Source organism: Solanum stenotomum, chromosome 1 (genome assembly GCF_019186545.1).
Source record: "Solanum stenotomum isolate F172 chromosome 1, ASM1918654v1, whole genome shotgun sequence".
In the NCBI taxonomy this organism is placed as follows: Eukaryota; Viridiplantae; Streptophyta; class Magnoliopsida; order Solanales; family Solanaceae; genus Solanum; species Solanum stenotomum.
In genome coordinates, this window is record NC_064282.1 from 50,231,919 (window position 1) to 50,304,007 (window position 72,089).

Below are 72,089 nucleotides of genomic sequence, written 5' to 3' on the forward strand. Positions count from 1 at the left end.
TCCTTACCCGAATTAGATGATAAATGCAACCCTTAGAAATCATCTTTCTAGTCTATAGGAAATATATGAACTGACCCTTAAGAACAAAATTTCCTCATTCCCATGATATGATAGGTTCGTTTTGTACCCCAAATGTTATCAATCGGGTCCTACAATCTATGGAATCATATTATGTATGAAGTCAATTCATCCCAAGAATAACATTAAATCAAACATATCGAACTCTACAAGATCAACATGAGTGACTCTATGAGAAACAGAAACAGCACAATTTCTATAAACTTTTTTAGCCACAATAGAATCACCAACAAGAGTAGAGATATGAAAGGGATTAGAAAGGATTTTAGGACCAACATCAAACCTCATGGCTACATAAGGAGTAAAAAATGATAACATAGCATCCGGATCAAGTAAAACATAAACATCAAGGTGAAAAACTTTCAACATACCGGTCACCACATCCGGAGAACCCTCGTGACCCTATTGAGTCTGAAGATTCAGATCATAAAATTTATTTTTCTTTGGAGCAGCTAAACCAGAACCACTAGGCTGAGCTTTCCTACCATCTCTTCCCTTAGTAGCAAGGAACAGAAAATCTCTCATCTTGTGACCACACTTTCCATAATTAAAGTAACCATTCATATTGGCCAAATAATTTTCATCGTGTTTCTTGCCACACCTTGTACAAGTAGTCATAGACGATCAACCACTATTTCCTCCTCAAGGTTTAGGGTTAGACACCATATCCTTGTTGAACTTAGGAGTCAACAATCTTGTCCACCGGACATAGAATGAGAAAAGTCACAATCACCATTACTTGCCTTCTTGGAATCTATTGCCCTTTTCTTGAGCTTTTCCTCTTCAATTTTTTGGGCATGTATCATAAAATAAGAGATATTTATATCTTTAATCAACATGGTGGTACGACATTCTTTGACAACCAAATCAGAAAATACCTGACACAAACTTACTCATTCTTTTCCTAAAGTCGGCAACCATAGTTAGAGCATACTTAGCCAATTGAGTGAACTTCAAAGCATACTCTTTCACACTTATATTTCATTGACATAGATTAATAAATTCAAGCACCTTTGCTTCTCTCATATCAAGGGGAAAGAAATGATCAATAAATGCTCCTTTTAATTTCTCCTAATCAAGAGGACCCGCATCAACAGTCTCTCACATTTCCATTGTGCAAACAAAACTTAAGCAGCACCCTTGAGCTGATAAGCATCCAATTCCACCTTCTCCACCATATATGATCCCATAACTCCCACTATCTTATACACCTCATCAATTAACTCTTGAGGATCCTTATCCCTTTTCGATCCATGAAACTCCGGAGAATTCATCCTAGTAAAGTCCCTTGTCCTTGTCACCGTCGTACCAACATTTAGGTTCAAGGGAGCAACGACTTGTCTATTAGCTTGGGTCTTCATAGCTTGAACCTACATTTGGAAAATGGCTCAGAATTTGGCATGAATTACTTGCTCGGCCAAAGGGTCAATTAGAACTTGAGGAACCTCGGGCTCCACATTATCACCCACATTTCTTCTTACATAAGCTCTTTAATGGGCCATATCTTCAAAAGCATCGAAAAAGATTTAGAAGAAGGTTCTTAAAAGAGCTAGACTCTATGACACGACTTTATAGTAATAAAAGAAGTGAAGTTTCCTAAACACTTTGTAGCATCATATTCATAAATATAGCACATTTCACACTCATGAACAAGACTCTACTCAATGCAGCTTGTCAAACTGTAGCATCCGACAATTTGAAATAGCTTGGAAGAGGCTTAGAATTGGAAATAGTCATTTTTGGAAAGAATTTAAAAATCTGGAAAATTTGGCTAAGTGTGGAAAAAAATGAATTTTTGGCCAACTTTGAGCAGTCATAACTTCTCTCTCAGGATGATTTAAGAGTAGTTCCAGTTATGGTTGTGAAGCTTGTGGAATGACCTTTCCAACGCCACCGAGTTTGCTCGATTCCGAGTTCGTATGAGCGAGATATGCCTTTTAGAAGTTGGGCAGTTGGCAGGGAAATCTGTCCGGGAAATTAAGGGCATTTTAGTCTTTTCCCTAGCCAAGTCTTTTGGGATTATATTGTTGTATAGGGCTGATATTTGGATCATTTTGTCCCATTTTTAAAAGAGTAAAATCTAGGGCTTGAGAAGAAGAAGAAAAGAAGAAGAGAAGAAGGAGAAGAGAAGGAGAAGAAGAAGAGGAGATCAACAAGTTTCCGTCAAAGATCAACGTGGAAATCGTCGGGGGTGATCCCTATCAAGATATGTGAGTTCTTTGTGTGGGTTGATCCTTTCCCCCACACACCAAGCTCATTTTATGATTTGAGGAAAGATTGGAATTGTTGTTGAAGTTGTTAGTTGTTGTTGATGTTGTTAGTTGTGTTGTTGAAGTTGTTGTTGGTTGTGAGACATGATTGGGTTGTGTTTTGAGTTGTAATCTATGGTATGTTGAGGGATATGATGATCCTTAGTGTTTGGGGTTAGATCCTTTGAAGTAAGGATGGTTTAGAGTTGAAGAAAAAGGGGAGAAAAGTCGAGTTTCTGGGCAAGGGGGTTGGCGCGTCGCGCCTGCCAGCGCGCCCCAAAAGGGGCTCTGAGGTTTTCCCCTTGGGGCGCCGCGCCTCTCAGTACGCCAGCAGGCCTTCTCTGACATTTTGGGTCTGGCGCTCCGCGCCTCTCAGAGCGCCAAGAGCGCCAAGTTTTCCCATTCTTTTCATGTTTTCTCATGCATGTTCCTAGGTGTTATACCTACTTTCCCTAGTTGTTTCCAACATCCCAAAGTGTTTCTAAACATCCCAAACTCACCTAAATACGTGTGATCATACACCTTGAATCCATAATCCAATTCAAGGCGAGTTAGGATCAAAATTAAGGGAAGTTAGAGTCAAGTCAAGCAAAGTCAAGGAGTTAGTTCAAGTAAGTTTTCAAAGTTGTTCGAGAGTCTTTATTGAACGCTTTCACTTCATTCTAAGGCTCAAGTTGCAAGTCAATTAAAGAGTAAAGAGTCAAGAGTTCCAAGTTGAGTCATTTCTCAAAGATTATTAGGGAACTATGTATTCCCAAAGAAGTTTTAAAGAAATGTTTCTACATTTAAACAAGGTTGGAAACTGAGATTTCCAAAGGAGCCTTCAGGCTAGTTTTTGAGTAATTATCTCATATCAGCAGAAAGAAATATGTTTTAAAAACATAAGAGCCAGTACATTTTTGGGAGTAGTATCAAGCACCGAATTGGGGGAGCGTTCAAAGAACCCACAGCCCCCATAGAACCATGTTTGCCACCATGGGTAGAAAAGGATCATACTTTTTAGATGAATCATTTTCCAGATAGACTAGTGGATCCATTAGGCAGTTCAGGTCTTATACCTTTGGCCGGGTATAAGATGCTCTGGCAGCGTGAGGTCGATCGCTGTGTCATCACTATAGCTCTCATGTGATGGTTGTCGGTTAGAGAAACTTCCACAGCAGTTATTGTATTTTCATACACATAAAGTATTGTATTTTATATACATTTCAGGCTTATTGTATCTTTGTATACACACAGAGTTTATAGAAGGTTTTAAACAGTCTTTCTTTATATCGCACTTGTTTTAAATTGTCTTATATTGAAAGAAGTCAGTCAGGTTGAGTTGAGTTGAGCCAGGTAAGTTATTTCAGTTTCCTCCAGATCTCCTTCTAGCCTTTGTTGCTTAGTTTCCAGCTCGCATACTCGTACATTCCATGTACTGATGTCAGTTGGCCTGCATCTTATGACGATGCAGATACAGGTACCCCGGATCAGCATCCTGCACGTCGTTGATCCAACTGAACACTCCAGAGTCAGTGGTGAGCCTTCTTGCTTTCTGGAGGGCTCGGTTATTTTGTGTTCTTAATTTTGTCATAGTAGGATGTTGTGGGGTCTGTCCCAACATCCATCTCAATATTGTAGAGGCTTCATAGACATTCAGTCAGTTAGTTTTGAGTCTCTTATATATGTAAATATTCTATTTTTGAGACCCGAGGTGCCTTGTTGGCCAGATTTGTATCAGTTAAGTTGTCTTATGACTTTGTTTTGCATGAAATTATTCTATTGAGTTAGGTTTCCGCTGAGTTAAGAAAGCCAGGCCAAGGGTTCGCTTGGGGCTAGCAATGGTCTCCGAGTGCCGGTCCCACCCAGGGTGTAGACTCGGGGCGTGACACAAACATCCTAGGACCTTTTCTAAAACGTTGTTCTCTAAATGCCAAGTTTGTCCCCATCCTAAAGTATACCCTAGGCATGACATGGTGTATCAGACCCCGAAAGGTCTTACATAAGCCACTTGACATATATACAATACAATATAAAAGAAAATACGAGAAATTAGGCAATAAGTCTGATATCATAAAAGAGTTTAACATAAAAGTAGAAGTCTAATCACAGTCTTGACATGACAATCTAACACATCAAAAGAGTAGTTGAGAAATAATCCATACACTACATACAACATATGAAAACTTAAGACATCAAAACATAAGAAAAACATAGTAAAAGTGACACAGTCCTCAAAACATGAGGACTCATCCAGTCTTCAATGATGGACCAATCAACTAGCCATGAATAGGAGGAGAAGAAGCGTTGAACCTTACATTATGAGACAATGTAGGCACAGGTATGCATTAGTACATGTAGGGGTCGTTTGGTACAAACTAATATAACACAGGGATTAGTAATGCAGGAATTAATAATGCAGGGATTAGTAATGCAGGGGTTATTTTTATCAAGTGTTTGGTTCATTGCTTCCCACCTAATTTTGGGTTTGGATTAAAACTTTTACAAAAGTTAACTACCAATTATACCCTTGAATTGTTATAGAATTTTCTATTTTATTTAATTGAGCCGAGATAGATAACTATTGGAAAATATTGTTTTTTTCTTATTACTAAATTTTTAGAGCTCAAATTATCAAAATTCAATTGCTTTGAAATTAAATAAGGTTATTACTTTGTTTTTTTCTTTCCATAAATGACGTGTTGCTATAATTACAGTGTCGTTCGAAAAAATTCAAGAATACTGAGGATGTTTTCTGTTTTGGTTTCTTTTATGATACACGTTATAGTGTGTTATAGACAAGCCATTATTTTATTTCTAAGCTTATCCTATTTACAACCCTAGTTATAAAAAAAAATAAAAAGAATAGATGAAATTCCGAATTAATTAGAAATTCCACTTTAACATTTGAGTCCTTTTTAATCTAAATAATTAATTTCTTCATTGGGTCCATAATTTTATTACATACAAAATAATTTCTTTTGCCTTATTATCGTATATTTGAAGTTAAATTTAATTAAGTGATTTATTGATAGAAATATCTAAGTTGAGTGAGTTTATCGACACAAAACAAAGTTCAATGTGACTTTACTTGATAAATTCTCAAAGTTGAGTAATCTTTTGAGCAATAAATAACTCTTTTAAAATAATAAATTTTGTAAGCTAAATTATTTAAATGAATTTACTAATATAAATATAAAATATAAAATCAAGAAAATAAATAAAATGATTAAAAGAATTTGATGGATATTATTGTCTTTACATAGATAATCCCATGGTATTAAAACCTATGTATTACTAATACCATCAAATGGGAGGTATTAGTAATACATCAAATAATACCATGTATGTTGTATAACTAATCCATGGATTAGTTATGCATGGACCAAAATTCCTACCAAACATAGTACTAAATAATACCATGCATAATACATGGACTATTTCTCCTAATACTCCCTACCAAACGACCCCGTAATGTACCATGTATGAGGGATGTGCATTAAAACATGAAACGTGATAATAAGGAGACATAAAGGAAAAAATTATATGCATGATCAAGCTAAAACAAACTCAAATCTTGATAAGCTAGTATCATAAATCATGAACATGGTCAATACATCTTAAAATCATAATGAAAGCTTCATAAAACCTTTGAAAGTATCTTAATTCATTTTGTGGAATATTTATTATTGACCAACATAGACCATGTGAGCTATAACATGGAATCCTACGTCTTGCTCTCACATCGAAAAGAGATGTCTTACTTGCCAAGGTAAGGACTATGAACTTCTAGCTTAGGTGGATCCACTAGCTATGTCTTTCTAAGACAATCCTATGGGGGCACGTAGTTAAGACAAGGAGATTGCTATTAGAGACCCAACCTCTACTAAGGAGAGAGTCTACATCTCAATGTCCTCTAGGTGCTAAGTAAATATCTAAACAAAATAGTCATATTCATTAACGTATTATCATACATGGAAAATACAATTAAGTCACTAATCTAAGCTTAAGTCATCATAAAGTAGCTCCTTAAATCATGATTCATACATGTGTGACAAAACCTTTTACTAATCATGATTTCTTAATATGTGAGACAACCTTTCACCAATCACGATTTCTTAATATGTGAGAAAAATTTTCACAATATTCATTGATGTTTATCTCAAAATCAACCTTAGTTCATAAAACATTATTTTCATAAATCATCATTCATAAGTTCATAGTTTTCTTCATAAAGTCATATCTTCATAAATTCATATTCAGAATCATGAATAATGCATGGGTCCATATGAAGTCAATTGGAAAATATGTAATTGAATCAAATCATTCATAATAAGATTAAGATCAAACAATTGGATCATAACAAATATGACTCGTGCAGAATTGGATGAAATCCTAATCAATTTTGATGAAATTGAATTGGAAATGGAGATCTTTTGGGACCCAATGGATGAATAGAATGCATTGGTAAATTCTCACATACCTTGATGATCAAAGCCCACAAGCAATAGAGAAATATAATACATGAAGCTTGAATCCTAGATTTCTTCCTTGAACTTGAGAGGGAATTGGAGAGGATGAACTTGGATGGGATTTGGAATTTGAGAGACTCAGAGGGTTTGGGTAGATTTAGGAATATAAAGGTAGTTATAGGACTTAGAATTAGGGTCAAAATGACATAGTATAGGTATTAAATTCATAGGAAAAGACTCAAATACCTTTCGAAAATAACTGTTAGACAGACCTACCATTCGGACCTACGGTTCGTAGAAGTTTCTATGACCCGTACTGGTCAACAGTAGAACCAACTTGAGAAATCCAAAATTCATTTAATTCCCACGAAACCATTTTTACAAATCGTCATCAGTCTACGATCCATAGAACCCAAGTTCAAGACTGAATTTTACTAAGTTTGAATCCCTTCTACGATACCCCTTCTACGACCTGTAAAAGCTACTGCGACTCGTTAAATCCTTTCGTAGGTCTGAGGTCTTAAATCCAATCTCTGAATCCTTTTGTGAAAGCCTTCTACGACTCATCCAAGTTCATATGGTTTGTCTTGTCAAATCGTAGGTCAAGCTTTAGAAATTTGAAATTCCAAAAACCCAACTCCAGGTCTATGACTTACTTCCTATGACCTGTAAGACTTCTTACAGCCTATAAATAGGACTCGTAGAACCCTATTCAATGAAATTTTCTACACTCTTTTTTCCAACTTGACTTTTCAATATTCGAGGTGTTACACATTCAAGCCCAGCTTTTCAATATTCGAGGTGTTACACATTCAAGCCCAGCCTGAGATCAACTCAATTTTCAAGTAACCAGGACCATGTAGGGATTCAACATGCAACAATTACTTCATGCAATAATAAATCAGGTTCACTCATGGAACCATAAACACATACTTGGTCCCTCACGGAACCTAAACCGAATTGTTAGTGTTAGCAATATGGTACCTAAGATAACTAACAATCACAAACAATCACATAGCACAATGAACAAGACCACTTGAAAATCACAAGTCACAATAATAAGTTCATTGCATGAGATTACCTACATGATATCATACCATATGTCTCCCTACCATGCATTGCACAAAACATAGTACAAAGCAGTAGGCATGAGTGCATACTTAAGTCGAAAACGTACAAACATCACCTACAAGGAACTCAGAACTAGCGAACCACCCTTATTCATTACCTCATATCCGCCCTAACAACACATAGCAATAATATCTAACCCTCCAAACTCTTTGTCCACAAGCCTATACATGTCATCTCCAACATCTATAAGATGCTATGCAATAAAAGTAGGTCTAACTACTCAATTAAAAGAAGCTTAGCCTACTTCGGCGCCAAGCAACAACTGATTAACCTTGTCCATGAATTTGCTCCCCAGAAGCAACCTTTGGTGAATGAGCATTGGAATTCCATAGACTTTCACCTCCCTTGCATGGTAATTCTCCCTCCTTCATTGCTCCCTTGCCCCGGCTTCCTTTGGAGGGTTTTCGGAAAACCCTTTGTCTATTTACTCCTTCCAAATGTGGAAGGAAAATAAAAGATGGCACAATAGTTAGGTTGATGAAATTCGACGTCCCGCTATAGAGGCGCTTAGACAGCTATAGCGGCCCCACCATAGTGAGAAGGCTTCCCTTATGGCGGGCTGACGTCAGTCCAACCCGAAAAATTAATTTTTAGCCAAAAAATCATCGTTTGCTCAAATTTTAAAATTTTTTGCACTACACTATCAGAATTTTGGGACTGTACGAGGTGTCCTTTAGTAACAACCGATCAGATCGTTACAAAATCGTACACTAACGACTTCTAAAGTGAAATCATTTTAGCAAAAAACATTTAAAATTGAAGGATGAGATATCTAATGAATGGCCTTAGTCCAACACTATGCAATGTGATTCAATTTTCAATTAATATGCATCTTTATGTTCATTTAGTTAAGTGTTATAATGTAATATCATATCTTCAGTATTATAAAATCTAACATGTTTGAATGTAATGAAGCAAAAAATAAAAACAAGATAGTAAGTATTTAATTAAATACACAATTAACCCCTATAATATATGTTTGTTATTTACTAAAAAGGGAACAACACATTTGTAGATGGATACCTAAAGAATAAAACGACAAACAACACATTAATTGTTTTATAAATTAACCCAATAACAAACTAGCAGTATCAACTATTGAGGTCACTTGGCCAACGGGTCCTGATATAGCATGTTTTCAAGCAAATAAAACACCTCTTATCCATGCAAATAGGGACAATAATCATTTCATTCATAATTATATGTTTATCCTACTCTCCTTAAGCATTCTCATATTTAGTGTTTGCAAGTAAGCAAATAAGAGAAGGTGGATTATGTGTCATCTCCTAGGAAAAAAATAATTTATTGAACATTTATTTGAAAAGCTTGCAATCACAGTACATGCAAACATAGTTATTCGACTCAATATCGCGAATAGTAAAAAAACTAATGATGTGAGAGGATGACATTATGATAAACTCTCCACTTTCACATGAATATTTTTTCCTCAAACAGTGACTTAATGAATATTTTTTCCTTTACCTGCATATGCAAATGTCAAAATCTCAAAGACCTCATTATCTCTTTGTAATTTATTATATTAGTGTGAATCTAGGCCCTTATCCAATATTCATCGAACTTCTTTTAAGATGGGGCGATCAATACTCATTTTTATCAGTTTTGCCACAAGGATGCCTCTTCCAACAAAAGTGTTAGTGTGTTGCGACCTACTTTTTTTCAACAACTATGCAAAAATGTAAAGTGTCTAAAAGTATATTAGGAACAAATTTTATATGGAAAACTTCTTGCTCAAAAGAAAGTAAAAAAACACATACAATAAACGATGACAAAAGTTACAAAGATTCATCCCAAAACCTAGTAAGCATCAATACAGAACTACTATAGAAGATCAAGTACATAACTAGACATATACAAATAATCAGGTTGTCTCGAAATATAAAAGACTAGTCAAAATATATAGAAAGAGATGATTGAACTTCGGATTCTAGTGAGCTCACCCTCAGTCTCCGAGAATATTTGCACGACTAGAACTCATCTGCATCAGGAAAAAGAGATGAAGTGCAATATGAGAACCAAAAAAATGAGTACTCAGTAGACATCATAGGCCGACCAAGCTCGAGATTATAAAAGCATAGTAAAATGTGAATTAGTAAAATGGTAAGTAAGTTAGTTATAAGGAATATTAAGCACACCTAATAAATCACCCTTTCTAAACATGTAGAAAATTTCCTAGCAAGCTTAATTCGGTAACTATCTTCTAAACACACCTAACAAATCATCCCATACTTTGATATATATTGGCATTGACAATTTAATTTTTTTAATAAGGTATTTTATATCGAGTTTCCAACAATTTCAGTTTTTTTTCTAAAAAAGCTTATTATGTCTTCAAGAGGAATCAAATCATCATAAAGAATAGACAAAAGGGTCTGGTGAATCCTTATACTTGTATGCGTTTGTATTGTGAATTCTTTTACTTAATTTTTTACCAACTAAACTCCTAAACTCAAAAATTTCATTTTATAAGAGGCACAAGTATTATGTGGCAGATAATACTTGTGTGAGGTCCTCTCATACCTTGCCAAGTGGACTTTAAGTCCCACTTGATAAAAAGACTAAAGACCCTCTATCTTTTTGCTATTCAAAAACCTTTTCTTTTTTATTTCTTAGTTCAGTTAATGCTTTTTAAATTTATACTCCCTTCAGTTTTATTATTTTCATCCATTTTTAATTGTTATAGTTTCTTTTTTTAGAGTTAAACTATAAAAAAATTGACTTTTACGATATATTTTTCATCATATTTTATATACAAAAAATGACAATTTATAGTATTTTTCGTATAGCTTTTTAATATATAAATTTTTTGTTTTATATCGAATTAATGTAATCTAATTTAACTTTGAAATTGGTCAAATTAACTTGCGCAACATGACAAATAAAAGTAGACAGATGGAATATTTACTTGTCAAGTATTTTTATAATTTAATTTTTCTTTTTACTTATCATTTTTGACAAATCAAGGAAGAACAATTTTTTTCTATTATACCCTCAATTTATTATCATTCAGTTCATGTATTTAAAATACATAGTGAGTAAATATGTTTAAGACTCTATTAATTAATAAGTGTAAAATGTCAAACTCATTATACCAATTATTATTTTCTTAATAGGTGTGTCAAGTTAAAATCAGACAAGTAAAAAGGGACAGAGCCACGGAGGGAGTATTTTTTATTTCTCTATTCAGATATGCCTTTTAAATATTTTAGAAAAAAAAATGAAAAATTGGGGATAGGGGAAGGAGAAATGGGGAAGGGATTATATTACAATATGAAAAATCGAATCAAGAGTTCAGGTAATTAATCAATTACGCTAAACTTTATTATTTTCTTACCAAGTATTTTCATTCATCAAAACCTCAAATTTAATATTTTTATAGGTCTGTTTGTGATTTGGTTTGTATCAATTTTTATTAAAATACAAAACGTTAAAAATTAAGTTAAGCAAAAAAATATACTGGAGAATGGTATGAGGAAAAAGAAAAGATTACAAATGAATGACAAAAAAGTGAGGAAATGAAATGGGTAAATTATGGGACCTACCTGTACAAATGTCAATTAAAGAGTCCCTCACACAACTGACACTAGTTGTGCCTCTCAGGGTCGTTTGGTAGAAAGTATTAGGAGAAATAGTCTATATATTATGTATGATATTAATTACTACTATATTTGGTAGAATTTTTGGGCCTAAGTATTACTAATCCATGAATTAGTTATACACCACATAGTATTATATGATGTATTACTAAAACCTTCAATTTGGTGGTATTAGTAATACATTGGATTTAATACCATGAGATTATATATCTAAAGACAAAAATATCCCTAAAATCATTTTATTTATTTTCTTGAGTTTATATTTTATATTTGTACTAGTGAATTTATTTAAATAAATTAGCTTACAACTTTTGTTATTTAGGGAGAGTTTTTTATTGATAAATAAATGCAATGCATATCAATATAATATTTAAAATATGAGTTGTTTACATTTACTTATTGAAAAGGCGAATATATCACCACACGACGTTTGTGATCTTAATTGAATATATTATTTGTTGATTTATATGTGGCTTCTAATTATTTGTTTTTTGAACAATTTATAAATTGCATATATATTAAAACTACAACTTGCAATTTTTATGTATAAATGTAGATGAGTTATTTGATTTTACTATTGTTTATCGTCTTTTCGATTTTAAAGTAGATGATCTATCTATTCTAAATTGAAAATTAACGTGTTTTTTAAGTGATTGATTTATTAAGATGATAATTATTTACCCTCAAATAATTCAAGTGAGAAAATAGCAAACATGACAACAAAATTGTTCTTCTCCCAGCTAGTTAAAAAGCCATATAAAAATAATATTGTCCGGCAATTATCTACCTTGTCCCGATTATATAAAATAGAAAATCTCATAATAATTCAAGGGTATAATTGGAAAGAAGTTTTTTGTAGAGTTCTAATCCAAACACAAGATGAGTTGGGAAGCAATGAACCAAATACTTGATAAAAATATGTTATGCATTACTAATCCCAACACTATTAATCCCTGCATTACTAATCCCTACGTTACTAATCACTGCGTTATTTATTTTTCTACCAAACGACCCTTTACAGAATAATTTTTTTCCTAAACTCAATCAAAAAATAATTTTTAAACCCCTCCTACCATGTGTCTCGCTCACTCTCCCTTGATTAGATGACATGTCAAATACATGTCACATAAATTAATACCACGTCATAATTATCTTTATTAACTATTTTTAAAAATTATTAATTTATTCTTTAATGTAATTTTTGTGTTTCCACTCATCTTCTACCCGATCCCACCGTGAAATGGCCAAAAATTCGCCTGGAGAAAGTTGTCACCACCACCACTCTTCTTGCCGGTGAGACCACAAATACTTTCTCCTTGACACGTCTCCATCTCCATCGATCACCCTCACCATTTTCCTTTCCTTCTTCTCCAACATCCACAAATTCAGAAACCCTAAGCCGCCACACCACAACTCTGGCGGCCAAACCTCTTCGCCTGTCGTGACCATCTCCTCGCCCCTCACCCGTCTCGTTCTCCCTTGTATTGTCATCCTTTCTCTACACCACCAGTCATCCCCTGCAAAACACTAGGGACCGCCTATCCTTGCTGCCTCTGCCAAATCAGCAGGAGACTCTCCGCCACCTCCATCGAACCAGTATGCCAGGAGACTCCTCGGCGCATCCGCGTATCAGACCGTCTAAAGAAAATGAAAGAAAAAGAAGGGTTGAGCAGGGATTGGGATGGCTGAAAAAGTAGGTGGGTGGGGTGAAGAAGAAGGGTTTTTTTAATTATTTTTTTATTCTTTTATAATTTTAAATATGGTGTTCACTTGCCTTAATACGCGTGTATTCACACTCTCTAGCCAACCCGATCATCTTAATGTCACATAAGCATGGTCAATGGTTATAGAGGGACTTAACATATTGCAATTTATTGAGTTTAAGGATCCAGTTGATAAAAAGTTAAGTAGAAAGGTTAATAATACAAATGCGTACAAGTATAGGGGTCCATCAAACCCTTTTGCCTAAAGAATATAGCAAAAAACTTAAGCAAGTTCTATTTCTGGACTAAGAAATTACTACCTCCGTCCACTTTTAAATGTCATAGTTTTCATTTTAGAGTCAACCTATTAAAAATTTGACTAACATTTTATGATATATTTTTTCATCATATTGATATGCAAAATATTATAATTTATAATACTTTTCATATAGTTTTTGAATATATTAAGTTTTTGTTTAAAAAATCGAATTAATATAATATAATTTAACTTTGAAAATTAGTCAAATTGACTTTCGAAAAGCACAACATGACAAATAAAAATGGATGGAGGGAGTACTTAGTTAATGCATTCCAGACAAATACTCCCTCCGTCCAACAATACTTGTCAAATTTAGAAAATCAAGAGATAATTTACCTTTTGTATCTATTTTACTCTTGCTATTAAATATTACTAGTATATGTGCCCGCGCGTTGCGCAGATGATTTAAAATGTAATAATTTTATAATTAAAAATAATTAATAAAATATATAATGCACTTAATAATATATTTAATTTATTATAATAATTATATAATAAAAGAAATCATTAACCTGTGTATTTGAGCAATATTAAATTAGTATTATTAGTACACAATTTAATTTATTGTATTAAAATAATGTGTATATATATATATTCTTTTTATGTCGTTTGAATAAAAAAAAAATATTAATAATTTATCAATTCTAAGTTTCTAACCTTCCATATGAAATATTTGATATCATAAAAGACTAAATAACATGTTGAAATATTTTATATATGTTTTATTCAAAATTAAAAGATTCAAAATATTATTTATTGTATTAACTTGTGTAAAATATAATAGAAAATTGATAAAAATGTAATAATAATCTTAATTAGTACAACACTATATTAGATTTAATCAATGTATGTAGAGGATATATTAAATTTTAATTTGAATTATATCAGAAAACATATGGCTATGAAGGAGAGACTGTTTATTTGAAATTTATCCAATAAAGCATATTATGTATAAGTATAGTTATCTTTGAATTAGATTTTAAAAAGGTAAAAATTGAAAATTAAAAACTTATCGTATATTTTAAAATCACAATTTCAACTTAATTTAATGTTGTTATATAATATTGTGAATAGTCTTAAATTTGCTAAATGACTTATAATAGTGATATTGTTCAAGATAGAATTTAACGCTAGCTAGATATAGATAAATATTATTTATCTTAAATTCAAAAGTTTAAATTTTATTTCTCATAAAATTATTTTCCAATTTTGAAATTTGATTGTCCTTTAAAAGTAATATTATGAAAAATGCCTTCTATGTCATAGACAGTGATAGAGATTATCATTATATAATTTTTGCTATGACAATTCCTCAATTATTTTGTGCTAAGGTTGAAAATTCATAAAAATAAATAAATAAATATATAATAATAAAATAATAATAATAATTGGATTATTATTATTATTATTATTATATTATTATTATTATTTCTATTTTTTAGATTATAGGTTATATCTTATTAAAAAAATATTTATTTTAAAATGCAAACAAAAAAATCTGAAATAAAACTTAAAATATTAAATAATATTTAAATGATAAATTTTAAAATAAACTTCCATGCGTGGGGTTTTTTAAATAAATAATTTAAATTTAAAAGTTATTCAATTTGTTTAGAAGTAGGAGTGTAATGGGAAGTTTTAAAACTCCCTATTTAATTGGGTAATTATTATTATTTTCAAAATAAAGATTAAAACACCATTTTTTTCTATACGTGATTTTTTTTAAAATAAATATTTTTAATTTAAAAGTTTTTCAAATTTGTTTAGAAGTGGGAGTGTAATGGGAAGTTTTAAAACTTCCTATTTAATTGGATAATTATTACTATTTTTTCAAAATAAAGATTAAAACGACATATTTAGTTGGCTGTTTTTTTAAAAAAAATTAATACATTATTATTATTATTATTATTAGTTTAAGTTAAAAATAAAGTTATTGTTATTGTTATTGTTATTGTTATTGTTATTGTTATTGTTATTGTTATTGTTATTGTTGTTGTTGTTGTTGTTATTATTATTATTATTATTATTATTATTATTATTATTATTATTATTATTATTATTATTATCATCATTATTATTAGTTCAATTTTTTTATATATAAGAAAGATAGAACATATAGATTATATGTTATATTATTAGTTCAATATATATATATATAAAAGTAAAGATAGAACATAATAGATTATAGTTTATAATTTATAAGAAAAAAATGGATATAAAACTTTAAATATTAATAATATTTAAATGATAAATTTTAAAAGAAACTTCCATACCTAGGTTTTTTAAATAAATAATTTAAATATTTTTAATTTAAAAGTTTTTCAATTTGCTTAGAAGTAGGAGTGTAATGGGAAGTGTTAAAACTCCCATTTAGTTGGAAATTACTTTTCTTTTCAAAATAAAGATTAAAATGTCATATTTAGTTGGATGTTTTTTTTTAAAATTTAATATATTATTATTAGTATTATTGTTATTATTATAGATTATTATTAATTATTAGTTCAATTATTTTAATCAATAAAGATAGAACATATATATTATAAGTTGTATTTTCCTTAGAAATATTTATTTTAATTACAAATAACAAAAAAGAAATTGATATAAAACTTCAAATTATTAAATATTATTTAAATGATGAATTTTAAAAGAAACTTATATACGTGGGTTTATAATATGAGGATATCTAATTAGATGTCATTTAGAAATGATAAAATAAAAGTAATATTTAAACGTAATTAGTTTCAATAATTTAAATTAAGATATTTCAAAGGATAATACTTGATAGTTCTTCCATAAAATTAGGCTCAAAAACTAAATTTTAGATGTTGAACTTCCGTGTGATTTTTTATTTTTATTTTTTATATTTTCAAAGTTAAATTTTTTTATTTTAAACTTGAAAACCACAAAAATTAGCATTTCTATTTTACAATTTAATTTAAATATTTCTGTTTTTTTTAATCTATGTTGGATATTTCTTAAAATATAATACATTATTATTATTATTAGTTCGATTTTTTTTATCAGTAAAGATAGAACAGATTATAGGCTATATTTTATTTAAAAGTTTTTATTTTAAAATTCAAATTAGAAAAAAAATCTGATGTAAACTTAATATATTAAATAATATTTAAATGTTAAATTTTAAAAGAAACATTCATACGTGGGTTTTTTAAATAGATAGTTTTAATTTAAAAGTTTTTCAATTTGCTTAGAAGTAGGATTGTTATGAGAAGTTTTAAAACTCCCTATTTAGTAGGATAATTACTTCTTTTTTTCAAAATAAAGATTAAAACACCATATTTAGTTGGATGTTTTTTTTAAAATTTAATATATTATTATTATTATTTATTATTATTATAATATTAATATTATTAGTTTGATCTTTTTATCAGTAAAGATAGAACAAATAGATTATAACTTGTATTTTCTAAAAAAATAATTATTTTTAAATGCAAATAAGAAAAAAAATTGAGAAAAAACTTCAAAATATTAAATATTATTTAAAATGATGAATTTTAAAAGAAGCTTTCATTGGTGGGTTTATATATTGAGGATATGGAATTAGATGTTAATTTTAAATAATAAAATTGAATTAATTTTTAAATGTAAAAATAACTGCCATTTCAAATCCAAATTTGAAAAATCTGGAAACTGTATAACCGTTGTTATGTGAAATTTTTTAATAATCTTATCCTTTTTTATTATATCAGTTTTTTCTCTTTCAAATAAAAATAGACTCGAATATTTTTTAACTGATTCGCTTAAATTTTTCTAAACATTTTTACCCTTTAACTTTAATACCATTTAATTAAAAAATGGAAAAAAGATCAGTTTATTTAAAAATGATATTAAGACTTTTTAAATTTCTGCCCAAATTTTCTGACCATTTAGCATTACTGTTTTAGGAATTCATTACTGCCATTGATAAGAAAAAACTAAACTAAAAACAACTACATCAGTTTAAAGTAATAATAATAAAAAAAATCTAACCTCCAAATGTACATAAGCAAATTTTAAAAAGTTAACGAAAAAAACAAAACAAAGAAAGTACATCTCCTTTAAACTAATAAAACTCTTTAAATATAATTAGAGTTACTTCAATAACTCAATATTTGCATATAGCCATGTATTCTTCTCGCAACCAACATCCTCACTCGTAAAACTTATAAATTACTACTTACAATGTGGATATTATTTCAATTTAGAATCCAAAACTGTGTCATCTAAAGAGTCCAAATAAAACTAAAAGTGTTATGCAATTTTATTCACAATTAAAGTTAGTAGAATTAGAAATCTTAAATAAGAAAAATATGAATCTATCACTGAAATTTATGTGAGAATTTATCACTAAAATCAAATAAATATAAATAAACAAATAAACAATTAAACTTACATGGCTAGTGTTTCTAATGATAGCCTATTGTCGCGGGCTCGCGGCATAACGATTACAGAAGAACTCACAATTTCCAAAATTTTATGTCATGGAAACTGATTTTGATTTCAAGAAACAAAAGGAGTACAGAAGGCTATTACTTATACTTAAAGAGATAAAACCGCTTCAAGTGTGCTTATGTATATTTTTTATTTTTTATTTTAGAAAAACTTGGGAAGTTACATTTTTAAAAAAATAAAAAACCGTCTTTACAGTTTTTTTTCCTTTTTATGTTTGTAATTTTTATTTTTAATTTTGGATTTTTTAATTCTAGATAAACGTGGGACGTTATACATTTTATAAAAAAATTGAACTCATAACCTTTTTTTCAGTTTTTTTCCTTTTATGTTTGTAATTTTTTTTTGGATTTTAAATAATTTAATAATAAATTATTATTATTATTATTATTATTATTATTATTATTATATGCATTTATTTTGCTATAAATAAGGAGGTTGTGGAAAGATAGTTAAAAATATTTTTCCACAAAAAAAGGAACCATAAACGTTTGAAATTAAAAGTTAATTTAAAAATCATTTAAAAATAAAATAGTAATTTATCATTATGTAATTAATAATAATTTTTAATTAATATAAAAGTCTGTTTTTTTGTGGTGCTGACACGTAGGCGTTATCACCTCTCCTATTATATATATATATAGATTTATCATCTAACACATTTTTCAAAATATTAAATTTAATAAAGTCAAAGGATAATAAAGTAATATTACCCTATTATTTATTATTTCTTAAGGGGTGTATCAAATCAATAATTGATAACTATTATTGGACAGATGAAGTAATAACAACAGTTAAATAGTATAATTTCACAATGTGGAATCTCAAAAAGGGTAAAAGGTATGTAGACATTATCCTACCCAAAAATAAAGAGGGTAGAATGCTTAAATGCATTACTTATGCATATTTTGCAATAGCAAATAATAATCAATTAGTATTAAATAAAGTTAGTATGGTCAATTATTTTCCATTTGAACATGGTCGCAATTCACCGGCATTTACCGGTCAACCTCGAACTCGTAGGTGGAAAAACTAAAATCCCAATTCCACCCCCATATATGGGACCAAAACCTTTCCTCCCAAAATAAATAAAGAAACAAAAAAGGTGTCTGTCTTCACACTTGAAACCCAAAGCACAAAAGCCTATACAAAAAAGTCTTAAACTTTCTCTCACTACTTTTGTTCTACAGTAACAACACAAGTAGCTCCAGTTTTGAGCAAAAAAAAGAGAGAAAAATGAAGAAGAATCTATTCTTTTGATCGAGTCCTTTAGTCCGTCGCCTATGGATGAGAACGAAAAGAAGAAGCTAAAACCAACAGAAACGATGAGTGCTTTGTTTCCCGATGAGAGTAGTAGTTTTTTCTTTGATATGCCTTTATGTGAAACCGAAAAAGGCTCTTCTTCTCCAATGAGCTTAATTGAATCCATGTTTGCTTCTCATGATGATCCAATTACTGATTCTTCTTCTCTATTCGATTTGCTTCAACCTCCACCTTCTCCTCCACCACCACCACCCGATGTAGCTTTGTTGATTCCCTCTCCGATTGCTAATACTTCTGCTAATTCCTCCGAAATCTCTTCATCGTCAACTGAAGTTGCAGCGAATAATGAGCATCAACAGATGATTGAAACAGTAGAGCAACAACTTGAAAATGATGAGGACAAGATCGATAACCTACAGTGAGCCTTTAAATTAATTTTGCACCATTTTTATGGATAAAGACAGTTTCTCTTTTTATATATTTTAAATAAAAAGTTTTTTTTTTTATGCATCATTAGTCAACAAAATCTAGGAAGATTTTTGTTTATGATTTAATTTTCTTTTTATGCAAATTAAATTAATAAGTTTGAATGATGGATACTGTTTAATTAATTAGGTTAAATCCGAAAAAGAGGAAGACAAGGAAGGAAAGAGAGCCCAGATTTGCGTTCATGACTAAAAGTGAAATTGATCATTTGGATGATGGTTTTAGATGGAGAAAATACGGACAAAAAGCTGTGAAAAACAGTCCTTTTCCCAGGTATGAATGTATATTCACACAAACACGCAATTTCTTCTTAATTAATTATCTACCTACTATTAATCTTTATTAGTAATTTATTCTCATCCACCGCTTTTATATATATATAATATATATAATCATAACGGAATGTTGTTTTTTTTTTTTTTTTTACTTTTAGATTTTATATTTTCTAATANTTTTTTTTTTTTTTTTAACTTTTAGATTTTATATTTTCTAATACTAGTCAAACAATTTGATTTTGTTGTTTAATAATGAAGGAGTTACTATCGTTGCACTACTGCAACATGTGGTGTGAAGAAGAGAGTGGAAAGGTCTTCTGAAGATCCATCAATAGTTGTTACAACTTATGAAGGTGTTCACACACATCCATGCCCCGTTACGCCACGTGGCAGCATTGGCTTTTTTCCAGAAACCACTGGCTATAGTGGTGGCTCCATTGGTGGTCTTGGTGTTGGTCTTGGTGGTGTTGCTAGTAATTCGTCTTTGTTTTTCCCAGAATTCAATTATCAAGCTCAACAACAACAACAATCGACCTACTTTCAGACACCAACATTACCACCTATAAACAGTTTTACTACTGATTCGTCATTGTTTTCAACTACTAATTCATCCCAAGAAGGAATGTTATCGCCATCAACTTCATCGTCTTTGGCTAGAGATCATGGGCTTCTGCAGGATATGGTGCCATCCCAAATGAGGCCAACAGACCCAAAACAAAATCAGTAGGAGAGAATGAGATCATTATCAATTGGTATGTTAGTTTATTTAACTGATGAATCTTAATTTAGATAGGAACCCCCCATCAACAATTAATTAATTATTAGAAACTATTAATTTCCCCTAATTAATTAATGTGGTACAATGACTAGCTTATTAATCAACCATAGCTATGAACTTCTTTTTGTTTTATGGGGTAATTAGCTAGCTTTTTCATGTATAATATATAGTAGCAGGATTCTTTCAGTACTTGTTAATTACTTATATTTCTTAGTTTTTTAACATTCTGGTTCTTCATCTTTGATTTGTATATTCGTTTATTTCGTTTCTTTTTTAGGGATGGGATATAATTTCTGTACCATTAAAATTACTGGAATTGCATGCATGTGCATTTGTTCTTGACATCAGCGGAATATATTGGACGTTTAGGGTTTTCTCATTCATCCGAGTTGATTTATTCGATCGAAATGTATATAAATGCAGGGTAAGAAGGAAGCCATAACTATAAATTGTTCTTAGCTTTGCTTTATTTGGAATATCCCCTCTTCTCTTCTTGGGTGAAATCCATCCCTTTATATCTTCTTAACTTTAACCTCTCCCTGGGGAAAAGAAGAGACAATTTTAAACCACAAATTGTTCATTAATTTCTTATTAATTATATCTAAGAGTTAGGCTAATCAAATTATCATACTAGCAGCTAGCTAGTTGTTCTCTTATCTATAAGTATAATATAAATCAAGTTCTAGCTCTCCACCACTAAGGTAGCCTAGCCACCAAGATATGACCTTAACTATATCCTACATATGATCTTTAAGGTTGCCACACTACTAACTTTTTGAGCTATTACCTTTTTTTTATGGTATAAGGGTCAAGTATTTGAAATAAATTGACCCGACTAATCCAGATTCAAAGCTACCCATTAGGTTTTTCCATTCTAAGAGTTAATCAAACATGAACCTTTTGGTTAAGGGTGAACGTACCTCATCCATCCCGTTCCCACCACACCTCTTGATGGTACGTACGTAGCGAGCTAGTTTTGTTGATAAACTCTATATATAGGTAGAAGAGCTATATGTGAGAGTATCAATTCCATTGATGATGATGAGTTGATTATCTAGGTGTAGAGGGTGATGTGTGTGTTTGATGGCTCAATGTTCCATTTTAAGGTAAGTCTCAAGGAGCTTTCATGAGTAGGAGGAGGGGAAAGGGCAAGGGTGTATGTATATATGTATATGATGATGAGTACTAAGTAGGAGCATGGCGTCAGATTTTGTTAAAGATTTTAAATGCATATAGTTCAAGTAAATGTACTTACTACAACCATCTCTGACACTCTTTTTGCTTGAAATGTCCACTTCAATTCAATACCATATGCCACTTCTAGCCAAGCATCATTTCTTGCCTACACTATTCTGATTCCAACTTTGATATATGCCTACTCACCAAACTCCACACCTTCTATACCTTCCTATTTATTATATTCCCCATCCTTCCATATTATATATAGAGAGAGCTTAACCAACATGGGTTATGGTGCAGTAGTGAGACTACTAATTCACTCTTAATCAAAGGTCTCGAGTTTGAGCTTTGAGTATGGAAAAAATCATGTTGGGAGCGTCACCTCCAAATGAGCTCTGTTGTGCGCAATCCAAATTTAGTCGGGCTCCAATATGAATTCCGGTGGAAAACCAATATATATATATATATATGGAGCTTAATTCTTCAATGAGATTTTTTATTTGTTTATTTAAAGCAAATACAAAATTATGTGCATGTTATTATTTCTGTCATATCATGTGTTATGTCAAGATCGGGGCAGGGTTTTAATTAGAAGAGGAAACATCACATAATTTATCAACACCAAATCATCACATGACAATAATTAAACAACAAAAAATGACTAATTAATGCTGCTATACTTAGTTACATGTCATTTTTTATAGTCTTAAAATCAAATAATCAGAAATGTTCTCATATTGGAAAGAACGTAAAAAGAACCTTTTAGAGAAAGACCTTTCCCATAATTAATGCCATATAATAATATATTCACTTTTGTCTGAGTTCAAATAAGTGGCTGATTATGCAAATAATTTAACGTTGCCAAACATTCGAGTCTCGTCAACTTTTTGGGATCCGAGCCTCGGATGGTGATTCTGTCAGTTCCATTGAGTTTGAAACGTTGAATTTGATCCAGTATGGTGGTTGGTTAGAGTCCCAAGACCTTAGGTTGTGATTCGGGTATTTAGGTAAAAATTTAATTTTTAGCCTAAAGGAGACAATTACATTGGCTTCAAAACATATTTTATGAATAATTTAATTTGCACTATTAATTTGTGTTTATAGGGTTCCAGATGACTTTTGAGGATCAAAAAGATATTTTGAAGGTTGATGATGCATACTTTTAGCTGCGAAATCCTACAAACAAGAGCACACATTGTGCTTGTAAATAATTATTATTAAAATTAGATTGATTTCTATCTTCTTGATCAATATAGTTGCATGTTTCATTTTGATTCAAATATTTTTTATCAGTGAATCCAAAAGAATAAGATAAATATGAAGCATCACCATTTCTATCAAGTAAATTGACATGGATCAATAATTAAAGTCACACACATACGTTTAATTTGTATACATTTTTAGTAGGTTTAATTTAGGCAAAATTAATTAGTTACTTTAATTACTTTTTCTTAATAAGGAAACCATTAGATAGTGATCTTACAACCAAACAAAAAAATCATGAAGAATGTAATGGAAAAGCTAGCTTAAAAATTCAATCAACATAAGGAATCAGAATTCAACAAAAATAATTGGATTTCACTGTAAAGGGACATAAATTTTTAAATATTCTCTGCCAGTACACTACATTGAAATATTCATTGTAGCTGTATATTAATGTATTTTGTCCATTTTTTTTTATTATTCTTATATCACGTTAGTGGCATTTTCCTGTTCCTATGTTTCATTATTAATTTAGTTCAATGTTTATTTCTAGATTGGTACATGGAAAAAGAAAAGTTTATTGAATCGTTTTCATGTAAAATATACAAACTAGTCAAAAAGGAGATCCCTTTAAAATGACTTACAGTAAATTAAAGAAGATCCTAAATTTTGACGATTTCATGGGGAATGCAACTATAAATTCTAATCACTTGAGTAGGAAGTGATTACACAAAATTAACAAATGATTTCTAAAACTTGTTTTAGCATAACCAATGTTAGACTTAAATGTTAAGTAAAGAATAAGAGCAAACAACACAAATTTCATTAGTTTAGAGTTTTACTATGCCAAATACATATATTTGGCACACTCAGATACACATATTTCTGATATATATATATGTGGGTCTAATTATGTGTTATTTGTTATGTATACATTGTATTCAAGCATGATTCACATGTATATATTTGAGATACACTAACTCTCTCGCTCATCTCTCTCCCTTTGTATTTGTATATCAAAATGTATCTATAGTGTGATTTGCATGTATTTCGGATATACCGACTCTCTCGCTCACCTCTCTCCTTTTGTATTTGGTTCAAAGATACACACACACACACACACACACACACACACATATATATATATATATCTTATTTGAAATCTGAAAGAGTGGTGTATCTGACATAAAATTTGGTACACAACTATTAATTAGTAAGACAATTTGTAATAACTATAGAGTGAATTAAAATTTATTGTTTGAATGTTTGTGCAATTAGGTAGCTTTTTCAAAGAGTAAAGGTTTTGGACCATAAATCTCGTATAAAGTACAGAAACCCCAAAAATTTAGACGTTAATTACATCATATCCCGAAAGTTTCCCAAATTACAATAATTTCGGATTCTTCAGAACTCGTGAATACATTGCTCTTTCCCTCGTACATAGCAATCGATACATAAGTTATATATAAAATACATATGTTATGTATCAAATACATAACTATAATCCATATTCATACTGATTTAGGTTGAAATAATTTGGATTATGTATCAACAATAACATTTGTATCAGATACATTGTACACAACAAATTTATAATGTATCTAATTAATAGAGGTGAAGTGATACATCTGAATGTTAAGAAACAAAAGGAAAAAGGGGTATTTTATAATTAATTCAAATGATAGAAATTTTTAAAGATTATATTATTTTAACTCGTCTAACTACCTAATTTTCCCTAAAATCTCAAATGCCTTTTTGACAACCTATTTGGGTTAATAGCCCAGCTGAAAAACCTAATTGGGCTATAGTGAACACTTATCAGGATTTTGATCCAACTGTTAGAAATACATCCTTCCCGGAGACTACCCACCTTCTTCCACATCCGCTTCGCCGCCGCCGAGGTACCGCCCTTTTGCCCCTTCTTCCCTGTTTACGCAAAATTAAAGTTATTTTTCTTTAATTTCTTCAAACATTTACTCTGAAACCAGAATATCTTTCGAACATAGCTCCAACATTTTTGATATTTTCCCAGAATCTTCAGAATACGCATAGCACACACACCTAGTTTGTTTTTTATATGCAAATCTGATATAAAATTGTTATACTTTACATATAATGTCGCTCTAATGCGCCAGTGCTTTCAATAAACCTCTAGTAAATAGAGGGTGTTGGATGTACAAAGATTTGCTGTTAGTGTTGAAGCTCTTTCATTTTACATTAAAGTTTCGTGCATTTTGGGAGCTAGTTAATGATGTCTAGAATATGATGGATGAATAGGAATCATTGATTCATCCATACACAAAAATAAGGATTTATTCATCCATACACAAAAATAAGGATTTAAATAGTATTTTCTTCTGATATGTGTTCATCCCAAATGTATAATGGTTGTGCCTTAAATATGATTCATACCTAAAGTACATACTTGTGTTACTATAGCAAACAAAAAAAAACATAGCTAAACTAATTCAAAAGGTGCAACAATCATCCTTCTGTTTAGTTTCTGTCAAAAACTAACGACATACACATAAACCACATCATTTTCTCCTTTAATTTCTCAATTTGTGTCCCTCCTGTCCAACAATCTTTCACCTTCTTCGTTCACATGTAAAAAGCATTAACGACTGAAGAAAATTCATCACATAAATACTCATTATGCACAGGGTAGAATCACTGAGGTGTAATAAAAAGGTAAAAGATGGAGTAGTATTTCTTGGTCTCCTATTTAAAATATATATACTGTTCAGCTTATTCTTTTTTTTTTTCTTTTAATACTACCATACCTTTTAATCAACACAAGTGGCGATGATTTATGACGGAAACAATTAGTGAATTTTATATTAATTCGTGTCATACCAATACTTTCAATTTCTTTGGATCATTTTACCAAACAGGTAAAAGGCATTTTAACACTAGCTTAGAAGATCTTTGGTATTGTTTGGTTATTTGTAGTTCCTTTAGAAAATAAGCTAATCTCTTTCAAGATGAAGAAGATGAAGAGAACAAAAATTAATTAATGTCACTCGTCAATCACATTAACCAATTGAAACACTGCTGGATAGAGAAAAAATATGGACTTGATTTTTGCTTTTATTTGTGAAGCACAACTATATATAGCGTAGAATACAAATTGTGACAAAGCTATAGCTCTTCAATTGGTAATGGTGTAAAGAGTTAAGTATATGGTTTCTCTATCCAAAAGCTCTAGGCTTTTTCAGAAGGAAAGACAAGATTGTTGAAGACGAAAGGGAAGAATAGAATAGGGATATTCGAGGTGGGGGCATGTAGTTTTTGACAGAAACTAAACAGAAGGATAATTGTTGCAACTTTTGAATTAGTCAAGAGATGTATTTTGTTTAGTATAATAACACAGGGATGTATTTTAGGTTTGAGTCATAGTTTAAGGATGTCTTTAGCCTAAAACTCGTTTAGAGTTTACTAAACTAAATTAATTCTAATTATCGAAACATGAAATAACACTATATAATTATAAACTAACTAAAAATAAAGGAAAGCAAATAATGAACTCTAACCAGGAAAGAACAATTCTTCATGTTATCAATGAGATGAAATTGATCTTGGGTTATGAGCTATCTAACAATCACGTTATCTAATTTACTCATTAACAAGGTTAATATTACAAATAAGAATCCTTTGAGTCTTTAATAATCACTTGTTCGAATTAGTTTCACACCTATATGTCATGGTTGTGAGCCTTAACTTGAATGCATTTCAACTTTGGTAAATTAACCAAATAAAGCAACTTAGGTATATGTCTATCCTAAGTGCATATCCTCTCCTCGATGCCAAACGTTAAGAATATGTCCTATTTAATCTTATTGCAATCTTGAACTCTCACTTTCACGTTCGATTCATTAAATAGTCGGCCAAACAATCGAATAACTAAGCTCATGATCAAATAAATAAATCAATATGATAAACTAATTACTTGAAATCAATATTCAAATAGTAACAATCTTGAAAGGAAAAAATGAGAAGTTAATTCCATATAGACATGGAAGCAAAACAATAAATCTCACAATGACTAATAGTAGGGAGAAGAAAACTTATTGAAAGGCCAATCGGGAAATGAAAAATCGTACTACAATAACTGTAAATAAGCATTTCCTCCTCGTTTTCACTTTTATCGATTTGTCCGCGTGGCGTTTTGTTTTAGAGAAGAGGTCAAGAGGTTAAGTGGTTTTTGATGGTTGTCTTTTGTATAGCGTCAAGAGAAATGACATAGATAAGAATTAAGATCATTGCTTAAAGAGTTTCATTATCAAATTGATCTCGAAATGGATCCCGATAGTTGCTACTGCCCAAAGGTGCTTTATGAAGGGCGGTCCACCATAGTGAAAGTACAATTGAAACCCAATAAACTTTGGCCTCCATGGCAACTCTTAGCTCTCCCAAGGTCAAAAGTTGTCTAAAAACTGTGTTTAGTATGTACAGTTTAGAATATATTTATAGCTAGCGTTTGACCATAGATTTCCAAATATTCTTGGCAAATATAATTTGGGTGAAAATTTGGGTGAAAATTTGGGTGAAATTTCACCATTTGTTTGGCCATAGTATTTGAGAAACATATTTCACTTTTTTAGAAAAATATTTATACCCATAAGTTTTAAAAACTATCAAAACTAATCATAAGTTTGTATTACAAGTCAATTGGATCTTCGTTGCAACAAATAACAAGTGGTGTCCATGACAATGAAGCAATGTGGTAGTTTGTAGTGAGTGCAACAAGCATCATTCCATACATCGTGAAGTAGATAAAGCACATGACTTTGTTACCCTGAGCCGATTGTTCATCATTTTCATCAACAACCATATCATCACTTTCATATTCACTAAATATTTCATCACTACTTTGGTATTCATGTAAAAAGATTATGTAATATAACGCAAACAACTACTATAGATGGTGTTTTTGTAAAAGATAAAAGTTTGGTGTAAAATTTCAATTTTTAAAATATCCCAAATAATGAAATTTGGCCCAAATACTAGAAAAAACTAGTATTTGGGAATTTGGGATATTTGCCAAAAGTATTTGTCAAATAATGGTAAATTGTATGGACAAACATTATTTGCCAAATTTTTCCCCGAATATTACTTGGGAAATCTATGGCCAAACGGGTCCATAGAGCACAAAAAAGTCTGGGTTTTAAAAACCAAATCAAAATCTAAATCAGAATAGGAAAATTTTTGGGCGTTATGGCGCGTCTACTGGTGGTGTGCTTGGTAAATTGAAGTTCAGAAACCACTACTGGGCGTGGCACCACCGCGTTGCATTGGTGGCGCACCAGATAAAGGTTACGAACTGGGAGCAATAATTGTGATTCCACGTAGACAACTCATAGTGCACTTTTTAAAGCTGCTTGCTTCAATTCATTTCAATTTGCACTTGTTACCTTTGAAATATCTTCTTTTCAATCATTAAGCTATTTTGTGTCGTATTATTTTGTCTTTCATCATGAGTCTTCTTTGATCTTTTTTGTAATTTTAATATTTTCACCCAATTTTGCTGCAAAATCCATCTCTAATGTATTGACAAAGTAAAAATACAGTATTAAACACGAATCACTGTAGTTAATACTCAAACAACGATTAGAAGTACTAAAATGTTAAGGCAAATAATAACTAAATATCTGCATTTTAGGCCGAGCATCAAAATGAATTAATGAATGATGTTCTAAAGGTCCAATAATTACTTTTAGCCCCATTTTTTTGTGTCTAGAATTCCAGATCATATTAGAAATGGCTTTAGATTATCACTGTACAGTTTGTTCGGTTTATGATATTGTGTTGTGTGATTATTCTTCTAATTACAATATTTTACGTTTGAAAGCCCTTGGAGAAATTCTACCTTCACCACTGCTTGGAAGTATTTGTTACATAAAAAATTGAATCAATCAATTGACTCTGTTTCAAGCTGGAGTCGGCTAATTGATGAGATTGAATGGTTTATCAAAATAATGAATTCTCTAAGGTTAAGGGATATTACATTATTGTAGGCAAGATGAAACTTATACGGGGTGTTATGGACTGCCAATGCTTGCTTATCTCATTCTTCTTGTCATCATCCTCTTTTTTTTTTTTTTTTTGATAATTGAGAAATCCGTCTGTGACCCACCCTTTGGACCAATCACAGCCTTCTAAACTCGGTGGATAATGGGCCCGCCCCTCTACCCTTCTCCACTTAAATACCGGGCTTCACTTTGCATGGTGTGGGGCTTGAACCTGTGACCTAAGCCACAAATCCTCCACCTTTTGCCACTTGAGCTACTCTTGTTTTCAGGACCTTTTCTGCACTTCCAAATTTTGGTAGGTACTATTTATTCAATTCTCTATCAAATTCCATAGTTATCATGCCAAGTTGCAATTTTTGTTACTAAAGATGTGCAAGTTTTAGTTTTCCTGAGTCCTTTTTTTTATTCAGCGATTTTCTATTGAGCCAATTTTCTTTTCATGCTTGTGAAGCTAAAAACTTGTCTTCAGTTACCCTGAATTTCTTACATACTTTTGGTTTCCATACTAGTTTTATTTTTTTAAAATACAAAAAGATAAAAACTTTTAATTGATATTCAAAATGAAGTATGTGCTTGTAGTCTACAGAGTTATAGGAAATGCATTTTTTCCGATTGAATATAATGTGATGAGTGAAGCTTCTCCGACATGACCTCCTTTTTCCAATCACTGATAATTTGAGGAGTGGAGATAACTAGGTTTTAGGTACATACTTTCCAATTGACTAGTAAGTTGCCTTAGCTTAAGGAGGATTCCAGAAGCTAATGATACGATCTTTAAATGCTGAAGAACAAGATAACAAGAAATCGACAAACAAGATAGACTGGCCACACTGTTCCTTGGTAAATTGTATGCCTTTCATATTGGACAATCCAAACTGACATTACGAATTTTATCTTTCATACGCTCCAGCTTTAGTTTGATACTTTTTTTATTGTGGAATTATGTGCTTCTTTGCCAGTGGTCTTCATCAACTTTTTTATGTATGCCAATTTCTTGCTTTTATCCGCATGATAATGGACTCAACTTTCCTTGTCACTACACAGCCCCTGATGATAAGCAAAGCACCAACTCATTTGAGTCTACTGAAGACTTTGAAAGACTGCTCTTTGGTGATAGTATGGGGAACCGTCCAAGTTCAAACTCCTTTTTCAGAAAGCTTGATAGGGTAGAAAAGGCTTATGATACATCTGGGTTGGGCTCCACGTTCAGTTCTGGGAAAGATCTAGTTTACTGAATGGTCTGGATGAGAGTTTTGATACGTTATCAGATGGGATGGATGGTAAGTTGAAGGAAGAAGCCAGATATTTTGAGTTTGATCCTGATGAAGTAGAGAAAGATGATTATGTTTACAGAGCAGATGACCTTTTGGCCAGGAAACACTTGTAAAATCAAGGTATGAGAAATGAGGTAGCATTTCTGGCGTGCTTTTAGTATCGCGAGTGTCATTTCCGTATGAGGATACGTCTGATTGTGGTTTTTGTATATTTTGCACCCATTGGCGTTTCAACAGCTTCCGTCAAACTTTCAAATGTTTAGGTGTGCTAAAATTGTATGGTCGAAGTGCTTATTTCCTAGTACACCTTGTTTCAATCTTCATTCTCTGTGGCAAGAGCAAACTTATGGATGGCATTAATTTGTTGCCGTAACTCAACCTATTCTCTATGGTGCTGCCATGTCCACCTCTAAGCTATTCATTATTATCTTCAGGATCTTGATCTTAGAAAACCAGGAGTTCGCAAGCCCTTTAAAAGGGATGATTGAAACTACAACAGAGGAAGTTTTGCGCAAAGCTGGTTTCAGGGTTGGTATTCTTGGTTCTGCATCACTTTGACCATGTATGTCTTCAAAAGTTATCCGTATATGCACCCAAATATCTGCATGTGGAGACACCCTCCAGCACGTATATTGCTTATTTAATATACTAGCATCAAGTTTCTCTGCTGGTCAAATTTTCAAAAAGGTTTCTCTTGCTGGTCAGTTTATTGGTACTGAATATCACATTCCCAAGTACTGGATTGATTCTTATTGCCTTGTAAGTTTGGCCTAATGGAGTTATCTGATTTATACATTTAAACATATTTGCAATACAGAACGTGAGGTTCCTAGCTAGCTTCATCACGGAGGCTGGAATTCTCCTCAAGAGGGGCAAGGTTTGTAATCAAATCTATCGACTAATACTGGTGACAGAACACATGAAATGTATTTTATTCTTTCTTTTTGGTTATGTATAGACTGGAATTAGTGTCGAGGCTCACAGAAAGATTGCCATGGGGATCAAAACTGCTAGAGCTTTTGGTGGTCTGATGCCGTTCACCACTATGGGAACAAAACATTTTGTGTTTGGCAGAACAATGGAGGACCTTGATGCAGATTATGAATATAAGATGTACGATCCCAATTTTGTCAATTGGGAACCTCTTTATGCCTGAAAAGATACTATAGTTTTAATTGACCATGTGGTTTGTCCTTGAGAATGTGTATGTATTATCAGCTAGTTATGGTTATGAAAAGATGCTTTGTTAGCTGAGATTTTGTTTCAAATTACATACTTCTGCTTCAAAGGACTTCTCTACATAACACATAGGTTTCATTTCATTGTACATCAATGATTTAGCTGTTGGAGCTCTCCTTCGTTGGTGTTAATTTTTGTAATATTAGCTCCAAAGTGTAATTCCGATAAGTTACATAAACAAGAAGTAAGGAATAGCAAATCATTTTGTTCAGTAATCACATGTTGCAAGATCTGAGAGCAGTTGGTATTAGGTGGATTGTTATACACCAGGGGACCTCTCATGTAATGTTCATTTCCAATTTGACTCATTTGCCTTGGACTATGTCTTCTTCTTAACTGCTCTTCCCTTTTTCTGTTTGCAGTGAACAATTCCTCTATTTAAGGCCTCAACTTTCAGTATTAACTTCAAAAAACACAACTTTCTATTTAAGTTACTGTAGAAATTTAATGGCTTCCTTCTACTTAGCTTCTTTCTGCGTGATGCTACTGATCAAGTTTTCAGTAACATTTGCAAGTGGAAATGTTGTTTCAAACAAGTTGGAGAAAACATGCATTGATGGTGTAACCATCGCGTTAAGTTTTGGTTTGTACCTAAACAGCTGTCCAGAAGCTGAAGCTATCATCTTTTCATGGGTGGAAAGTGCAGTGTCCCAAGACCCCAGAATGGCTGCTTCTTTGCTTCGTCTTCATTTCCATGACTGTTTCGTTAATGCAAGTCACATTATTTCTTCTGTCTTTCTTTTTTGTGCGTAAATATTTTCCATGTTTAATATTCATGTTGAATGTATTTCAGGGATGTGACGCATCAGTACTCCTGGACGATACCCCTAGTTTTAGCGGAGAGAAAACAGCTGGACCAAACTTGAACTCATTAAGGGGTTTTGAAGTGATTGATAACATCAAAGCTGATCTAGAATATGCTTGTCCCCAAACTGTATCGTGTGCTGATATTCTTTCTATTGCTGCTAGAGATTCTGTTGTCCTGGTATATCCTCTTTCTTTAAAATGACTCTGAGTTAAAATAAGAGAAAATACTCAAATATGCCATCGAACTTTGAGAAAATGCTCATTATGCCATCAGTTAAAAGTTTGGCTCATCTATGCTATTTTCATTTGAGAAAAGATTCATCCATGTCATTATTTGTTAATTGAATGACATTCTTAAAAAATGATTTAATTAAAGACGTGATCAAATCATAATTGACCACGAGTAAAAATGGTTTTGCAAAATCGAAACTTTTTTCAGTTAACAAATAATGGCATGAATGAGCCTTTTCTCAAATGGAAATGGCATAGATGAACCAAACTTTTAAGAGATGACATAAATGACTGCTTTCTCAAAGTTCGATGTCATATTTGAATCTTTTCCCTTAAAATAATGTTTTTTGAATTTTCGACTTAATGCATGGATTGCAGTCAGGAGGCTTGGGATGGCAAGTGCAAATGGGGAGAAAGGATAGCTTAACAGCAAGCAAAACAGAAGCAAATAACAACATCCCAGGACCAAACTCAAATGTAGCCACCCTTGTTACCAACTTTCAAAATCTTGGTCTTTCTCTTCAAGATATGGTCACTCTGTCAGGTGCACATACAATTGGGAAGGCTAGATGTGCTACATTTAGCTCCAGGCTAAACAACAATAACGCGGGCGTTAGCAATTCAGAGATGAACTTGGATTTCTTGCAGTCACTGCAACAACTGTGCTCAGCTAACAATAACACTACACTAGCAAATCTTGATAACATGACTCCATCAACGTTCGATAATCACTACTACGTTAATCTTCTATCAGGAAAAGGTTTGCTTGTTTCTGATCAAGTCCTAGCAACTGGAGATGACGATAACACTAGAGAAATTGTGCAGAATTATGTAGACGATCCATCTGTGTTTCTTGAGGATTTCAAAAACTCCATGCTCAAAATGGGAAGCTTACCACCACCAACAGGAACAAATGGCGAAATTCGCGTTAACTGTAGGGTTATTAATTAAAGTTGGATAGCCTAATTTGTAACGTTGCTATTACTATTGATATCATTCTATATATGCTATGCGTGTTAATTTCTTCTCTTTAAACACTAGATTTTGATATGTTTATTTCATTTAAATTTAAGATAAGTTAATAAATAGTTGGATGACTGTATAATAGCTCCAATGTCACTTAAAAACTTAAATAAGTATATCAATACTTTACTAATCAAAAGCTAACTTAACTCAACTGTGATATATATAGTTTCACATACGGGAGGTGAAAATAACTAAATGACCGTATTTGTGTATGTTCAGTAGTGTTCCATTTAATCTTATGTCATAGTTGTAGATCGAGGAGGAACATTGCTCAGATCCAAATTAGAGTTTAACTATATTAACTCAGTAAATCTTATTACCGAACTAATTAAAGGGGCATATTCTAAAATATGAAAAGGAAACTGAAATAAAAGATTGTTGGAAATAGCAATTGGGTCTGGTCCATTCATAAAGAAAGCTAATTAATTCGTTAGTTCATTAGTTGGGTCTGGTCCATTCATAAAGAAAGCTAATTAATTCGTTAGTTCATTAGTTGTTCTCCTAATAAATCCTAGTCTTTAATTTATAAATACATCATTATGGTTGTTTGAAAAAAAGACCGTTGTTTCCAACATAATATGTATGAAGGCTACGGTTAGCTATACAAGAGAGAATACCCTCAGCATCATTTAGGATATTTAGATTGTGGAAGAAGAGTAATCATTCATTTTGTGAAGATCCCTAATGATCGGTGACACATATCGTGATTGAGGCAGATTCAATTTAGCTATAGAGAAACTCATAAGTCTCCTAAACTAGTAGTTGTGATTCAATATTGCATTGGTATCAGAGACATATGCTCGTGTTTCAGTTGTAGACATGCTTTGTATGCAATACATGAAAAATAAGGCTTTTGAGTAATCACAGATTTTTATTGCAATATTTCATTTTTGGATCTGCCTAGTTCTTGCATGAAACCTTAGGAATTTTGTAGCGTTGAGATATTTCCAACAAAATATATATCATAAAAATTGGTCTTCTGAATTTTCGAGTGATTAAATTTTAAGATCTAAAATTTTATTATCACAAATTTAACCTAAAAAATTCAACGATCCATGTTACATGCAATTTTTTGTGGGATTTGAGTTGGATAATCTATCACTCATATGTGGCTTTTTAAACAAAATCATATAATCAATTGTAATTATCATTAAAAAAAAAATTAGGTCAAATTTCAAGAAAATTATGTTAGGGGTTTGTTTAAAAATCAATCAACATTTGATCATATATAATTATATATATATAGATCATTTTTGGACTATTTTCTCAGAATGGGTGATCCTATGTCCCAAAATGAGTTTAAGACTTTAATAAGTGTTTTCACCAAATTAACTATGCCTAAAAATATTTTTTCCTTTCATTGAAAAATCATCCGCCTCGTTAGAGATAGAAATAAATAGGTTCTTTTTTTAAAAATACTACATTGATGAGCATCCCGGAACTCAGCATTGGTGACCTCTCCCTGAGGGGGTTGCAATTCTGGTGCATTGGGAACCTCTTATTCTTGAGGATTAACATTCCTCGTAGAAGGACGTCCTCGAACAGCTCTTCGTGGAGGCATGATCTGAAAGATACGCATAAGCACGAGTTAGAAGGAAACTTTTATAAAGTTGAACTCTATATTGCACGAAAGAGAGTAAGAAAGAAGTAAAATGTTTCCTAAATGTTGTAGCCTCCTAATTATAGATGTGGTGCGCTTCAGGACTCTACACACACAACTTCATAGACATTCTAGGACTCTTGAACTCTATGCTTTGATACTAAGTTTGTCACGCTTTGAGCCTACACCCTGGACGTGGCCGGCACTCGAGAACCATCGTTGGTCCCCAAGAGAACCCTTGACCTGGCTCACTACTCAGCGGAAGACTTACTCAACAAAACAAGAACTTCAAATGAAAAGATTAACTCAAATTATCTCAACAATAGATAACTCAGAAATGTCTGGAAATATTCAAATAGCCATAAGAAGGCAACTCAAGTCTCAAAACATCACAAGGAAAATAGGGAAAGACTCCTCAACTACTACTGTCTATGAAGCCTCTAAATACTACGATAGATGTCGGGACAAGACCCACAACATCTTAACAAAACTAAAATATAAATGTAGAACCTTCTGGAAAGCAAGGAGGCTCACCAAAGCTAACGGGAATGAAAATGGTATCAATGGAGCGCCTGTTGATGACCCTGAACACCTGTATCTGCATCAGAAAAAGATGCAGGTCGAAAGACATCAGTATATTGAATGTACGAGCATGTAAGAGGAAAACTGAAAGCAATAGATGACTGAACTGACAAGGTTGGAAGGAATACTCACCTCAACTCAACTCAATATGCAAGAAACAATAAGACATGCAATATATAAAGCCTTTTAAAATAGTAGATATCAAGTCTATATGTATAAAAATACAATAATAAACTCTATACTCATATTTGGGAGATTCTCTAACCGATAACCATCACTATGAGCTACATGATGATACATCGTTTCACCCACACTACCAGAACTGTCCTATACCTTGCTGAGTTATAGAACACCTCAACTATGTGGATCCACTAAGCTGTGCTTAAAAGCAATAAGGAATCATCTAAAAACTATGATCCTTTACCCATGTTGGCATACATGGTGTATGAGGATTTTGAGTTGTCTGAATTCATCCCCACATCGGTGCTCAATACTACTTTCAATAATATATATATAACTCATGCTCAAATGTTTAAAACATAGCTCTTTCTCAAATTGAGGTTATTACTCAAAAGATCCTCTTAAAAGAGGTAATACTCTGAAACTCCATTGAACTTGTAAACTCATTAGATATCGGTGTTTCTCTCTTTTAAATGTAAAAGTATTACATAATTGGGAATACTTAGCCCCCTTATACTTATTTTGAAATATGAAACTCAAATCTCCTCATCCTCATTTAATCAAGACTTAGTTCAAAATTATAGTTGATTGCAAAAAAGTTCTCAAATTTGACTCAAAAGGACCTCTTGAACTTTCCTCTTCACTTTACTTTGATTTGAAATGTAAATTAAGAGATGCGATTAGGATATGTATGTTCTCTCAAGGATTAACGAAGATTTTAAGAGTAAATATCAAGAAGAGAAATCCGGTACGATGTGAAGGAACACACATGTAAAGAAGGACAAAAGGGTAAGAGACCTGGCGACCCTGGCTCACTGAATGGTGCGGGGCGCCAGCCCCAAAACAACTAAACAATGTTTGGGGCACACTGAGTGGAGCGGCGCGCCAACCCCAAAACTACTGAACAATGTTTGGGGCGTACTGATTAGTGCACCACGCATGGCCCCAAACTACTGGATAGTAGTCCTGGCGTTATGGTGGTGCGCCGCCCCAAGCCCCTGCCAAGAAATTTGACGAATTTTCTTGCTCAATTTCAAGGCCTAACTCATCTATAATCGAATGATTTCCTCCAAACTTATTTTGATATATAAAACTAACACAAAATCAACAAAATCCCACCCAAAATCCATCAAGAACAACACTCATTCGTAAGACCCTCACCTCAAGAACTCAAAAACCTCCATTGTTAAAAGAATGGGGTTAAAACTCAAGTATTTCTCAAGAAACTCAATCAATCAACTTCAAGAATGAATTCATAGATGAAATTACATGATTTGCGTGAGGGAGAACAAACCCAACACTATGAGAGCTTACATAACTCGAATAACACTTGTTCTTGGCGAAATCCTCAAGTTCTTGAATGAACGCTTGAAACCCTCTTCCTTTTCTTCTCTTGAAACTCTTCTCCCAACCTTAATCGTTTAAGAACGTGGAAAAAATGGTCTAAATCAGATTAGACCCTTATTTTGGTGAGAAAAACGTTTTAGGCATAGTGGGTAAGGAAAAGACCAAAATACCCCTTTCTTTAAACAGATGGAAAGCCTTAATTAGAGAGGCTGCACTCACACGGGAATAACTCCTTCATCCGAGCTTGGAATTTAGCAAACTCAACGACATTGGAAAGAGGAATCAAAGACCTTCAATTTGATACCTCATGGTCCACCTTACTCTTTATGTTCTGAAAGATATGACCATTTGAAGTTGACCTAAAAATTAAAACCGAAGTTTAACTTGTACGAATCTCTAGTTGACTTTTCGAAGTATGAGATGTTACACTGCTTTCTTTATTTTATTAGTATAAATAGTAGTCTTTTCATTTTGTAAGACTTCAATTATAATGATTTTGAATGTTGAATGAAGAAACTCTTTCAAGAGTGTAGTTTAAGGGTGGAATCCCTTTAGTTTAGTGTAGATTAGTGATGGGTGGATTCCCAATTGTTGATTTTGGACTTCTTAACCTTGAGTTCTCTTGAGATTGCTCATTTGTGGTTTTCAATATGAGTTGTTTCTTTTCGAATTCAAGTTTCTCTCTTCCTTGGTCGATTGCTTATTCAATTAGCCTTTCTTTCTTTCCTTCTCATCTCTTATTTCTCATCAATCTTACTTTTGTGTTGTTTAATTCTACATTTGATTTCAATTGGTTTCATCCCCAATTGAAATTCTTATCACCAATAGTTGAAAAGCAGCCCTAAACTTTGCATTAGTCACTTTCTCGGCTAAAGGGTCGACCGAAACTTGAGGATCTTCTCTTTCCACATTCTCATTCACATTCCTCCTAATGTAAGCTCTTCGAGGGGCCATATCCTGAAAAGCATCAGATAATGATTATGAGAAGGACATATAAAGTTACACTCTATCGCACGACTTTAGAGTAATGAAAGAAGTGGAGTTTCCTGATCATCTTATAGCTTCTTATTCATAAATGTGGCGTGCTTCACACTCATGAATAAGACTCTACTCGACGTGGCTTAGAGACTTCCTAGGACCTTTCTAAACCTTGTGCTCTGAATGCCAAATTTTTGACAACCCAAAGTACACCCTAATCGTAACACGGCGTATAGGACCCCGAGAGGCCCTACACAAGCCTCTTAGCATGCATCATACAAGATAATAGAATTTAAAGAGTTCAAAAGACATTTTTGAATTATAAAGAGTTTGGCAAAAGTAGAGAAAGTCTAACATAAGTCTCAAGCCATATATCACATCAAAAGAGTGATTGGGACAAAACCCCTACATCACATAAAACATTTCGAATGAAAGACATAAAGCATAAAGAGTCTCGGCCCTCGGAACATGAGGACTCACCAATCGTCAAAAGGTACAAGGTATCAACTAGCCACGAGTTGGGAGGTAGGAGCGTTGGACCCTACATTAGTGAAATAATGTAGGCAAGAGTATGTGTTATTACATATAATGTACCACGTATAATAACAATGCATAAGAGTCATGAAATCATGCTAAAAGAACTTTATATGACATGCAATGACCAAGCTAAACCATAAAATAACATGTTTGAAAACATAAGTCATAGTCATGGTCAATGCAAGCTATATCTTTAAAACGCGTTTGAGATACTTCTAGAAGTAACCTTAGTTCATTATTGTGGGAAGTTTCCATTAACCAACATAGACCATGTGAGCTATAACATGAAATCCGATGTCTATCCAACATCTAAAAGAGATGTCCTTACCTGCCAAGGTAAGAACCATAAACTTCTAGCTTAAGTGGATCCACTAGCTAATGTCTATCTAAGACAAACCTATGGTGGCACATAGTTTATGGGACATGAGTAATCGCCACTTGTCCACTTGGTGACAAGCATAAATCCCACAAAAAAGTCATTAATCTTAACTTGTCTTATCATTTTGGGACATGGGTAATCGCCGCTTGTCTGATCATCCATGAAGGGCACATCAAGTAGCCAATCCAAGATAGAATTCAACATAATAGCTCCTTAATCTTGATTCATCTTAGGTGAGAAAAACTTTCAACCTGATGAATTCTTTATGTGAGAAAATCCTTCCACAATCATGTTTGAGGTAGTATGCGAGAAATCTTTTAATGAATTGGTGACAATTCGTTATGCTGACTTACCATCATATGTTGCACCCCTTGTTGTGTATGATAGTTGTAGATCGATGGGTTTTGAGTCGAATATCAACATGAATTATAACCTTACTTGGGTTTTCAGTGTTGATACAAACTTTTCCTATCTTGTGAGGTTTCATTGGTGTGATTTCATTGTCCATTCCACTAAGGTCAATTCATTAGTCTTTAATGTATATATAAACGGACAAATCGCAGAAAGTAGAGTCGATTTAGTTGCAATGCAACATACTGACACTACTAAAAAACGGCGAAAGAAAAAGCGACGGACAGCGTCGCTCCAAAAAAGCGACGGACTAAGAGATGTTGTCCGTCACTTTTTAATTAAAATAATTATTTTACAAAAATCGACGGACTGCATCTCTTAGTCCGTCATTTTTTTTACGGATTTTTGCGCTAAATATATATATAATTAATAATAATTTATTTAATATATATAGAGACGTCGTCCGTCGCTTTTTATTAAAAATAATTATTTATAAATTAAAAAATAACCACGCTGTCCGTCGTTTTAATTTACTTTATTTTATTAATTAGTTTTTTAAAAAAGCGACGGACGGCATCTCTTAGTTCGTCGCATTTTGGTCAAAATATCTAGTCAAACATTTTTAAAAAGCGACGGACAGCGTCTCTTAGTCCGTTGCTTTTTAATTAAAATATTTTTTTAATTTTTTTTTTAAAAAGCGACAGACGGCATTGCTTAGTCCGTCGCTTTTTTTCGCGGATTTTTGCTAATTAATTATTTTATATAAATAGCGACGCAGTCCGTCGCTTTTTATTAAAAATAATTATTTATTAATTTAACAAAAGGCATGCCGTCCATCGCTTTTTATTAATTTTAATTTTTTAATTATTTTTTAAATTAGCGACGGACAACTTCTTTATGTCCGTCGCTTCTTGGTCAAAATATCTGGTCAAATATTTTAAGAAAGCGACGGACAATATCTCTTAGTCTGCCGCTTTTTGGTCAAAATGTTGGTCAAACATTTTAAAAAAAAGCGACGGACATAGAGATGTTGTCCGTCGCTTTTTAAAAAATATCTGCATAGCAGACGCGATTTTTCCCATTTCTCCATATAAAAGACAAAATTGAGAAATATTTTGATTTAATCTTATTTAAATCGTCTTCTGGAGAATGGTTTTGTGTAAAATAAAAAACAAAAAAAATTATAATACCGACTTCTAGATGTCGGTAAAATTAAATAGTATGTAATAAATTAATATTTTCAATTAACTTTAAATAAATCGTCCTCCGAATGACTGTTTTATATAAGTTAAAAAATAATTTAATATAAAATACCAACCTCCCGATGTCAATATTATTTAATTAACATGATTACTTTTTATTTATCTTAAAATTTAATGTGATGCCGACCTCATGAGGTCGGTATTTTTTATTCTATCTAATTACTTTTAGTAAAAGCGACATCCGGAGGTCGGTATGTTTAAAATATTCCTATTAATCATAATTTTGCTATTGTGCATAATATTAAAATTTCATTTTACACCTACGATTAATTGTTCAAAAAGTGTAACAATTTTGTATACTTTTACAAATAAAATGTTAGAATTCGTGAAATAAATAAAAAATTATCTATAATCCATATTTAGAGTATGAAACTACGTTGATATGAATTAGGAGATAATTATACTTATATTTATAGAGTAATGTACAAATGCTATCAGTCCGTCGTCTAATCATGAACTTAATATCTCATGTCATGATGTAGTAGAGGTGAAGAGCTAACATATAATCCATTCCAGTATGAAATGCGAGATAATATTATTATATACGTTCAATCTTGAATGGATGTCAAGTGTAGTGATCACCTCCTAATTATGATGACATGTAAAGGATACTTCATCGGAGTATGAAATACGTTAATTAATTATATATATATTCCTCGAGTAGTTTAACAAATCAAGTCTTATATACTAGTGGTTCAGATATGAAATACATTATCAATTAAAGAAATACCGATGATCAATTCAAGGAGATTTATATATTAAATTTGATATTGATAAACTTTTGTTGATCAATAAAATTAAATTTATATAATTAGAAGGTATATAATTTAAATTTATAAAATTAACTTGATCGATAAATTAAATTTATTAAATTAAACTTTTGTTGATGTGTAGTTAAATTTTATATATATATATATATATATATGGCCAAACACATATACAACCCCTCTAACTTGTCCACATTTTTCATTTTGGCACTTTATCTTAGCCTTGTTCCATTTTAACCCTTGAATTGCATTTTTTATGTTCCATTTTAACACGAAATACTATTTTTATGATTTATTTATTTTTATATATATTCTTCAATTGCAACTTCTTATTTTAAATCGACATGTGTCATTTAATTTTAGTTAAAAAATTAAAAATTAACAAAAAATAATTCTTTTTAAAAAATAATAATTTCTTTTTAAGAGTGTTATGTGTTTTTGTGTGAAAAATAACCGACGAAATTGTGTTGGTTTTCTTTCTTTAAAATCACTGACAACCTAACAAAGTCAGTCGAGTTTTAACATTGTTTAGTAGTGTTATTAGCAATGAACAAGAGACTTTTTTTAGTAGTGTTATTAACTAAGTCAGTCGAGTCTTTTTGAAGATGGGTTTTTTTATTCGTATTGATTTATATTAAAAATTAAAAGTGAGTATTTGTGTTAAATTTAGATTGCCTAGATGATAAGAAAAAATAAATAAGTAGCGTTATTTAATTTAATTGAATGTTTGAGAAAGAAAATCAAAGAACTTTCGTCAATTTATTTTCATGCAAAAATACAGAGAAATATCAAAAAATAATATTATTGTTTGAAAATTTTTATGTTCGTTCGCGAATGTTTAATTTTTTTAATTAACAGGCACACGTCTATTTTTTTAAAATAAGAAATTGCAATTGAAGAACATAAATAAAAACAAATCATAAAAATTAGTATAAGTGTTTAAATGGTACAGAAAAAATGGAGTTTAAGGGTTAAAATGGAACAAGGCTAAGTTGGAGTGCCAAAATAAAAAATGAGGGCAAGTTTGAGGGGCTGTATATGTGTTTGGCCTATATGTATGTATGTATGTATGTATGTATATGTAATTTTAATTAATAAAATCAACCTCAAAAGGTGAGTTAATATTAAAATAAATTAATAAATACCGACCTAAGGAGGTCGGTATATTTAAATAATTATTTTATTTAGATAATATTGACTTCACGATGTCGGTATGTTGACATCCAATTTTGACAGACCTATAACCCTTTCGGAAGTGCTATTTGGTTAAATACGTGTTTTTTAAAAAATATTCCGAGTTTAAATTTTTAATCGATTTGTCTAAAAATTATATATTTTAGTTTGCATGCTTTATAAAATTATTGTAAATATTATTAAAATATTTTTAAAATTATAAGTAAAACTCGGAATAATTATTTTATTCAAATGTTTTAAAATTTAAGTGATTTTTATTATATAAAATGTTATAATATTTGTAGTATTTTAATTGGATAGCATTTCTTTAATTTTTCTCGAAATCATTTAATTTTTAGCCCATTCTAATCTAATTCCTTTCAATTCTAGCTTTTTCCTTATTCAATTCATTGCAATTCTAGCCACCTCAATCCAATTTCGTTTTTCAATTATTGCCTCTTATATTAATTTTAGTTGCAATTTTAGCCATTCATTCATTGCAATTATAACCCTTTTTGTCCAAATCTTGAAACATTAGTTTAAATCTTAACCGTCCATCTTTTAAGTGAATCCTAGATCAAATCCTAACCGCTAATCTTAACTAATCCAATGACTCAAATTAAATCTACCTAACCTTCCTATTTTTGACCTAAAAAAAGACCAAACCCTCTAATTTTGAAAACTCATTCTGTTCTTCTCTCTCAAGTAGCCCAGCCTCCTCCCGCCGCCCTCCTCTTCTCATCTCTTCTCTCCTTGCTCCCTCCCGTCTCTTCTCACCGGCGAGAACGACGAGACAAATCGCCGCCTCCCTCTCGTCTCTCCAATCAGCGAAAGTTCGCTGCTCTGTCTCTCCCTCAACTGCTCTGGCCAGCGAGCTCCAAGAAATCAACATCAGCAGCCGGCGAGGAGAGCAACATCATCTCCGGCCAACTGACCCCGACCTCGATCCACTGCCCTTCTCCTTTAATTGAAGGTTAGGGTTTCATAATATTATTTTTAATTTCTTTCAATCTGAGTATTGAATTTGTTAATTAGTGTATTGAATTAGTTTTTTTTATTGATTGTTAGTTTGATTGATTGTTAGTTAGTAAGTGAATGATTTAGGGGTTTTTGATGGTTAGTTTGAATTAGGTATTATTTGATTGTTCGTTTGTGTTTGTTGATTGTGAAATGAAAATTTTAATGTTGGGGTTTGTTTGAATTAGGGTATCTTAGGATTTGTTTGAAATTCGGTATTTCTTGAGTTAATTAGTTTGATTTTGGAATTGTAAGATTAGATTGAATTAGGTTGTTTGAATTTAGGATTTTAGCACTAGTTAGATTTTGGGATTTTAGGACTAGTTTGAATTTGTGATTTTAAGACTAGTTTGAATTTTGAATTTAGCACTAGTTTGAATTATTATTGAAGTTTAACTTAGAATTTGAACGTGAACTTGAACATAGAATTTGAAGTTAAACTTAGAACTTGAACTTGAAATTAGAACTTGAACTTGAACTTGAAATTAGAACTTGAACTTAGAACTTGAACTTGAACTTAGAATTAGAACGTGAACTTGAAATTAGAAATTGAACTTGAACTTAGAACTTGAAATTAGAACTTGAACTTGAAATTAGAATTTGAACTTGAACTTAGAATTTGAACTTGAACTTAGAACTAGAACTTGAACTTGAACTTCGAATTTAAACTTAAACTTAGAACTTGAAATTAGATTTGAACGTAGAATTTGAACTTGAACTTTGAACTTAGAAATTGAAATTAGAACTTGAACTTAGAACTTGAACTTGAAATTAGAACTTGAACGTAGAATTTGAACTTGAACTTTGAACTTAGAACTTGAAATTAGAACTTGAACTTGAAATTAGAACTTGAACTTGAAATTTAACAAATTTTAGAACTTTTCGTGCTAGGCAATTGAGGAAGCTCAACATCTAAAAAAGTTGATACAAGACTATATTGCTTCTTTTTATCAAAGTAGGAGATAAGGTTGGTGCTTCTAAATTTCTAAAGTTCAAGTACAATTGTTTTCAATAATGTGTTTGTGTCCATCTAGTATTGATATTTAGCTTTAATTTTATGATAATATTTTTGTGTCCATCGATTTTTTGTTAAGCATAAGTACCAGCACTAGTTGATCCTATTGATGCCAAAATTAATTTTCTTGCAAGATCGATTTGTGTCCATCTAGTGTTGACACTTAGCTTTAAATTTATAAATAATATATTTGTTAAGCATGAGTACCAACACTACTTGATCCTATTGATGACAAAATTGATTTTCTTGCAAGATCGATTTGTGTCCATCTAGTGTTGACACTTACCTTTAAATTTAGAAATAATATATTTGTTAAGCATAAGTACCAACACTAGTTGATCCTATTGATGAAAAAAATGTTTTTTCTTGCAAGATCGATTTGTGTCCATCTAGTGTTGACACTTAGCTTTAAATTTAGAAATAATATATTTGTTAAGAATGAGTACCAACACTAGTTGATCCTATTGATGACAAAATTGATTTTCTTGCAAGATCGATTTGTGTCCATTTAGTGTTGACACTTAGCTTTAAATTTAAATAAGTTAAATTAAATATTGTGGTTTTGTTGATGGATTTAGTTGTTGGAATGAAGTCAAAACTAAACTAGTTCAAGTTAAAAAGTTGTTTAAATAAGTTAAATTAATTAATGTGGTTTAGTTGGTGGATTTAGTGTTGTATTAAGTCAAAACTAAACTAGTTAAAGTTGTTAAGTTGTTTAAATAAGTTAAATTAAATAATGTGGTTTTGTTGATGGATTTAGTTGTTGGAATTAAGTCAAAACTAAACTAGTTCAAGTTAAAAAGTTGTTAAGTTGTTTAAATAAGTTAAATTAAATAATGTGGTTTAGTTGGTGGATTTAGTTGTTGTATTTAGTCAAAACTAAACTAGTTAAAGTTGTTTAAATAAGTTAAAATAAATAATGTGGTTTAGTTGGTGGATTTAGTTATTGTATTAAGTCAAAACTAAACTATGTAAAGTTGTTAAGTTGTTTAAATAAGTTAAAATAAATAATGTGGTTTAGTTGGTCTAAACTAGTTAAAGTTGCTAAGTTATTTAAATAAGTTAAATTAAATAATGTGGTATTGTTGATGGATTTAGTTGTTGGAATTAAGTCAAAACTAAACTAGTTCAAGTTATAAAGTTGTTAAGTTGTTTAAATAAGTTAAATTAAATAATGTGATTTTGTTGATGAATTTAGTTGTTGGAATTAAGTCAAAACTAAACTAATTCAAGTTAAACAGTTGTTAAGTTGTTTAAATAAGTTAAATTAAATAATGTGGTTTTGTCAATACTAAACTAGTTTTAGGACTACTACTAGTAAAATTATTATTAAATTTTATTTATAATATAATTGAATATCTATATTTTTGTAGATGGATCATCGTTTGTGGATGTATAATATGCATTATGAAACTGGTGCTGGTTTGAAACCTGAGTTTATTGATGGTGTTAGAAATTTTATTGAACATACAATGAATAATATATATTAATAGTGAATACATTTATGATATGTATATATATTGATGTCAATTTTCATATTTAATATGCAGAATGACTTTCATCAGTACGTCGCTGAGAATCTAGATAGTTCGGTCCAATTAACCCCTGAATTGTCCACCCAGATTTGGAAAGAAAAAGTGATAGGGGGGACACACAAGAGTAGATGCTATGGTCTAGGCTCTTGAAACGATGTTAGACGACTCCAGTCAGGCTTAGAAGGTATTGTATCGTCACGTCAAGCCGAGGCACTTGAATGTGTTCAGATTGCTGCTATGTCGGATCAAATAGCTAAACTTACAACGACACTAGCAGAGTCAGAGCGGAGAAGAGTAGCTGAACAAGCAAACATGAGTGAGACCGTTCGGCAAATCAAAGAACAAGTGATGAACCTCGCTCGTCGACCTACTACTTCCGCTCCTGATGACACCGACAACGAGAGTGATGATAATGATTATGTAGATCTCACTCCCCAGTTTAGATCTTTGGACATTTATGAACTTTCTAAAATTTTGAAACGAATTTTAAAAGACTTTACAAGTGTTTAATTTATGATTTAGATACTTTTGAATGTTATTTTAAGTTTGTTGTTTTATGTTTTGTTTAGATTGTGTATAATTGTGTGTTTGATTGGGATGAATAGTGTAGAATTGAATTGCATTTGCAGGTGGGCAGCAGAAACTGTCAGTTTTTGCTGTAAAAAATATTGCAGAAAAAGCGACGGATAGCGTGGTTTAGTCCGTCGCTTTTCTGGGTTTTAATTTTTTTAAAAACCCAGAAAAGCGACGGATAGAGTGGTTTAGTCCGTCGCTTTTCTGGGTTTTTAAAAATAAAATTTCTAGAAAAGCGACGGACAATGTCCTTTTGTCTGCCGCTTTTGTGGGATTTCAAAAATAAAACTTCCAGAAAAGCGACGGACTGCGTCGCCTTTTAGAAATAAAAAAAATTAAAATTAAAATAAAGCAACGGACTCCGTCGTNTTGATTGGGATGAATAGTGTAGAATTGAATTGCATTTGCAGATGGGCAGCAGAAACTGTCAGTTTTTGCTGTCAAAAATATTGCAGAAAAAGCGACGGATAGCGTGGTTTAGTCCGTCGCTTTTCTGGGTTTTAATTTTTTTAAAAACCCAGAAAAGCGACGGATAGAGTGGTTTAGTCCGTCGCTTTTCTGGGTTTTTAAAAATAAAATTTCTAGAAAAGCGACGGACAATGTCCTTTTGTCTGCCGCTTTTGTGGGATTTCAAAAATAAAACTTCCAGAAAAGCGACGGACTGCGTCGCCTTTTAGAAATAAAAAAAATTAAAATTAAAATAAAGCAACGGACTCCGTCGTTTGTTTAAAAAAAATTCAAAAAAAAATAGTAAAAATGCGACGCTGTCCGTCGCTTTCTGAAAAGCGATGCTGTCCGTCTCCTTTTAGCGACGCAGTCCGTCACTTTTTGAAAAGCGTTGAGCTAAAAAGCAACGGAGGTGACTGCGTCGCTTTTCCGTCGATTTTGACCAAAAAAATGACGCAGTCCGTCGCTTTTGGCCGTCGTTTTTTGATAATTTTTTAGTAGTGTGAAAAGGCAATTCCTTTAGTAAAAGAGTATGTGATTCACGTTGATGATATAAAAGAAGATGATCTGCTTTGGATAGCAGTACATCCATCAGGAGACAATGCTGATTTTACTAATGCTACTGTAAATGGATTAGAGATATTTAAGATCAACGGTAGACAAACGAGCTTGGCAGGTCCGAATCCTACAATGTCAGATTTAATGATGAAGTATCAGGAAGAACATAGTAAAGAAGAAGCTCTGAGGGGATTCACTGATCAAGACAAATCACAGTCATATTGTTATAATTAGCGGTACTGCTGGTGTAGTCACTGCTGCATTTTGTCTAGCTGCTGTTTTAGTGTTTGTTGCTTTGGAGAGGAAAATAAGATCCCCATGATTTGAATCAGGCACGACTAGTTGGCTACTGATTTATGGCAACTCTCATTCTTGCTCTAGCAAATCAGCTTCCGGAAGAAGTGGTAATGGTACCACAACCATTTCATCAGATGCTACTAGTAATTGTTGATACTTTTCACTTGCTGAGATCAAACAAGCTACTAAAAACTTCGACGAATCATATGTCATTGGAGTTAGTGGATTTGGAAAGGTGTACAAAGGAGTTACCGATGGTGACACGAAAGTTGCAATCAAAAGATCAAATCCATCTTCAGAACAAGGAGTTAATGAATTCCAGACTGGATAGAGATTCTCTCAAAGCTAAGGCATTGACATTTAGTGTCCTTGATCGGATTTTGTGAAGAGAATAAAGAAATGGTCCTTGTTTATGACCATATGGCATATGGAACATTAAGGAAGCAACTTTATAAAGGTAAGAAAACTATATTATCTTGGAAGCAAAGGTTGGAGATTTGTATTGGATCAGCTAGAGGACTTCATTACCTTCACACAGGAGCTAAATACACTATTATTCATAGAGATATGAATAGTACAAACATTTTGTTAAATGACAAATGGGTTGAAAAGCTTTCAGATTTTGGACTTTCGAAAACAGGTCCAAACATGAACCAAGGATATGTTTCAACAGTTGTAAAGGGTAGCTTCGGGTATTTAGATCCCGAATACTTCAGTAGACAACAATTGACTCAAAAATCAAATGTGTTCTCATATGGTGTTGTCTTGTTTGAAGTACTGTGTGCAAGGCCATCACTTAACTCAAATCTTTCGAAAGAACAAGTTAGTCTTGCAGATTGGGCATTAGCTTGTCAAAGGAAAGGGAATTTAGAGGATATTATTAATCCACATTTGAAAGGAAAAATCAATCCTAAATGCTTGAATTTTTTTGCAGAAATAACTGAGAAATGCTTAGCTGATAATGGTATAAATCGTCCGTCCATGGGTGATGTGCTATGGAATCTTGAATATGCCCTTCAGCTACAAGAAAATCCAGATGGTGTTTTATCAACTTCCAAGGAAACGAAACAGGTTGATCATGGTAATGTTAGAGTTTTTCCCTGATTTTCTTACCTTATTTGAAGTTTATTTTTTCCTAAAAGAAAAGACAAAATATTACCATAAGTATTTTTACTTTTCATGAAAGGAAAATATATTTTTCTTCCATGTTTGGTTTGTTCCTTCCTTAGAGGAAGTGTTTGGAATCCTATAAATTGAAGACCCCTCTTCTCATATCAAGAATACAATAGCTTCCACATTGTAAACACCTAAGAGTTTTGTTTATGGGGAGATTTATTCTCTCTACAGTTTTTAATATTTTTCTATATATTAGTTTTCATATAATAATAATGTTTTTAGTATAATTTTTGTTATCTAATTTATTGTCTTATGATTTGCAAATTATAAACTTCCGCATGACGCCCTAATCACCTTTCATAACCCAACAAGTGGTATCAGAGCACATGGTTCAATGATCCAATGATCCAATGATCCAATGGTTCAACAAGATTGAAGAAAGGTTCAAGTGGTTTCAAATCAATTTGCAACAAATTTGATGGTAATGAAGATTTTCGTCAAGCTACATGTGGAGAAGAAATTTCAACCATATTTTCAACATTCCTGTTGCTGCAATTTTTAAAAATAAAAATGAAATATTTTAAAACCATTTTTAACCCATATATTTTAAACTTTATTTTTAACCATGACAAACAGTGGTGAAGACTATGTGAAGAGCAAGATTATCATGCATATGAAGAAGGTGGATCATATTTTGTCAAAAATCCCAGCCAAAAGGGGAGATTTGTTAGAGTTTTTTCCTGATTTTCTTACCTTATTTGAAGTTTATTTTTTCCTAAAAGAAAAGACAAAACATTGCCATAATTTTTTTTACTTTTCATGAAAGGAAAATATATTTTTCTTCCATATTTGGTTTGTTCCTTCCTTAGAGGAATTGTTTGGAATCCTATAAATTGAAACCCCTCTTCTAAGAGTTTTGTTTATGGGAAGATTTATTCTCTACAATTTTTAATATTTTTCTTTATATTAGTTTTCATATAATAATATTATGTTTTTAGTATAGTTTTTGTTATCTAATTTATTGTTTTATGATTTGCAAATTATAAGCTTCCGCATGACGCCCTAATCAACTTTCATAACCCAACAGACAATGCTGATCAACACAGTTTGATAGCTATGCATAGAAGCACTTTGAGCCTTGAAAGTGAAAATGAAAATGCTGATGGTAATATTGATGATGTCTTTTCACAAATTGTGAATCCAATAAGTATACAAAACTGAGCATTACACTATATATTTTATGTATCAACTATATATAAGGAGTATAGCTAGTGCGCGGTTGATTCCTCTGTGTCACATTTATGTACTTGTAAATATGTATATGTATATTTTAGTATATAATATAACAAAAAAGAACAAAAATATATTGTATTTTTGGTAGTGTGTTTGGACTCTGGACAAACTATGTGGTCTTCAGATACAGTTTGTATGCTATTTTCTATTTCTAACTGAACTAATCTAATATCATAGGCTTATTAGCTAAATTACAATTGACACATACAATACGTCTAGTCGCGTCTTGCGATTTTCACATCTCTACTATGCATAAGAAAGAATAACAATAACAAGAATTACTTAAGTTAGTCACTTTTTATTTTCTCTTTTTTTACTATACCACTTGCAAACAAAATGTGAACAAGGAGGACTTGGATAAAATAATTGTATAGTGTGCTCTAGTGAAGTTTTTTTTTTGTGGTTTTCCATCCTCTAGTATCCATTTTGGGGCCAGACTAGTTTGGAACTACGTCGGAAAGTCTCACTTTGGAGGTAAAGTGTTCTCTACTATAATGTGACTCCATACAAGGAGCTCAAATTTGAGACATGTGGTTAAGGATGAAAGAGTACTTACAACTTCACCACAACCTTTGATGGTGAAATCTTTCGAGATATCACAACAACTTTTTTTGTTTTATTCGGACAAAGTCATATTTTTGTTAGTTGAACTTCTACGCTAATAGAAATCTCTTATCTTAAACCACAAGTTTGTTGCAAATTCCCTGGGAAACAAAAAGCCTACAGATATAAATGACATCGCTTTGGCAACCTTGCCTTTTGAAACTCTCGATATTCCCTTTCGTTAATTCCTCTATTTCTAACTCTCTCTTTGTTGTCACAACTAGAGCCCGTCGTGCGTCCGGACTCCCAAATCCTCTTTGCGCTAAGGTGCTCCGACCACGACCCCAGATCAGGCGGGATTACCCTTCATTCATTGATATTGCTCCATCTAGTTCATATTAAGTCAATTATTGAAAATATTTCACAATTTAAAATAAGTGAATTATTCAAAATTCAAGAGAACTGTTAGGACTTTTTTTTTTCATATTTACCCTTCATTTAATGATATCTTTAACCAATTTATATTTTTTAAGTGAATAGTTTGGGAATAATAAAAATTAAGCTTTGATTTATGTACTTAAATATTTTTCTTAAGGAGTGTATCAACTCTGAACAATTCACTTAGAGGAAGTATTACAGTAACTGTTGAATTTGACCTAAAATCTATTTGTTTGTATCACACTTATCTATCACTTAATATGGACTAGAGTTTAGTTATCGGTCAAACCCATCGGTGACCCCTAAAGCTGGCACCAAGTTTTACTTAGACACCTTAATTGGATGATGGTAATTTTAGACACCTTATGTAGGGTCCTGTTGTGTCATTTTGACACTTTTTGCTGACATGTCAAAGTGAGTGTGATACACTCAACAATAGCGCGTGAAACACTTAATTTAGCCATTTTTAATTTTATTTTCTTCTCTGTTTTTCAAGCCACCACCTCTAGGGGTGTTCATCGGTCAGTTCTATTCGGTTTTATGTATAATCTGTTCGATTTATTGATTTTTGATTTTTTTAAATACGTTAACCAATAACCAAATAAGAGATTTTTTATCAGTTTTTGTTTTATCGGTTTTAGTCCTTAATGGTTCAGTTTTCGGTTTAACCAGTAAGAAAATACTTATAAATATATGACACACGACAACACAATAATGTAATGAAAAACTATACAATCTTAATACTGATATACCGTGAGTTTATGGTATTTCTAATACATTTCACTTACAAGTTGTGTGTGTCTAGGGCCTTTTTATATTGCTTTTTATGTGTTTTTATCATGTTTTGCAGGAAAGGTGTTCAGGTGCGGAAGTTTAAAGACAGCTGAAGGAAATGCAGAAACAGGGCAGTTACGGAGGTGATCTACGGACCGTAGGTCCATTCACGGTCCGTAGGTTATGACCGTAGATCAGCAGGCATGGTATTGAGGACAAATCAGGGAAATCTGACCAAATGTGGAACCACGGTGCCCATTGACGGTCGGTAGATTGATCTACGGACCGTATTGTTGATCCGTAGAGTGATACTGCGAGGGTTCCAGTACCTAATTTTTGAAGATTCTAAGTATGGAGCTACGGAGGGGATTGACGGACTGTAGGTCGATCTATGGTCCGTACTGCTGGTCTGTCGTTTGCTTCAGAGAAGCTGATTTTTGGAAGCTGAAATATTTTCTAAGTCCCGAGTGACGGAAGGGACTTACGGACCGTAGATCCATCGACGGTCCGTAAGTTGGTCTCGTGGATTGAAGACGCGTACCTGAACAAAACTTCCCTTAATTTGTTTCTTTTTTTATTTAGGATTTGTTTTCTATACATAGGACATGTAAACTTCATTTTTGGGGGTTAGACACTATTATTCTAGTTTTACTTTGTAACTTTGGAGATTAATTTGCAACTCTAGCAATTATTGATTTCCAAGTTCGTTTTGAAGATTTTGGCTTTGCAATTCAAGTTAAATTTCTGGGTTTATCATTCTCTTTACGTAAGTTCATGATTTCTTCATCTACAATTATGAATTGTGTTCTTGCCAATATGAGTAACTAAATCCACAAATAGGGTTGTGGGAACCATGAGCGATTAACAAAGTATGAATAGTAAATAAGCAATTCTTGACTAGTATTTTGCATGCATTGATAATTTTTTCGTTTAGAAGTCTTTTTAACGGTGGCCAATATTAGAACTCACCTTGTTACTACTTGCCGGACCAAGGAGGTAATTAACAAGAAAAGAATTATCAACATAGATTTAGTGTGATACTATCTAATAGGCTAGTGTCGATTGGTGCGAAGTAATAACTAAGCCAAACATCGATTATGATGTCTAATATGAGGTAAAGGTAAGGGTTAGTAAATTATACACACGTAGCCGGACCAAGGTGCGGGGTGAAATTCTCTAGATGCCGGACCAAGGATTTAGAGATACCTAACTTATCACTTTGCATGTAATACACTAGAAAAAGGATTGCTATTACTAGGACTACTGCGTTATGAGATTGTGGGGAACACGTATACCCTAGTTATTTCTCTTATCTTGATAACAACCAAAGTTGAGTTTGATTATTGATTACTTATTAAGTTCTTACGATTTGTTTCACACAAGCACAACCCCCCTTTTATTACTTGTTTCTGGAAATAATTTGACTAATTGAATATAATTGTTAGTTAAAGTAAAGTCTAAACCATTTTCCTCGTGGGATCGATCCCAACCTACAAGTTGGGTTCTTTACTTGATAACGATCGCTTATACTTCTGTAAGGAGGTGTAATTTGAGCGTATCAGTGTATCAGAGACATATGTTATTGATGTCGAGGTCATTGGAAGTGAGTGTGATTGATACCAAGGTTAATGTCGAAAAGTGTTATTGATGTCGAAGTCATTGTCAGCAAGTGTTATTGATGCCAATGTCATTATCGACGATTCTTATTGATGCCGAAATTATTACCGATAAGTGTTATTGATACTGAGGTTATTGTCAGTGACTGTTATTGATGTTGAGGTCATTTCCAGTGAGTGTTATTGATGTCGAGGTCATTACCAACGAGAATATGGACTATGGTTGTTCCCCATGAGACTTGGTTGATAATTTTCATGATAATATTGATACTAGTTTTTGGTATACTTGATTGTTGTGCTTGATGACCTTGATACGTATGATTGATGATTTGATGCTTGTTATTAATGAACTATAACTGTTGGATTGTGATTATGGAAACCTGTGAACTATGCTTGTAAAACTGTTAGGTTGGACTGATTTCAATGCAAGTTGTAATTGAGGTGGTTTAGTTGGGATGAAATGACCACTCGTATCCTAGCTTAGTTTTACTTTGTTTAGTAGGTTGGTTGTTGAGTACCATGTTGTATGGTACTCACTCGTTTCTTCCACACTTGTGTAGGTTCCGATCCCAAACTAGTATGATTTTCTTCTTCATCGATTTTCAAGGCTTTCAATGGATTTTGAGAGGTAACTGCTTGTCATCCATGTGTGCACTATTGTTCCTTATTTTATGTTTTGTTTTATTCAAGAAACAAAGACATTCAAACTTGCAATAATCTTTCTATTTTGTATTTTATACATTAGTGTCTTGTACACGTGACAACCAGGTTTTGGGGTTATACTAAAATGACTAAGATGTAGCTTCTAAAAAAAAGCTCCGAATTTAATATTTGTTCAACGGGTGTGACTCCTAATCTATGAAGATTTATGTGGTGCACCATATACTAAATTATTAATTTTTTTAGTTTACCTGCTAGTGGCATAAATAGATTGGTATTTAAGAAGTTCCAGAGGAAATACAAATAGTGATTTCCATTCAAAAACATTTTATGAGTCAATTTGTGTCACGACCCGAGTCTACACCCTGGACGTGGCCAGCACTCGAAGACCATTGTTGGTCTCCAAACGAACCCTCATCTTGGATGACTACAAGCGGAAGACTAACTCAACATTGCAAAAGTTTAAAAATTGAATAAAACTCATGAAACTTACAAATCTTTAACTCAAATGGGTAACTCTGAATAAAAAATAGAATATTCAACTAGCCAACAATAGGCAACTCAAGTCTTGAATACATTTAATAAGATAAATGAAACAAACTTCTCAAACTCTACTTTCTATCTATGAAGCCTCTAAATGACAAAGATGGAAGTCGGGACAAAACCCACGACATCCGGATAAAACTGAAAAGTAAATGAAATCCTCCGAAAGAAAGGAGCCTCACCATAGTAACTCAAACTCCATGTGGTATCAACGAATCTCCTATTGATGATCCCAATTACCAGAATATGCTTCATGAAATGATGCGGGCCAAATGGCTCAGTAAGTGGAATGTACGAGTATGTAAGGGGAATTCTATAGCATAAACATAAGCTTGAAACTTGATAAAAAAATGAAACATACTTACCTCTTTTCAGACTTACTCAACTCAAGGAATACTCAAACTTACTCAACTCAGAAATACTCAAGGATAAGATACTCAATCTTAGCAATAAGGTTCTCAACTCAGTGAAACTCAATAATAAGGTACTTGACACAATAAAGCACAAACCAACCCAAGATACATAACTCGAAGGTACTCAAGGATAAAGCAATAGTAAAAGATGCAATATATATGGAAAACTATAAAACTGTAGATAGCAACTCAATGTATTGAAAAATACAATAACACTCAGTGTGTATATAAAAATACAATATAAGTTTGTGGGAGTTTCTCTAACCGACAACAACCACTATGAGCCTAAATGATGATACAACGTCTTTCCCACGCTGCCAGAACTGTCCTATACTTTGTCATCATATAGAACGCCTTAACTAATAAATCCACTAGTCTATGCTAAAAAGCACTTAAGGAATCATCTAAAAAGCATGATCCTTTACTACCCATGATGGCTATATGGTTTATGGAGACGTGAGTTATTTGAACTCAAACTCGTCCCCATATCGGTGCTAAATACTACTCCCAAAATACTCAGGTCATATTTTGTAAAAACATAACTTATTTCTTTGGTTTGAGATAATTTCTCAAAACTTAGCTTAAAAGTTCTTTTGGAATCGATGTTCCCTTTCTTGCTCAAAACTCTTTTGGAAATCTTAGTTTCCTCTCATCTTAAATGTAAAAAGATTTACTGTTGGGAATACTTAGTTCCTATATAATCCTTGAAGAAAATGAACTGTACTGTTACTCTATACTCAACTCAAACTTAAGTCTTAAAACAAAGTTATAACATTTGTAAAAGACTTCTTAAAATATGGTCCATGCCGAATTATGGACGTGAATGACTCAATGCAGGGTTTTCAATAACCATAGATAGAACTCAATACTTGGAACTGAAGAATTTCAACGATACTACTCATTTCAAGAATACTCAACTCAGAGGGTTCATGTGTAATTATGGGCATGTACTACTCAACTCAAGGACACAAAGATACTTCTCAAAAGGGATTAGGAACTCAACACTTAAGACTTAGAACTTGAAGATACGACTCCTCCGAAAGATGCTCAACTTATTAAGTTCTTGCGGAATTATGGGCATGAAACAACTCGACTTGACGGTCTACATAATAATATGGAACTCATGAATAAAACTCTTTTCATTGTCATACTTACTTTCTTAGAACTTAGTTCAAATCGATAGTTGATCTCAAAGGATTCATAATTGAATTCAAAAGCTTTCTTGAACTCTACTCTTAACTCTCTCTTGAATGTGAATTCTGAATTCAAGAGTTATGGTTCATCATATGAGGATATCGTGATGACAAAATAGACTCATGAATACATTCTCCTCACTCTCATACTCACTTGCTCGAGTCTTTAAATAAATTATTAGAAATTGTAGAAGACTCCTCAAAGGACTCAAAGGGACTTTCTCAAAAATGTTTGAGAGAAATCTCAAGACTTGACTCTCAACTCTTCCTTGAATGTGATTTATGAATTCAAGGTTTAGATTTGTGATAGGAAAGATCTCGTGATGTTTTGGAGCGTTTTTGGTTAGTTAAACAGGAGAAATGATCAAGAAATCACTGTCTGGAAGCAAGTCCGCGATGCAGAGATACATTTTAATATTTGGTCGGGAATTAAATTTTGAGGCAGAGAGGTCCATGACCTCCCCGCGACGCGAAGAAGATTTCTATGAAAGGGGAAGGCATGTCCGGGACGCAGAGCAAGGTGCCAGATTCACCCAACTTTTTCCTTGTTTGTTTTCTAACTCCAATTTGCCTAAATTCGATTCTTTTACTCAACTTCTCTTTAGATTCAGGTACCCAACCTATGTAAACATGAGTGTACTCATAAACGACTCTATAATTGACACGATCTCCTCAAGAATTCAACAATCTCATCTAAACTCAAGAACGACAACCAATTTCAAGAACACAATTCAAGATCATCAAACTTTCAACTTTCTATAAAGAATTTCACTGAAATAAACATGATTGACGTGTGGGTGAACAAACCCAACACTATGGAAGCTTACATACCTGAAAGAACCATCTCCTTAAAGCAACTTGAATGAAAATCTTGAAATATGAACTTTAGCCTTAGCGTTTTTTGAATTCCTTGAGCTTATAATTTTTTTTGGAGTGGATGAGAGGGGTTGATGTATGAAAAACTAATTTTCTAAACGTTTTGGGTAATTTAGATGACTTACTAAGGGTTTTTAGAACTAAAATACCCCTAAAAAAATAATTAAAATGTGTTGGGAGTCAGAATAAATTTTTACTAGACAGTGAGGTCCGTGATGGCTCCATAACGTGGAGCCGTCACTGAGCTTCTTTCAAGTTTGTGCGTCGTTAGTAAATCAGTCATAAATTTTTACTCAGAGCTCAAAATTTAGCAAACTCGGTGGAGTTGGAAAGAGGACTAGAAGGGATTTAATTTAATATCTTATGGATCTCCTAACTCATCTTGTACTAAAAGTTCTGGTCATTTGAAGTTGACCCAAAACTTAGAAGAACTAGGAATGATTTGAAGGCTTTTCTCTTTGGTTCTTCTTGGAACTCAAGGTGCTACATCTAGTGACCTTAACAATTAAGAAATCTTAAATTCCTTGCAAAAACTCACTCACTACGAAGAACGGTTTGAGTCTTAGTTCCAAAATTTTCTAGGTGTTACAATATCTCCTCCTTGGGATCATTCGTCTTCGAATGATGACTGGACTGGGTATAGAATAGGGTTACTCTTACTAAGTTTTGTGTATTATGGTCTGCTATTACTATATTCAAGATTAACCCAAATCCTTAAGTTCAGATTCTATACCTCTCTTTAGGGAATCTCATCCCAAAACTATTACTCTTTACCACCACTTTGGGCTCATATCAAGAACCACTTAATGTTTAACAACACCACATTCAAGCTTAGTACTCTAACAACTCCATGGACTCCTACTAACCAACTCTTTCGAAACCAAATAAGGGCTCTCATTTAACTATTTCTCATAGTAAAACCTCATCCTCTTCTTCCTCCTCATTTAAAACCTTAGACGGAATTATCACACCATCACTATCACGATAAGAACATCAACCTCCTTTTTCCAACATCACTCCATTACTAAAAGAGCCTCCGAAATGATATCTCTCATACTTTTTGGAACTCATTACTATCTTATTCTCAAACACTTGACTTGATTTCTGATCTTGTCATCTCCCTCTTAGGTCTAAAGTTAACACTTGAAAGCTATGGACCTATTCCATATTGACAACTTAATTATGCTATCTAGGCACACATGGAAAATTATAACTTAATTAGAACCTCATCTGGTAACATACCATCTCGGCACACCTCTTAATGCTCTTGTTACTCTTGTGACTTAGCCACACTTCACTTCCCTTATCTAAACGTTAAGGTCTCTCACTTGTACCACTCATAGTTATTGTATCTAATCACCTCAATTCATCACCTACTCTTTGTCAAGTCTTTTAGATCAAATCTCAAGACTAATATCACCACCCTCATGTTGCCATTCTTTTGATCACGACACTCATCTCAAATTCAAGCTTAATGTTTATTACTAAACCCGAATATCAATATGATTGCTCGCCTACCATATTATACCTCATTACTTGATTAGTTCTATATCCTTCTGAACATCATGATCCTCTCAAACCAATCATAAGCCTAGCTTAGATCTATCACTTCATAAATACCTTGCTCTCTTATTCAACACATGAATTTAGTCTCCTCTAATACGATGGCACATGATTGACAAATATATACTCTATCTCATCTTGACTAGAAACTCTTACTCTATCCATAAGGGAAAACTCCTCATCAATAACTTACTGGGTGGCATGACTATAATAACATAGCTTGCCTCATCACTATCTCCTTTTCTAAGATTACTAAACCTCTGCATACTTTCCTCTAACTCTGGGCTCTTTCACTATTATTGCTCATGATCTCGTAACCCTAGATATCTCTTTAGGTGAAAATCTTACCCAAGCTATAAACATACTTTCTCATAAGGATCCCAGCTGAAATAGGACTTAGAGAAGAGAGTTTAACTCGCTTTTATCTTAAATGCACGATTCATATGAAGGAATTACTCTGAGACTAAACACTTAACTCACTCATGGGCTTCTCTCAATCCCCTTTGGAGTCTCATGACTTCCTCAAGACTCTTGGTAAGAGCAACTCATCGATAAAGGATTGGCTTTGCTTTTCAACCACCTCTAGTATGATGGGTAGTTGAATGGATCTGGGAAACGTACGAGTATGAATAAACCTCTATGACGTAGCTCAATTGCACGATTAAGAGTATGAAAGAAGGGAAACTTTTCTTAAATGCCTATAGTACCTCATTCATAGAAGTGGGCCCCTCACAACCATAAATAAGATCCTATTGACACGGCTTCATAGACACCCTAGGACACTTGAACTCTATGCTCTGATACCAAGTTTGTCACGACCAGAGTCTATACCCTGGATGTGGCCGACACTCAAAGACCATTGCTGGTCCCAAGCGAACCCTTATCCTGGTTGACTACAAACGGAAGACTAACTCAAGCTTGCAAAAGCTTAAAAATTGATTAAACTTCATGAAACTTACAAATCTTTAACTCAAATGAGTAACTCTGAATAAAAAATAGAGTATTTAACTAGCCAACAATAGGAAACTCAAGTCTTTAATACATTTAATAAGATAAATGAAACATACTTCTCAAACACTACTTTCTATCTATGAAGCCTCTAAATGACAAAGATGGAAGTCGGGACAAGACCCACGACATCCTGATAAAACTGAAAAGTAAATGAAATCCTCCGGAAGCAAGGAGGCTCACCATAGCTAACTCAAACTCCATGTGGTATCAATGAAGCTCCTGTTGATGATCCCAATTACCTGAATCTGTATCATGAAAAGATGCAAGCCAAATGGCTCAGTACGTGGAATGTACGAGCATGTAAGGGGAATTCTATAGAATAAACATAAGCTTGAAACTTGATAAAAAAATGAAACATACTTACCTCTTTTAAGACTTACTCAACTCAAGGAATAATCAAGGATACTCAAACTACTACTCAAACTTACTCAACTCAGAAGTACTCAAGGATAAGATACTCAATCTCAGCAATAAAGTTCTCCAACTCAGTGAAACTCAATAATAAGGTACTTGACACAATAAAGCACAGACCAACTCAAGATAGTCAACTTGAAGGTACTCAAGGATCAAACAATAGTAAAAGATGCAATATATATGGAAAACTATAAAACTGTAGATAGCAACTCAATGTATTGAAAAATACAATAACACTCAGTGTGTATATAAAAATACAATATAAGTTTGTGGGAGTTTCTCTAACCGACAACAACCACTATGAGCCTAAATGATGATACAACGTCTTTCCCACGCTGCCAGAACTGTCCTATACTTTGTCATCATATAGAACGCCTTAACTAATAGATCCACTAGTCTATGCTAAAAAGCACTTAAGGAATCATCTAAAAAGCATGATCCTTTACTACCCATGATGGCTATATGGTTTATGGAGACGTGAGTTATTTGAACTCAAACTCGTCCCCATATCGGTGCTAAATACTACTCCCAAAATACTCAGGTCATATTTTGTAAAAACATAACTTATTTCTTTGGTTTGAGATAATTTCTCAAAACTTAGCTTAAAAGTTCTCTTGGAATCGATGTTCCCTTTCTTGCTCAAAACTCTTTTGGAAATCTTAGTTTCCTCTCATCTTAAATGTAAAAACATTTACTGTTGGGAATACTTAGTTCCCATATAATCTTTGAAGAAAATGAACTTTACTCTTACTCTTTACTCAACTCAAGCTTAAGTCTTAAAACAAAGTTAAAACATTTGTAAAAGACTTCTTAAAATATGGTTCATGCCGAATTTTGGATGTGAACGACTCAATGTAAGCTTTTCAATAACCATAGATAGAACTCAATACTTGGAACTCAAGAAATTCACTAATACTACTCATTTCAAGAATACTCAACTCAGAGGGTTCATGCAGAATTGTAGGCATGAACTACTCAACTCAAGGACTCAAAGATACATCTCAAAAGGGTTTAGGAACTCAACACTTAAGACTTAGAAATTGAAGATACCACTCCTTCGAAAGATGCTCAACTTATTAAGTTCATGCAGAATTATGGGCATGAAACAACTCGACTCGAGGGTCTACATAACAATATGGAACTTGTGAATACAACTCTTCTCATTCTCATACTTGGTTTCTCCGAACTTAGTTCAAATCTATAGTTGATCTCAAAGGATTCACACTTGAACTCAAATGCTTTCTTCAACTCTACTCTTAACTCTCTCTTGAATGTGAATTATGAATTCAAGAGTTATGGTTCATGATATGAAGGATATCGTGATGACAAAATAGACTCATGAATACATTCTCCTCACTCTCATACTCACTTGCTCGAGTTTTGAAACAAGTTATTAGAAATTGTAGAAGACTCCTCAAAGGACTCAAAGGGACTTTCTCAAAAATGATTGAGAGAATTCTTAAGACTTGACTCTCAACTCTTCATTGAATGTGATTTATGAATTCAAGGTTTAGATTTGTGATAGGAAAGATCTCGCGATGTTTAGGAGTGTTTTTAGATAATTAAACATGAGAAACGATCAAGAAATCACTGTATGGAAGCAAGTCCGCGACGCCGAGATGCATTTTAATATTTGGTCACGAATTAACTTTTGAGGCAGAGAGGTCCGAGACCTCCCCCCAACACGAAGAAAATTTCTGTGAAAGGGGAAGGCAGGTTCGTGACGAGAGCAAGGTGCCAAATTCGCCGGACTTTTTCCTTTTTCATTTTCTAACCCCAATTCACCTAAATTCGATTCTTTTACTCAACTTCTCTTTAGATTCAGATACCCAACCTATGCAAACAAGAATCTACTTATAAACGAATCTACAATCGATACGATTTCCTCAAGAACTCAACTATCTCATCTAAACTCAAGAACGACAACCAATTTCAAGAACACAATTCAAGATCATCAAACTTTCGACTTTCTAGAACGAATTTTGTTGAAATAAACATGATTGGCGTGTGGGTAAACAAACCCAACACTATGGAGGCTTACATACCTGAAAGAACCATCTTCTTGAAGCAGCTTGAATGAAAATCTTGAAAGATGAACCCTAGCCTTAGCGTTTCTTGAATTCCTTGAGCTTAGAATTATTTTCTGAGTGGATGAGAGGTTTTGATTTATGAAAAACTAATTTTCTAAACGTTTAGGGTAATTTATATGACTTCCTAAATATCTTTAGGACTAAAATACCCCTAAAGAAATAAATAAAATGAGCTGGGAGTCGGAATAATTTTTCACCAGGCAGTGAGGTCCGTGTTGGCTCCGTAACACGGAGCCAACAGGGAGCTGCTGCCAGGTTTGTGCGTCGTTAGTAAATCAGTCATAACTTTTTACTTAGAGCTCGAAATTGAGCAAACTCGGTGGCGTTGGAAAGAGAACAAGAAGGGATTTAATTTAATATCTTATGGGTTTCATAACTCATCCTGTACCAAAAGTTATGGTCATTTGAAGTTGACCCAAAACTTAGAAGAACTAGGAATGATTTGAATGTTTTTCTCTTTGGTTCTTCTTGGAACTCAAGGTGATACATCTAGTGACCTTAAAGCTAAAGAAATCTTAAATTCCTTGCAAAAAATCACTCACTACGAAGAATGGTTCGAGTCTTAGTTCCAAAATTTTTCTGGGGTGTTACAATTTGTCAAGTATTTTGTCACGTTTTTTTATTGTTTTCTTATAATGTGAATCTAATACGTGATTATCATGATTCCTAATGAAAGTTATCTACTTAATTTCCATTGCAACTGAAAGTAATAATGTTGAACTGATTATGAAGATCAATGAAAAATAACAATGATTTAATTTATTTAGATATATCATGTTCATTTGGAATGGGGAGCCTTGAATCACCGGTAAATTTTCTATGTGATCTAGAGACCACAAATTCAAGCCTTGCAAGCATGTGCTAATACTTTCATTAGGATAGACTGCCTACTTCTCACCCCTTGGATGCAGTCTTTTTTTGGACACCGCTAACGCATGATGTTAACCTTTTTCAATAAATATTTATGTAATATTAGTTCTACAACTATGAATAAAAATGAAACATTCCAGAAAAACAGTTGTATTTTTTATTTACAATTATATTTTCTTTTAATGTTACTCAAGAAATAAATCTCAACGACTACAACTAAATGAAATATTATAAGATGATTTTACACCTCTAGTTAATTACATATATATTCCTTGATTGACTTAATTGAAGTTGTTGAACTAATTACTTCTCTTTTTTGGCATCATTTTTATCACTTTCAGTGTTACTTTCAAGATATTCTTTAAGTAATATCAATAATTTATACCCAATAACATTAAATTCATAATAAATACAACTCACATGATATTGTGCTCTCTAATCTATACACTTTAGATCTACAGTTAAATTATTTCTTAAAAAAATGCATGTCTTTTGTATAGTTCTTTTGAAATACACAAGTTATAATTTAACACCTGATTTATTTCAGTACTAATCTTCAGATTGACAATGCTTTTTGGCTTAACCAAATCTTACTTCTTATTTCTGCTGTCTTTCTGAACTGCCATTTAGTTTAGTCCTTACTTTCTATTGAACTATTTTTATTAATAAACATGATCAAAATGGTTGTATACAAAGGGTGATGTGTCGTAGTTTTACTACTTTTGAAATGTTCTAATTATAAAATAATTTAGAAAATACTTAGAAAGAATCGTCACTAAATTATTTAAACAAATTAAGAAATATATCGGCCTTCCTTTCTCTGTAATCAACTTTCATTTTCGAACTCCACATTCTTTGTTCCAATTTGAAGAGAACAACTCGAGTAAGAGAGATTTGGGCCTTGGAGGCACAACATTAATGGAAATAAAGGAGACAAAATTTTTGGTGGACTCAGGATGGGTATTTCACAGCAAACAAAAGAAAATATAATTTAACACAATTCTTAATTAAATTAAGAAACTAAAGCATTTTTCTTTACAAATCAAATTGTACTCAACAATAATTCACCCAAGAAAATCATAGTCTAAAGCACATCAAATAAAAGAGAAGCATTGATCTTAGATTAATTAAACTCAAATTAGGCCAAACATTTAAAAGAGTTCTTGTCACGACCCAAAACGAGTCATGAGTGGTAACCACACTAAACCTCCTAGGTGGGAGAACCAATGAATTCAATCCTAACTTATATTTATCATTCAACTTACGAAATACTAACCATTATGCGGAAGCTTAAATCTTATTAGTGTAAGAAACACAAATCCATTAAAGTCTACTATATTTCATTCCCAAAACCTAAAAGTAATCACATCAAGGACATCTAATCTTCAAAAACTAAGTCTAAGGGTATTAAAGACACCAAAATAAATTAATAAAATAGTTTATGTCTGAAAACTAAGGACATCATGCCATGACCAAGAGAATCCAACACGAGCTTGAATGAATAGCTCATCCTGGAACCTGATATGTTGTAGACTGGCTAGAACTGAGGGCGAGTCGAAGTCGTTGGTACACTCGCTGCACTCCACAAAAGAAAAACACAAGTAGGTCTCGGTACAATGCAGCATGTACTGAGCAGATATCATCGGCCGAGTCAAAATAGTAACTAATATGCACAAAGTAATAGTATTAAACCAACTATAGAACTTAGCAGGTGATAAGCAACAAACAACATGAACAAGTGACAACGGAAGCAAGTACGTAATCAATCACAATATCGAGGACTAACACGAGGACTCATACCTCCACACCACGCTCGTTTGGGAAATGGGATCTTTGAGATTGAGTACATTCAATATGTTTTCCTCTTTAATGTTACCATGTCGGAACGTGATACCCGATCCAATAATACCGTGTCAGAACGTGACACCCCGATCCAATAATATCATTTCGGAATGTGACACCCCGATCCAATAATATCATTTCGGAACGTGACACCCCGATCCTATAATACCGTGTCGAAATGTGACACCTCGATCCAATAATATTGTGTCGAAACGTGACACTTGATCCAGTAATATTGTTAATTTATCATTTATTATCACCAATTTTCACTGCATTAACAATATTTCATCAAGCCTTCTTTATTCAAGGCATCACTTTGATAGAGAAGGTTCAAGATTATAAATTTCACGTTCTCATGATTTCAGACCAATCACAAATCACACAACCACACAATCAAGTACTTAAAGAACTTCACAATATCACTTAATGCATATCACTCACTATTAAGAGTCTATCTATCAAATAGAATAAACCATAACCTACCTCCACTGAAGAATCGAAGTCAAGCAAGCTACTTCTCCAACACTTTTCCTTTCCTCAATGCCTCCAAACATTTCCAATCTATCACGTATTTATTCATAATTTTTAAGTTAACGAGTCTATAGACATCATATTACTCTATGTCTAGCCTAGACCCAAAAACTCACCTAATTTTATAATTAATTTCCTAAAGTTCATACCTAAGGGTAAGTCTTAATTCATCTAACTAGCACAACTTTAATAGTAATCTATAATATAATACACCTAATATTTAATTACTTAACTCAATATATCAAACCTTGAATTATTATATCATAACAAAATTATAATATTAAAAATTAGGCCACTGGTTACAAAACCAGTGGCAGGCCAGCAACATTATGAACCCAATTTAATTTTGACATAAAAAATCAAATTGATTAACAATTGCAAACAAACTCTAGTTGCTGGTCATTAATGATTGTCTCAACTTTTCAATCACCATTCACCTTTAAATTCTTCAACCAATCAGTACCTTCCTAACACTAACTCTACTCAATCATATATACCAATTAAAAATTACCCCAACGACCAATTCTCTTCTTTCGTTTTCACCTAATGATTCAACATAATAATAATAATAATAATAATAATAATAATAATAATAATAACTGCATAATCTATCCATATCTACAATACAAAGAGTTAGATATGGTTACCTGGTGTTGTTGGAATGGTTATCACCGAAGTCTTCTTCGAGAGGATACTGCTTTTCTTTTAAATATAATAATTAGGGCAATTAATGATGAACCACTAGATAATTAAATAACTACTAAATTTGACTAATTTATTTCTACACATTGGCCATGTGGTAAGAGAAATACTAAATTATGGACTTAGCCCATTAACCACTAACTAATAAGAATTAATCATTTAAGAGATATCCACTAACTAAATAATTGTAGTTAAATAACTCGTTCAAAATTTCCATTAAATTTATGGGAAGAGTCGAAAATGTTCTAATACTCAAAATGACCTAATGGGTCGTTACATTAGATACCAATTTACACATCATTCATCCTCGAGCGATCGAAAGAAGGCGATCGTTAGAAAGTACCTCAATCGATAAAAAAGTGTGGATATCTTTCATTTATATCAGTCTCACTCTCCCAACTGGACTATTCAATCGGCCGATTCTTCCGTTGAACCTTGATAGATGCAATCTCCTTTGACCTCAACTTTCAGACCCCCTATCTAAAATAGCTACAGGCTCCTCCTCATAAGACATATTCTCATCAAGCAGGACCGAATCCCAATGAATAATGTAATTTCCATCACCTTGATATTTTTTCAGCATAGACACATGAAATACCGGGGGCACTCTTGACAACCTTAGAGGCAAGGCTAATTCATAGTCCACCTTCCCCACACATTTAAGAACATCAAACAACCCAATATACTTCAGACTCAACTTACCTCGCTTACAAAACCGCATCACAACCTTCATGGTGAAACCTTCAACAAGACTTGCTCACCTTCCATAAACTCTAAGTCCCTGACCTTCCAATCTACATACTCCTTCTGCCTGCTATGAGCTGCTAGAAGCTTCTCCCAAATGAATTTTACTTTCTCTAATGATTCCCTCAACAGATCGGTAACCCAAGGTCTCACCTTAAATGAATCAAACCAACCTATGAGAGACCTACATCTCCTCCCATACAATCCCTCAAATGGGGCCATATCAATACTCGAATGATGACTATTGTTGTATGTAAACTCAACTAACAACAAAATTATTCCCAATAACCACCAAAGTTAATCGTACACACATCCGCAATATCTTCTCAAGGACTTTGACAAAACCATTAGGTGGAATCTTTTCTCACATTACCATGATAAAGTCCTGAATCAATAGTGAACCTGAACCAACCACCACACACTCATAATGCACAAACCATCATAGTTTTTATCAATATTTCATTCTCACAATATAAACTTTTCACGAACTTAATTTATAAAAATTTGATCTTTAGACATCACGTACTCATCAAGGGAGAATCAAACTTATCTAACTCAAAGAAGGAAATGATCAAGTAACCACCCATAGGGCGATATACCCAAGCAGACAAAACCTCTAACAACACAGTCGAAATACTAGATTAGTAGTTGTGAATGTAGATAACTTAAGAATAGTAGAACTAGACCGAATGGTCCTCGCATTCAACCACACATAATAAAAACATGAACTCGACGACAAAATGAGTATTAAGACAAACAGATAACTGTAAATACCTATGGTAGCTCTTCCATAAATTCTCATAAGCTAGGTGGTACATGTAGAACCAATTGAATACTTCAACAGCTCCAAGACAACACCAAATATATCATCTGAGACAACCAAGTCTACCCAAAAATCCTACTAAACTAAGAGGACATCGCATGATTAGTACACTTGATCCACCACTAGGGATCCACAACAAAGTGAAAACACCTGTACATAACTAGTTAATCATACTCCAAATCATGCATGGAACCAAGGTTGAATAACAGTAAATGCTTCCTTTAAAGAGCCCATATCAAATATTTTCATTCAGTTGGCTCCATGTACTCTTCACAACATTCCACTAAAGCCCACACTCTCAATATAAACAACCATCATAACCACTCCAACCATTTACCTTACTCTAAACCAACACTTTTAAGTGAGACCCTCCTTATGTCCTTAAAAAATAAAAAGTAACAACTTTATGACAAAACCCATGCCTAAGTCCTTCCAAATTAATGCCCAAAATCCAATTCAATCTATCATTTCTTATCTTAAAAATTCATACCTTGAAAAAATATACCACTACGAATGTATACTTACTATGAAAATTTTGAATTGTGAATTCAATTGTGCAACCTAATCTCCTTATCAATCAACATTAGCTCATACCTTGAAGGTTTTTATGAATTGGTGTGTCTTAGCTTATCATTGATCACCTCTCCATCGATCTTACCATATCTTTCACTAAAAATCTAATCGTACTCATTACTAAACTCAAAATCACAAAAAAACTTATCATCACACTCGAGCTTGATGTTTGTACACTTCTTTATCAAGTTGTAACGACCCAAACCATCGTTAATTAAGAAAAGAGAAACTTCGAGAAATATTGTGCGACTGACCCGCCAGGGCGGGCCAGATGCCAATAGGACGTCGTCGCTAGAGCGGGGTAAGTTGGCGCCAGAGTGGGATAGGCGAGATATAATGTAAATAACGTGAAATCCTATTTTCTCCTTTCTAAAATACCTAAATTAGTCGTAAAACACCCTACAAACCCTCAAAAACCTTCTCTAAGCTAGGGAAGGAAGGAGAATAAGATTTCTAGCGAAAGAAGGTCGATGGGTGGTGGATATCAGGTCATGATCACCGTCACAAAGTCCGAAAACAAGACTCGAAGCCAAAAACTCCATACAACTGCTTGGCGCCCAGGTAAGCTAGGTTTTTATGAATTGAGTTGTTATAAATTTGTGCCCTCTATGTAGTGTAATTATAATCAATGGTAGGATTTATGTGTAGGCCTTTGTGCACCAAACAAAAGATGATTAAATTATAGGAAGAAGCCTTAGATGATGAGCTAGGGCTAAGTATCGTCGAGTTATTGGTTAAGTGATATGCGTTGATGAATACTTTGTAGGTGATGGTTGTGATTTCATGTTTTGCAAGATGTATGTTAGTAATTGCTTTATTGTAATGCATGCATGTATGTGAATGAAGCCTATTGATCACACCTAATGTAAATAAGTATGAACGAAGGACTACATTCCATGAATTACCTCTTATTTTATGATTGTGAGAATATATGTTGTGATTGCGATTGTGGTTTGTTGAATGGATCGGGTGTTGCGTTCCGACACACTTACTTAGATTGGTTTCCACGTTCAGACATAACTATAAAATTGATTGCCACATTCTGGCATAAATATTGGATCGGGTACCACGTTCTGGTATACTAACAGTTTGGTTTGGGTTCCATGAGAGAACCAATGATTTGACATAATTGTATATCTTGAGGATTGTGAAAATGTACCTTGTTCGTAATGATAATTGATATTGTATTTCCCCGGAGTTTTTGTATGGTTATGAGGGCTTATGTCTTACTGTTCTTCTATGTTGAGTAAACTTGATATGTACCTTGATGATTGAATGAACCGGGAAGGGCAAACCCAAATCGGGATGTGATACGGTAGGTGGGAAGTTAATGGTTCAACAATTGCTAATTCCCGAGTAAAGGGTGCCGTGTGTTGTAATGGCGAGAAGTGGGGGTAGCGTACATGATGTAAATGCTTAGGTGGATTTCACTTTGGAGAAACAGACTTGTGTTTAGTGGTTAGAAAGCTTGACGTAATGTACTATGTGGCCATGGCTGGGAAATATGAAGAGAAAGTAAGGGTATGTCGTGAACGGTTAGGGGAAATGCTTGTAATTGTATTGGTGGACTTTTCAATGTGTTAGAATGGTCAGGATATGATCAAGAACCTAGTAAGTAGGTTGACCGAGAAGGTTGTTAGTAGTTATAGCACTAGTGTAATTCAGAGGTATTTCGACAGAGGGTAAAAGTGGAGAAGCGAGTTGTTTTACTACATAATCTTACTACTTGATGTCTTATGTTATGTGGTGGGCGTCGGGTTGATTGATTATAATGACCAGGTTCCGTCGTTATAGAAAAACCAACGGGGAAATTTTTTGGGTTGGAAAACTTTTTTGTAGTATCTTGAAATTTCCCAACCTAGTCCAGATTTAGACGAAATTAGAGTCATTGAGGCGTAGGGAAATCTGGTAACAATTAGTTGAGTTAATTATGATTTTGATTACATGAGTAGTTAGATAACTCCTTAAAGAATTCGTACGACTTTACAGAACTGAATTCGGGCGAGTAGAACTCCTAAAATTGATCTTAGCGTAAAGGATATTTTCTGAGCGTCGTGGGTTAGGGGTGTGTTGTGAAATGGGATTTTTGGAATTCTTAATTTCGCCCACTGTCTTGCGTAACCCGCCTTGGTGCCGCTTTTTGCAGCGGGGTGAGGGTTCTACTTATTCATATGTATCTGTGAGATTTGCCTCATATTTTAATATGATTTGTGATATTCTTGATGCCCCTATTCGTGTTTCTACCCTGGTTGGAGAGTCATTCATAGTTACCCATGTCTATCGTGCTTGTCCTATTTTGTTTATGGGTTTTCAGACTTGGGCTGATTTAGTGATTTTAGATATGACTGACTTTGATATAATCTTAGGCATGACTTGGTTGTCCCCCTATTATGCTGTGCTTAATTGTAATACTAAGTCTGTAACTCTAGAAATTCCGGGAAGGGAAAAATTAAAGTGGGAAGGGGTGTACAAGCCTAAGCAAGATAAGATTATATCCTCCATTCGGGCTAGTAAATTGGTAGAGCAGGGTTGTTTGGCTTATTTGGCTCATATTAGGGATGTTAAGATTGTGACTCCATCCATTGGGTCTATTCCTGTGGTGTCTGAATTTAGTAAAGTGTTTGCTAATGACTTGCTTGGTATTCCTCCGGATAGAGATATAGATTTTTGCATTAATTTAGAGCCTGGCACGCTCCCCATTTCTATCCCTCCATTTCGCATGGCTCCGGTAGAATTAAGAGAGCTTAATGCTCAAATCTAAGAGCTTCTTCATATGGGATTTATTCATCCTAGTGCTTCCCCATGGGGTGCTCCAGTCTTGTTTGTTAAGAAAAAAGATGGTAGTATAAGAATGTGTATAGATTACTGACAATTAAATACAGTCACTATTCGAAACAAGTATCCTTTGCCTCAAATAGATGATCTTTTTGCAATTGAAAGGTGCATCAGTTTTCTCTAAGATTGATCTAAGATTTGATTACCATCAATTAAAAAGTAGGTCGGAAGATGTGCCTAAGACGGCATTTAGAACTCGTTATGGTAACTATGAGTTTTTGGTTATGTCCTTTGGTTTGAC

General features: G+C 32.8%; 2 protein-coding genes and 2 pseudogenes across 2 annotated transcripts; all 4 read left to right on the plus strand.

Moving 5' to 3' along the window:
- Positions 1-19,130: 19,130 nt before the first annotated feature.
- Positions 19,131-20,811, plus strand: LOC125846599 (probable WRKY transcription factor 48). The gene is made up of 3 exons (XM_049526141.1): positions 19,131-19,675; positions 19,873-20,016; positions 20,277-20,811. The coding sequence occupies exons 1-3, from the start codon at positions 19,278-19,280 to the stop codon at positions 20,743-20,745; spliced, it is 1,011 nt and encodes a 336-aa protein (XP_049382098.1). The 5' UTR covers positions 19,131-19,277; the 3' UTR covers positions 20,746-20,811.
- An 8,127-nt stretch (positions 20,812-28,938) lies between these two features.
- On the plus strand, positions 28,939-31,640 carry LOC125853922 (uncharacterized; annotated as a pseudogene).
- A 183-nt stretch (positions 31,641-31,823) lies between these two features.
- Positions 31,824-33,719, plus strand: LOC125860864 (peroxidase 40-like). Its single transcript, XM_049540899.1, has 3 exons — positions 31,824-32,434; positions 32,517-32,708; positions 33,140-33,719. Exons 1-3 carry the CDS (start codon positions 32,171-32,173, stop codon positions 33,710-33,712), a joined length of 1,029 nt encoding a protein of 342 aa, XP_049396856.1. The 5' UTR covers positions 31,824-32,170; the 3' UTR covers positions 33,713-33,719.
- Positions 33,720-47,839: 14,120 nt separating this feature from the next.
- On the plus strand, positions 47,840-50,722 carry LOC125853938 (receptor-like protein kinase ANXUR1; annotated as a pseudogene).
- The last annotated feature ends 21,367 nt before the right edge of the window (positions 50,723-72,089 follow it).

Excerpts from the sequence above, each read along its gene's own strand:
- LOC125846599 (XM_049526141.1), top strand. The coding sequence starts at position 19,278 with ATGGATGAGAACGAAAAGAAGAAGCTAAAACCAACAGAAACGATGAGT. Across the intron at positions 19,676-19,872 it reads GACAAGATCGATAACCTACA|GTTAAATCCGAAAAAGAGGA; the intron begins GTGAGCCTTTAA and ends TTAATTAATTAG. Across the intron at positions 20,017-20,276 it reads AAAAACAGTCCTTTTCCCAG|GAGTTACTATCGTTGCACTA; the intron begins GTATGAATGTAT and ends TTAATAATGAAG.
- LOC125860864 (XM_049540899.1), top strand. The coding sequence starts at position 32,171 with ATGGCTTCCTTCTACTTAGCTTCTTTCTGCGTGATGCTACTGATCAAG. Across the intron at positions 32,435-32,516 it reads TCCATGACTGTTTCGTTAAT|GGATGTGACGCATCAGTACT; the intron begins GCAAGTCACATT and ends AATGTATTTCAG. Across the intron at positions 32,709-33,139 it reads CTAGAGATTCTGTTGTCCTG|TCAGGAGGCTTGGGATGGCA; the intron begins GTATATCCTCTT and ends CATGGATTGCAG.